This window comes from Thermobia domestica, chromosome 5 (genome assembly GCF_964235325.1).
Source record: "Thermobia domestica chromosome 5, izTheDome1.hap1.1, whole genome shotgun sequence".
Taxonomy (NCBI): Eukaryota; Metazoa; Arthropoda; class Insecta; order Zygentoma; family Lepismatidae; genus Thermobia; species Thermobia domestica.
In genome coordinates, this window is record NC_137458.1 from 256,290,942 (window position 1) to 256,363,030 (window position 72,089).

The following is a 72,089-nucleotide window of genomic DNA, read 5'->3' on the forward strand; positions in this document are numbered from 1 at the left end:
TACTGTTTTAGCAACAAAATAACTGCATCTTCAATGCCTTTACTATAACTTAACAGTGCTTGGTTGCATTCGCTAGTTGAATACAAATGCAAGATTCTTTAGATATGTCCTCCATTCAATATGATAGACACCACTTATACTGTACAGGGTGTTACAAAAGTTTGTCACAATATTTTGGGAATAGCTTTCTCACATCAAAATAAAAAAGAAAGTTCATATGGACCTGTGGTCGGAAGTATATAGTTTCGTAGTATAGAGTGCTGAAAACTTGAAAAAATGAGCTTTCTGAGGATCTAGTACGTGAACTATCCAAATATCCGCCTTTCAGAACCTCTGATACTTGCACAATCATATTTAGACAATCTGTTTGGGAGTTTTGATCACTCTCCACCTACCTCTGCAAAACTTGGTGTGCACGTACTGAAATATTATTAAATATGGATATTTGGATAGTTCACAAACTAGTTCCTCAGTGATGTCATGACACGACTGCGATAGGTCCCATACTAGTGGAACTATGAACATTTAAAGTTCACTTATTTCACGTGTTCGGCACTCTGTAACTCCGAAACTATCCACTTTTGAGCACAGGTCCACATGAACTTTTTTTTTCTTATTTTAATGTGAGGAATATCTGTTTCCAAAATATTGTGACAATTTTTATAACACTTTGTATTACCTTCAATAATTGAATATTATATTTCAGAAATTACATATGTGGCACATAACTTAAACAAATTCCAAATGAGTCGTTGCTGAAATAACCAACATCATTTTCAATACTAATGTTTTCCCTGTTTTCATGCAAATGTAAAATTAGAATATAAGACCACAATTAACAGAAAAGTCTTACAAGTAAATAAATGAAACAGACTATATAAGAGGTTATAGTACTCCTTGAATAAGAAGTACCAAGATTTATTTCACTTCGCATTACATAGTGTGAATGTTAATTCCGATCTGCAATTAATTTCATATATATATTTCCACTCTCTACTTACACAAATAAATCTTTCAAATGTTATGAAATGTACAACACATGAAATGCAGGGATCAACACAAAAATTTCACATTTGAGTTTTTAGTTACAAAATAAATTGTATTCTTTCAAAACTATTTCATTTCTTTACGAAACATTTCGTTTGAATAAGTCTTTTACGAATCTATTACTTGATTCATTTATATAAATTAAAGTGTTTGTTTCTCCCTAGATTAATGGTCAAAAAACACTTCTACCTTTCCAAAGAAGATCTCTTAGGATAGGAACTGTTTCTAACTTGTAACAAATAATACTTTTGTGTACAAAGTAAGTACCGAAAACATCAGGGATAAATATCTTGACGTACAAAAGAAATTCTTTGAAAAAATATGCGTGAAAAATCAACTAATATAAAATAATTATAACAAGATACATTTTTTTCTGTAGAACATGATCTTAACTTGGGTAGAATTAAATTTAGGTTTATAACTGAAAGTGTAAAATATAATTTAAATTAATCAGGATACCATTTTAAGGTAAAACAATAGCAATAAATTATGTAAAATAGTTACAATTAAGATTGTTTTCATTGCGTTTAACAAACAAATTACTTCTAAAATCAGTGAGAAAATAGACTCTAAGTGTGTCTATAGACTTTAACTTTAAAATGTGTTCTTTCAAATGATAAGCCTGAAATTGACTCATAATTTAAATATATTTATCACAAATTGTAAACTTTCCAATGGCAGTAACTTAAAAAAAAGTCAGTGTTCTTCATTTTCTTAGAATCGATAAGCTACTAGTGGATGTGGGTAACTGTCATAATGAAAAACGTGTCCTGGGTATGAGTACACTACAGACTTTGATTGCTGTTGCTGAGATGGAGGAGGAACTGCACCAGGTCCTGCTACTGCTGTAGCTGACGGTTGAGCAATGGCAAGTCCTCCAGGTCCAACAACTGCAGTTGCTTGTGGTGCAGCTGAAGCAACTCCACCAGGTCCAGCCATTGCAATTGCAGCAGGTTTGGCTTGAGCAATGGAAGGTCCTGGTGTGTCGGGACCAATTTCTACTCCATCATCTGTCCCTTCTTCTTCTTCTGCTTGACCCTCACTGTTTCTTTCATTATCTTGCTTTGGTTGGGCAACGTCATAATATCTCAGCAAAACATGTCTAAAGACATCACCTGATGGTGACTCTATAATAACTGGAATTCTTGATTTATGCAAAGGAAGACGAGAAAGATCGTTGTCCTTTTCTCCCAATTCAGAAGCTGAATTTGTTTCTTCTGATGGTTGAGGATCTGGAGATCCTACAGGTGATGGTAGCTCCTGGTTGCCTACATCTGACCCTTCTGGTATTGAAGGAGCTACAGTAGCACTACCTTCAGACGTGTCGGAACCTTCAGAACCAGCATTATTACCTTCCCCTTCTGGAGAACTGCCCGTTTCACCTCCAGCTCCTTCTTGAGGCTTCTCATCTGGGTTTTCTTGATCCTCACCTTCTGGTTTGTTTTCTTCACCCCACCCGAAGAAATTCCAAATACTGTCCACTATTCCGCCTTGTCGCACTATAGGTTGTTGTCGATAAACTACTACGTAATTACCTCCACTAAAAACAGGAGTTGTCTTCAAACTTAATGGTTGGTTTATATATTGAATTTGACCAGCAACAGGAACTTGGGGTTTCAGACTATATACAGGATTTGCTGCTAAGACTTCAACTTGTTGCTTAACGCCAATTTGCGGACTTATTGGTTCAGCATTTGCCAGGACTTGAACACGTCTTACACTGGAAAAGAAAGAAAAAAGAAATATGTAAGTATCCACGAATAGAGGACATTTTAAAAGTTGATTAAGTACTTAACGTTGATCAGCATTACATCACAGGTATAAAAATATAACTGTTGTACTAATTTCGTAAACAACAGAACACAAATGAATAATAAAATACTATATTATCTGAAAACTTATCTAATTATTAACATTACGTCGTATCCTTTGTCAGAAAAATTCCAGAATCAATATTTTAATTCTCTAATTTTTGAGATTGAAACACACAAATTGAATTATTTAGTGACTTAATATGTGTTGCGAATATACTTATCCTTGGACATGGTTCCAGGCATACCCACCGAGAAGTTGGGGTGCATCTAGCAGCTTATTGTGTGTCGTGTTGTACCCTTTAATTGGAGATTTACAAGTGAGTGGTAGATGCTGAATTGAAGGCGATAATTAACATTAAGGTTTTTTGTTAACCTTGGGAAGACATTTGAAAGAATGGAACAAGATAACCGGAGGCATGTCCTCAGTCCCCAGGGATGTAATAGAGGATATATACTATTTTTCTTAAAACGGTCGAGTGTATACCTTCCAAAAATTCTAACAATACATCACTACTTATGGTGATCAAATACTAAAGAGAAACCGTGTGTTTAAATGGTACATTTTGTGTTTAGATGTCATAGTTGCAGTGAAAGATTATCTTAAAAACCGGAAATAAGGATAGTATACACTGCATTAATTGATGGAAGGGGTCAAGTGCACCATGAATTCCTGCTTGAAGAGCAGACGAAGAACTATGGTATGTGTATTAAGTAGTGGATCGTTTGCTTTTTAAATTTCTCCAGCCTAGCTTGTAGAGATTTGGGCTATCAATTTCTACTTGATGATAATGTAAGACTCTATACTGCTATATTGGTAAAGAAACATGTAAAATATCGTATCTGTGCTCTTCCCATCCTCCATATTCGCTTGATCTGTCATTGTAAAATTGCTTTCAAATTCTCTATATGAAAATGCTACTGAAAGGGAAACTATATCATAATATTCCAGTAATTTAAAAGTTTGAGAAAAGAGCTCTAGGAAAGTCGCAGGAGAGGTTTTATTAATTGCTTCCGAGATCTTCCCTGTGTATATAGATAGCGGAAAGAGGTTACTTTCTCTGGACAATTAGTCAAAGAGTTTTATGTATTTTTTTCTCAGTAATACCATGTTTGGACTAAAGACTTGATAAGCGAGACAAAATAAGGATCTTATAAAATAGAGGATCTGCCCTTACAACAAAATCTTGAAGCCATACGTCACATTTTCGCCACCCGTACTCTGCCCACTCCGTCCAATAGACTCGCAATGTTTTGAGCCAACAATCATGGCGGAAACGAAAGTAGCCAATCAGACGATGGCAGAAACGAGAGTAGCCAATCAGACGTGCCGATGCTCGGTTGCTTTTTGGCTTCACTGATTTAATAGGATGAAGATACATATGGGCAGATCCTCTATTTATAACATCCTTGGATTTTATATGTATAATTGGTACTCATAGTTACCGTAACATCAGATACTTGTTTATATAAACGTTTCTATGACAACCGAAAAAGGAAAATATAAATAATGGAGTTTTGGAGAATAAAGGTAATAGTGATATAAGTTGTCGTGCCTGATTTAATATAATTTGATCGTGGTGACATATTTTAAGAATTACACGGACTGTGAGCTGGAATGTAACGTAAAAATATCTATAATATAAATTAATCGTTACGTTTTATATGGTGGTTCCTACATATACATTACAATTTCTAATGCAACTTTATTTTCGAGACATTTTTTTATTTTTCTGCAATTAGCCTTTATCATTATTTAGAAGATTAAGTTAATTCCTGAACTATGTTTATGAATATTATGACTTAGAATATATGGAAATGTGGCCAATAGTAAACTCTTTCCTGTTTAGTTTGCCTTCACAATAATGCAATCTAATTAAAATGCAACATATTCTTAAAATTTCAACATTATGTTTCATTATTTCACATTTATCTTATAAAACATTATGTATAATTTTTTTTTGTAATTTAGCGTTCCACCTTCATGCTCTTTTGGCTAAAGAAAATGGATAGCCAATGAAACTGAATGATGGTGAAATTACATTTTTGTGTCTTCCTATCCCAAATTTCTGCCTTCACTTTTAATATCTATATAGAAGAGATAGTGAAAAAGAGCCTACAAATGAACATGGCATTCCAGTAGGAGGGTGTATGCGGTTTGCAGATGGTATGGCTCTTGTTGCAGAATCTGAAGAGAAAATCAGTAACATGTTAGAAAACTTGAGGAAAGGCTGTGAAGAATATGGGATGAAAATAAATGTTAGCAAGACAAGAGCCATGCTGATTGGAATGAAGGGGACCTGTCAAATATAGAAGTAGGATTCGAGAAAATAGAAAGGTGACTAGTTTTCGATACCCAGGTAGTATTATTAGTAGTGGTATGAAACGTGAACATGAAATAAAAGCAAGGATAGGAATAGCGAAAGATGCCTTTAGGAGAAAGATTAGACTATTTTGTGGGACTTAGAATAAAGAGTTAAGAAAAAGACTCATAAAATGCTTTGTGTGGAGTATTGTACTATATGAGTCAGAAATATGGAAAGTACGCAAAAATGATGAAAAACGACTGGAAGCTTTTGAAATGTGGGTATGGAGAAGAATGGAAAGAATTAGCTGGGTCAAGCGGAAAACGAATAAGAAGGTGTTAGAAATGCTGGGGAAAAGAACAATTTTAGATATTATTAAGGAGAGAAAGGGAAGCTGGATAGAAGATTGGCTAAGAAGAAACTGTATCATGAGGGATGTGCTAGAGGGTATGGCAGCAGGAAAGAGAGGGAGGGGACGAAGGAGACTACAATTAATGGACGATATAAAAACAGGCAATTTATACTTGAAGACGAAGAGGTTAGCAAAAGACCGTGGAGCATGGAAGCTTCTCACTGTTAGTTGCAGCAAGTGACCTGCCAATAATGGCAGAATATCTGTGATGATGATTGAAAATCAATCCCGGGACCACATGTAACAAAGGTAAATGCGCTAGTCAGTAGACTAGCGAGAAGGGCTTATGTGTATTTCACATCTTGTACTTTTTAATGAGGTTCGAAATATAATGTGTCTAGACATAAAATCTATTGCTTATAATTTCTAAGATAATTTACACAAATACTGTAACTTTTCTTTGTTAAAAATTGTTATTATTTTTACGACAAATAAAAGTTCATTAGAAACGGTTTACCCTCTTCAAAGATACAGGTACTTGTAGTTGGACAGAGTGTATATGTATGCACTGCTTCGGCCCCTTGGTAATAAAAATTTTCATTCAATGACGTAATCAACAATTCAGTTTTACGAAGAGAGAAAATAAGTGTCATTAAACCTCTTCAATATATTGCCTCAATATAATGAAGAATATCTAACAAGGTGCTCTAACAGCACTATCACAGTACCGCTCTTACAAGCCACTTTAAAGAGATATGTTCTTTGCTTTTGTTAAGCACACGAGTGTGTACTAAATAATGTAGTCAACAGATCAAAAGAGGATTTAAAGTAGAGAGAATAGTAATAAGTAAACTGTTTTTCTCAAGCCTTTTATGATCATTCACAAAAGAAAACAATGCTACTGAAATGGCAAGTTTTCAAAGGAACACATAATGCAATTGTTAAACCATCAACATAAAACCACATCGAAGTATTTCTAACAGTAACTGCATTCTATAGTATGATAACTTTAAAAACTGTTGTCAAATCTTCTATGGCCTCACTCATACCTTATTTCATTAATAATGGTACCGGTTCACTTTAGGATTGCCATCTTTTGAATGTAAAAACTAAGAATAGATCGGAATATATATGCTCCTGTCTCAAATTAGTTATATACATAGTAGTACTTCAGATTACAACTAGAAAAATGAAATGAAATCTTTGAGTTTTACGTCCCACGGTTATGCCGGTTAGGCTAAAGGAGACGGTGATTATGAGAAATGAATAAAATGGTGGAATGAAGAAAGTGGGAGGAAACGGGAGAACCCCGAGAAAACCCACGCACACGGTGTTTGTCCACCACAAAGTTCACGTGGCGGGGGCTGGGATCGAACAGATTACAACTAGACTCAAAATGTGATTATTATTATCATCGTCATTTTAGAACTAAAAATTTCCGAAGAATAAGTAATCACATCTATTTTTATATCAATCTTTCTTAGAAGCAAAACCTGCCTTATGCATGGATATGATAGAATCAATTTTTACATGTAAATAGCGTTTTATTTTCTATCTATTGGTACTCACTGGATTCTCGGCCTATTTTATCTGAAAATAACTACGAAACTTGAATTGAATTTCATAATTTTGAATACTCTTCCTCCTTCTACGCCTTCTCTTCTCAAGTACACAAATCACCAACTGGCTACGAAACCTATTGCATTGATGTTTCCCCTCCATCAGGAGTGTATAGAGTAAAATCCGAATGTAATTATTTTTTCTTTCTTTTTATTTAATTCGTATGATAAATATTCCAGGATCAATGAACATATTACGTTGGGTAAATCACACCTAACAGAAATCGAGATTGTGCGATTGTGTGAAAAAAAAAATCATTGAATGTAAAATTTAAAATTAATCTGTGGTCAAGGAAATCTAAATAAAATATGGACGCTGAATTCTGGTTATTATAATTTGATCCATAAAGACAACCACACACTGAATATCTAACAACCAATTTTGTACAAAATTGTTCATCCAGATAAAAAGTATTTTTTATAGTGTATTTTTAAAGTCTTCATTTCTCCAATTCCTTTCAAATAATCTCATCCCAATACGTGATCAAGTTTGAAGATTTTCAGCCGAAATATTGAAAATCTTGGATTTACTCACATACAGAATATATGAAAGGCTGCTTTATAACAAATTCTGTTGCATATACTAAGTAAATATCATAAAATGCTATTTAAAAATAAATATTTTAAATTTAACTTACAACCCCTGCTCTGCAGTCAAATTCAAAATTGCATTATCTTTTATAATATAAATAACTTCTGAATGAACTAACCAAGTATCTTAAAGTCTGAAGTTTGATTCTTTAATATTATAATTATATCTATCTATCTATCTATCTATCTATCTATCTATCTATCTATCTATATATATATATATATATATATATATATATATATATATATATATATATATATATATATATATATATATATATATATATATATATATATATATATATATATATATATATATATATATATACATTGCATCATTCATTTAGAAGTTGTTGAGAAAAATCTACCTGATGGAGTTAATTTTCAAACCTGACTGTACAACAAGTGTCTTTCTGTATTGTCTGTAAAAGTGTGTATGGTAAGTATCTGCATTGCTTAGTCTCATTTTAAGCGGACTGATTGCAGAGAAATAAAAGTGATACATTAGTGCATCCGCAAGTTTTAAACAAAAGTAAAATTGTCTATTTTTAATGTCTCTATGTTAGATTAAATTATGTTCCAGATTAATTTTTACATAATGACTTCCTTTTTTATAAATAATTTTACTACTACAAATCCAAAAATTAAAAAAAAAAAAAAATAGCTTTCCGAATCCCAATACACAACATAACATTTCCTTGCATGAATGTTAGGAGTTCCGTTCCGAAGGATTGGGTAAAATAAATAATCTGGAACTCCAGTAAATTAGAATCTGCAAGTCAATGATTTCCCCGAATCACAATTCAAAGGCTTGTACTTTTCAAATTCTTTATCTGTTATTGAATGAAGAACGTACACTTCAGTTAACACATTTCTTTAAACTTTTACGCAGAAGATAATCAAAAAGCGAAATATAATTCATAGAACAATAAAATGGTTTCTCTGTCTTCTTATGAAACGCTAAACTTACGAAAATTAAATTTGAACAATTTTGAACAAGAGGATTTACTCTTTGTCCAAAACAATTTTGGTAATTCTCTATTCAAATAACCGTGTTCTAATAAATATTTGATGGTGGTAGTGTGGCTCAGTGGTAGAGTCCCCATTTCTAGTGCTAGGGTCTCTGGTTCGCTCCTGTGGGCTCTGAGTGGGCAATATCCGTCTGTGGGTTTTCTTGGGGTCCTTCCGTTTCGTCTCACATTTTCCCAGTTCTTTCACTTCGCCCACTTTCATTAATCATCCGTCTCTTTTAACCTACAGGGCACAATTGCAGCATATAAAATTTAAAATTTGTAATTCCATTTCATTTTATTTCATACATGAAAGATTATATTGAAAGTAAAACACAAAGTTTCAATTACTTTTAGTCATGGATGAAAGTACAAGATGTTGAAAAAGAGGTCGAGTTCGCTACAATTCTTGAACAAGACTATGTTTATGGATTTCGGGAAGACTATGGTAAAAGACGGAGAGGTATATAATAAACATGACAGTCACTCGGGATAATTAGAAAAAGTTTAAACTTTAACAATCTTCAACTAATGCTTTCCTGCATTTGAGGAAAGAATGTTCCATCCAACTTGAAATAAAATGAAGTGAAGTAGGTCTTCGGAAGTAAAAATGTGATCAAATATAAGTCTGTCCAAAACCAATCGTTGGGAGGAAAAAATATATATAATGAGAGGGCTGCTGCTGCAAAATCCTACTTGTAGTTCCACAGTTGTAAGTTTTGTTAGTATGAAAGATGTAGTTAACGTAACCTTGTAAGACCCGTTCCAATAAATTTCTCTTTTCAGTACTGTTATGCTGCTACTATTATGTTATGCTATGTTACATTGCTACTATTATGTTACTACTGTTATGCTATGTTATGGAATGTACACTTTCAAGATTGTTAATAAAACTCGAACTGACCAAAGCAACATACATATTTTAAGAGTATATATCTGTGTTACAGTTTCGGCTATGTTACATTCGAGTTTTACTAGCGATCTTGAATTTTCCAAAGCTACAATGAATAATTTACAAGTACATTTTCAAATTAAAATTATGTCTTTATTTCGTTTATAGGATCATCCTCACACCATATACTGAAATGTCATTTCTGTATTGAACAAAAATAGAATATGTGGCAACCCTATTCTTCTGAGGAAAGTATTCCCTGCTATGCTGTCACCAATAAAAATTTTGGCATGCATAGAAAAGAAAGTCTTTCAAATCATACAAAAAAGTTAGTTTCATTTCTTTCTTTTTTTTAAAAAAAAAAAAAAAAAGTTAATAATAAAAATAGTTGTAGAATACCAGATAAGAAGATAAGACAAGAAGAAGAATCTTCGATGCATGATTGGTGCAGAAAGTGAAGCCTGGCATAACACGTGATTCTTTTACCTTGTGGTTGTTGGCAGGTAACTGAAACCGGTCTGTGGCACGTAATAGATGACATGGGATGCGGCTTGCACTACAACTGCAGCCAAGGTCACGTAGAGGACGTAAGCCTGAGAAGAAATAAATAAAAACAAAATGAAAAAAAGAAATGAAAGTTTAAACTTGATTAGTCATTCACAGAGTACTTGAGCGTTCATGCTGGAATGACAGATGAAATTATTATGTATTTTGTATGTGTGTGTGTGTGTGCGTATCTCACTTTCTCCAGTGTTGCGTAAACAAGGAAATTACTGTTATATTGAAATAAGGTGCATCAGTAAAATATCTGATTAAATAATGATTAATTAACGAGGGTATTATTAACACTACTATATATATTCTACAAATATTATTAGCCTTTAACGAGAGAAAACTGTCCAAAGACGAGGTGTATATACCACTCGATAGATCTAATTGGCCTGCATAAAATTATATTGATAAGTACATATTCTCATGCGTAGTTTTCGAGAAAATTAAGGAAAATTAAGTTTTCTTGTAAACCTTCAAATTGATGCTGTACACCGGACCCAGAATATGGATTCGATGTATTTTATTACATAGAATCCAAATTTTGAAACGTCAGGACAATCGAACCTGTCAAATTTTTGTTAAGGGGGAAAAATTTGAGTGATTTTGGATAGGGGGGAAACACGTAACCCAGCTATACAAAAAAAAAGTCCCATGCAGCGGACCCCAAAGTATGGATGGTGTACTTTGTTACACAGAATGCAAATTTCAAAACCCCAGGACGATTGATCCTTTTTTTTTTTTTTTTTTTTGTATGGACGAAAAACTTGAGCGATTTTGCTTAGGGAGGATACGCGTTTTTCGCCCTTAAAACAAAATTGACACGGTCAATCGTCCTAGGGTTTCGAAATTTGAATTTTGTGTAACAAAATACATCGAATGAATACCTTGAGGTTCACTGCACAGAACTTTTTTTTTTTTAAATAGCTGTGTTATGTGTATCCTCCCTATCCAAAATCGCTCAAGTAACAAAAAATGTACACGGTCAATCGTATTGGGGTTTCGAAATTTGGATTCTATGTAACAAAATACATAGAATGGGGTTCGGTTTAGTTTTGTGTGTTAGTGAGTAATCACGCCCTATTAAGAATAAACTAGAACACTTATCAATTGTTATACCACATTGTGTTCAAGAAAATTACATTTTTAAGGGTAAATTCTTAGGCGTAGTTTTTGAAAAAAATTAAAACTAATTTTTATGGTATTTAAAATACGTCATTTGTTCCCAAACTGAAGCAGCTATTCTGCTGCAATAGAGTATTAATTGATTTCTGTACTCTATACATAAATATACTGTTAAATAAGAGATTGTATCTTTGCTGTTTGGTTTTACAGCGAGCACGCACAACTTGCAATATTTAAAATTCCAATTTTCGTTTGGGGTGTGATTCTAATTATGAAAATATGACAAAAGTATAAAATAATAAGAAACTCATACTTCGAATAGCAAATAGTTCCCAACCCAGACCGTTGGAAATATTTTAAAGAAATATTAGACTGAATATATATTGCTTATTCTAGCTTAGAAATTACTGTATAACTTAAATAGAAATTAAATCTTAATCTTATTATTAATAATGCATGTGGTGATTTCGGCAATATACAAATATCTTTATCAAGCACATTATGAAAGTATAATCTATATATAAAGAATATAAAAATTAAAGTGACTATATTTGTCACTTCATAACTCTTGAACCATCAACTGATCTCGATCAAATTTTCAACATAAACGTAGTTCGAACCTGGCATGTTTTCTATCACTTCACTTTGATGGTGCAACTTAGGGTTGGGGGAGGGGGGAATATATATAACATAAATAAAAATGAAAGTGATTACGTTTGTGTTTTAATAACTCTTGAACCACCAAATCGATCTCCATCAAATTTTCAACATTGATGAAGTTCGGACCTGGGATGGTTTTAAGCTTTCACTTTGACGATGCAATTTAGGGGGGGAGGGGAGGAAATGACCTATATTAGTGTCGACTCCATAATTTTAGGGGTCGCTGAGATGAACAGTGACACTTCTGATGCCATTTAAATTCAAATTCAACCCACAATAGTAATATTTAATTTTTAAGGCAAAAAACATCGTCTATCAGAGAACGCTTCAGTAATAGTTAAAAGTAACTGTCTAACGGAACATACTACTAAGTTTTCTTATTTTAAGGCAGCGAAGCGGGTAATTGATGCTAGTGTTTGATAAAGGCAATACTATATTGCCAAAGTTATAACACATTATTAATAATAATGTGTATGCTTTGGTGACATTGTATTTTATTTTTATTTAAATGAAATATTGGAGCATCTTTCCTCTGTAGACTATTTAAGATAGTAATTTCTATCTGAGGAAGTGATTCCGAATGCCAATGAGATTCTGTTTTTATAGTAGGTATTGGTTAGTACGGGGTATTACATTCTCTGAAGTTTTCTATGTCGTTTTCGCTAAAACATTAGAAGGCTTTTATCTTGTTTCTCCACGTACTGTGAGGATTGCAAGTTAGAAACAGTAACATTTTTTTCTTCATACTGCAAGGATTGTAGTTAAATGAAACGAAATGAAATTACTAGTTTCGCATCTCACAATTTTACACCGAGGCTAAAGGACACGGTAATGATGAAAATCAATGAAAATGTGGATTGAAGAAAGTGGGAGAGAACGTCAGACCCGAGAAAAACCACGCACCACAAAGCCACAATACCACAAAGCCCACTTAGTCGGAGTTGGGAAGGCTTGTAATTAAGAAACAGTAACATAAGTAATATGAAATATTTTGCACATTTTCGTGAATAAAATCCATTCCAAAATGTTGTAACTGAAACTGCAAAATATCCAACTAATTACAAAGGAGACAAAATAAACATTCAACAATCAAAATAAAAGGTTCATGGCTGATTAGATTACAATTACAGTGATAGAACTAAGAAGAGACAATACAATACTATATGTACTACAATGCTATACTTTCGAAATAAATAAATTTACAAAAATACAGTGACTCCGCTTGTACCTTTTTCTTTAGTGGAATTTCGCTTGTCTTTTCTCCTCTCTACCCTCCATCAATAAATCGTGTGAGGCCTGAAAGCTAAATCTCCCCATTTAGTGTCTTCAGTGAGTTCACGTTCTAATCAAGTACACGATATTTATATACGAGGGCAAGTCAAGAAAGACTTGGACTGATTTTTTCCCCGGCAGTTCTGTTAACGCTGGAGCTTCATAGTTTGGCATACAAGTAGGGTGGGTCTTGCTGTGCATATATATAAAATGTTGTTAAGGAATCATTGCATGTTTGGTAACCACGACTTTTTATTGCAGGTGATGTTCTGCGCCGCCTCTAGAAGTCGCCTGTAGAAGAAATGGAGTCATTACGAGATGAACAATTTGCAGCTATACGGTTCTGCTATCGCCTGGGGAAAAGTGCAACAGAAACTCTAGGAATGTTGAGAGCAGCCTACAAAGATGACGCTCTGCCACGAAGTGCCGTGTTCTGGTGGTTCAAAGAGTTTAAAGAGGGCCGAATGACAATCACGAAAGCTGGTGGACCAGGTGTATCAGCGTCAGCTGTTACTGAGGTGAACATTAACACGGCAGCAGTCATTGTTAGAGAAGATCGCCGCATCAGTATCGACGATCTGGCAGCCGCACTACGCATATCTCATCTGGTCAACCAGCTTTCGTGATTGTCATTCGGCCCTCTTTAAACTCTTTGAACCACCAGAACACGGTACTTCGTGGCAGAGCGTCATCTTTGTAGGCTGCTCTCAACATTCCTAGAGTTTCTGTTGCACTTTTCCCCAGGCGATAGCAGAACCGTATAGCTGCAAATTGTTCATCTCATAATGACTCCATTTCTTCTACAGGCGACTTCTAGAGGCGGCGCAGAACATCACCTGCAATAAAAAGTCGTGGTTACCAAACATGCAATGATTCCTTAACAACATTTTATATATATGCACAGCAAGACCCACCCTACTTGTATGCCAAACTATGAAGCTCCAGCGTTAACAGAACTGCCGGGAAAAAAATCAGTCCAAGTCTTTCTTGACTTGCCCTCGTATGTGTGTGATAAAGTACATTTGGCACATAGAACATGAAATAAAAATATTAATGCTTGTTTATTGTTTGTAAGCAGGGAAAGAGAAATGTTGAAATAATTTCTTAAGCTTAAAACTTACAACTTTAATCTCTCCATATTTGATCAATAATGGAATACAATCCTGCAGGTGACAATAACATGAATTTTAGATCCTTGACTTCGTGGTCATACACTATCGTAGAATGTAAACTTAAGTAAATAAGCTGCCTTTTGATTTCTTTGCAAAATATATATTGCATCTCTGTCTCTCAATAGGTACGGACCCTTTTAAAAGTGGATTATATTGGCCATTTTAACAAGACTTTTCTAAGTACCTTTAAACAAATACCGAAGTAATATTTAAACATACTATGTAAATGACTATTTCTTCTATAGCTGCGCTCCTTATTATAAATGTTTTTTGAGGATCATTATCTTGACGACAAAATTGTATAAGTTCTTAAAATAAATTTAAACTTAAGACAAAAATCATAACTAATTATTGACATAGAGTATATGGTGTATACGGGGTTCAAGTACCAAAGTTCATATCTTTCCAATAATCGTACGATTTTTTAATTCATATGTTCATACGGTAACTTTCTCTTTTCCCACACTACGTTATAGAAGCCAAAAAATAAAACCCAGCAGTCTCCACCTTTACGTATGCCATTTGCTATAGTATTACTTGCAAAGGAAATAAGTAAGTATATTGAAGAGAAGAGCTCAAGTTCTACGGTTACATTGTAGATAATGTTGGGAAATGTTATGTCACCGGTAACGAAACAGGAACCACAATAAACATTAAATCTAAGGTGATTGTCGTAAATTTTATTGCTTACGATGATTCCAAGTTCGATATAGACTATATAAGCTTACTTTTCATCACTTATTTCTGGAGATGTTTTTGTTTTCAATGTTTCAAAATATGGATTTTGTAATCAGTGACGGAAATTGGATGTTAAAAGTGAGAGGGGGAGCAAGACATGATCTGAATATTTGTATATCAATGTCAGTTTTCCTGGTTGTTGTTAACACTTTGTTTGACGAAAGGCTGTATAACTAATAGGATACCATCTTTTTCAGTTCAAATACGGTATATCGCATTTCATATTTTATTAAGTAAATTGACAAGAGCAACGCAAGTAAGTACTGGCCCTTTGTACTCTTAACCAACGAAGGTGTAAGAAGATATTTGGTTCTTTGTTCATGAAGATCTTAAAATTCTGTCTGGAAAACTGTGTGATCAGATTATTTAATAACAAATTTGCAAAACAAATAAATAGAAAGAATAGATCTAATATTAATCACAGTAATGAATAATGACATTTTAAGAACTGTCGATTTTTGTGCAATTAAAGAATAACTTGTGAAAGACTTTCCTTTCTTTGCGAAATACTTCTGAATTAGTTTCGAAGCAGCTGACTAACATATCGAGCCCTTGTAAGAAGAAATTAAAATACGCTGGAATTATTGCGCTCCAATATGTTAATTTTTGGACCATTTTCCGTAGCAAGTGAAACGCAATTCCTGTAGCTTTCTCAATTCCACGGGAAGCAACGGCAGATATTATATGGCACCATTGTTTCTATGAACCAGTAATACTTGCACAAACTTTACATTTTCAACTTTAAGAGGTCACTTCAAAAAAGTGGGGGGGAGGGCAACTGCCTCCGCTTGTCTCCACTAATCGCCGCCCCTCTTTGTAATAGTGTCAAATTGTAAATTAAGACCTGAAAAATGTAGTAAATTCAAATGTAAAATTTCTTTCATTTGTCACATATCAGAAGCCTCAGTTGTAAGTAGGTAAGTCTAAAATACAAATAAAACACATTTTGCAGAGTAACATTTCTCGACTTCAGAAAGTTATTGTTACAAGAGGAGCAGTTCTCGTGGAAGTCGTGAAAAATGTACAACAATTTGACAATTAGATACATAGGCCATTTGGCAGAAAAGGAATCGATATGCCCTCCAACCCAAATTGCTCAAGTGTTTACCAATGCTTCTAATACCAATTTGTTCCCCAAATTCATTTCATGACGTTCTATACTCGAAACCCGAAGAAGTTTGTTCCATTATCTCTCGCCCACCATCATGACAGATTAAACTGGTGTAGAGAATATAGTAACTTGGACCAAGGGAGGTGGTCCAATGTAGCATTCTAAGATGAACTACGGTTCTGCGCGACAAATAATTTTGGAATTAGTACAACGTGGAGAGAACGTTACACAGCATATCTATGAATATGAAAGGTATAGGGATTTGGAGTTATGATATGACGGCATAATGAAAAATGTAACATCACTGCACATCTTCAATCAGGATTCGTTACTGGCGAATGGTCTTCTAGCGAGATCTTGAAAGGATATGTTCGTCTTTTCCGTGTTACAATGGGTCTTGATTTTGTTTGAGGATGAAAAATCACGCAAACAGAAAATTGTCCATGTTATAGGAACAGTAAAGAGTAAGGACAACAACACTATGAATTGGTCAACATATTCTTCACTTCTTAATTTCATCAAACGTGCCCGGCATTCTCTCAAAAGAGGAATTGTACTGGGGAATCCACCACCCGAATCCTCCACGATCTCAAACTGCATTTAAGAAAGAATGATAGAACATGTCACGGCTACTCTGAACATATCATAACAGCATACGAAAAAGAATGTGCAGGATGCTGTGCTGCTCCAGGTGGCCATAAGCCGTACTGATGTGATCAGAACTCGGCAAACCTCAGCCATCTTTTAACGATAAAGCTGAACTAATAATTGGACTTATATACATTGATTGATGTGCCATGATGGTGTTCTCAAAAGTTATAGATCAATATGTGTTTGACCTCTAGCATTTGTGAAGCAGATTACACAGGTTCATATATTTAAAAAAAAATCCACAATAGTAACAGAAACTTTCATGAATAACTAAAGATCGTCATGACAATTATTTTTAATCCTGTTTTGAGACTAAATTTTTAAAGCATTTTTGTCTTGTTTTCCTATTAGTATTTAACCTGATAGCAAATAAATATCTCTTGTATATAAATTGAAGTGAAATAAATGATCATTTGGCATTGTGGCTTTATATGTGATTCATGCTGTAGTCTCAATGTCACCTTGGGAACTTGTAGGGTGAGTTCAGACAAGACTCGTAATTCAAAATAAATAATCCAGTTAGATTGCACTTAGTAATGCTGACAAGTACTAAAATATAACCTGAGTTCAGATAGTAAATTAATAAATCATTATTATTTTAAAAAAAAAGAAAAAGAAAAAATGCTTTATATGAAAACTTTGAAATCTTGAGTCATATTATTCTTTAACGTTAACTTGGCTCTTCATAAGATAAAATAACGACGATATTGAAGTTATAATCTTATTTGAGCATAAAAGAAGAAGAATGTTTCATTTTATACATTCTGAAGGACTACTGCTTACTTTTAAGTATTTTGTTCTTCAGTAGAAGGTGGACTTTGCTTGTTTGTGGCGTTCAGAGCACTAGGGGAATCGAGTTCAATTACCAAAATTGTGAAAAACAGACATTGAGTACATGGAAAAGTTGACAATGTTTCTTAAATTATAAGAATTATTTACAATATGTAGAGGTGAATTTGTTAAGCTCTGGAAGGAGATTCAGATACAGGTCTTAAAAATGAAGTAAGTCCGAAATGAATAAAAATAGACTTGATTCCCTTGTGCTAAATGCGCCATTTGTCTATTTTTATGAATTTCATGAATATTCGATAAACTGGATTAATAGAATATTTATTTAATTTGTCTGGTTCTTGGCACTTTACCACATGGAAAAGAACTAGATGATGTATTTCTTCTCTAACACAAAGGACAACACTGAACATTTATACAACTGGACGACATACTATACAAATAAGGTGTAATATCATTGGATGGCGTAGAAAAGCAGACAATAACACTAGATATGATGCCGTTGATAGGTGGTTTTATACCCCTTCCTTTGGTTCGACTATCGAAATATATTTCCTGCTGACTTAACAATTTTTTCGCAATTGTTTCATAAATTTATTTAATGCAATTGTTACAATTTTATTCAAATTATTATAATTTTCTGTTATTCTGTTAGCAATTACTGTTCCATTCCTCATTTATGCCTGTTGTTATTTTATTTGAATGTCGAATAATTTTGAATTGTAATAAACGTCACAGTGTAAGTTTAAAAAAATAAGTGAAGAAATAAAATTTAAATTTGTAATATGTAAAAAAAAAAAAAAAACATTGTAAAAAAATTTAGTTTCATATGTTAAATTTAGCACTTTTATTTGTTTAATGAATTTAATTATTTAAAAAGTATCGTTATGTATCTGAAAATACATTCTATGAAACTAATAAGTAGAAAATATATTTAAATAAAATCTTGTTGTTCTATTAAAAAAAATGTCTGGAATTATTTTATTGAATTTTAATAATGCATATCTATAAAGCATATGACGACACAGAAGTATTTAAAGCCACATAACTTTAAAATAGACAAAAGAAATACGCTTCCAAAATGGATGTGTTCTGTTATAATGGCAAAATAGATTGACATGTTGAACTTAATGACTAACCATTCCGACTTCAAAGTCGAGGTTGACGATAAGCAACACAAAGAGCTAGTTATCAAAATACAGGAAACTCAGTAATAAAATGTAACTTATGTGATTAATTCGGCGTTGGGCCACATTTAGTTTGTAGCAGCGCTTGTTGTTACCGTAAAATTGAGACGTATTTCTCTAGAATCGTTTCTAGAAAAAAATAATGGAACATTCTTCATGCGCTGCTGTATTCTATTGCATCAATAATGATCGAAGACGAAACACCTCTGCGAAACTCATTCCTCTGAAACTGGTCATAGATGCTCAATAAGGTTCAAGTCGGAGATTGACTAGTTCAGTTGGTGAAATTCATCTTTTTGTTCCTCTATTGACATCTGAACAGCTCTGGAGGTGTTTACACTTTACCCCTAAAGAACCCTCGAAGCAAAAAAAATGTGACAAATTGAAGAACAAGACTGCCATTTCATTGGCTTGTGGCTTCAGATCTAAGATCTAAGAAGTAATCTACAAATAGAGTTGATAATGGACTGGGCCCTCATTACGTTGTTACACATATCCTGGAAATTTGCCAAGCGCTGGAAGATGTGGAAGATGACGAAAACGCTTTTTTAAGTACAAGAGATTTCCCCTTGTTATGAGCAGTTGACTTAAAAAAAAAAAAAAAAAATTAAAAATTATCCGACCAAGTTTCCAGTTTTCCGATGCATATATTTATATCTCTTAACGTTCAGAAATAAACGAAACCTTGCTACTTCAATCCACAGTACTTACTCTTCAACTTTTCAAACTAATGTCGTTTTGAAATGTATCAAACTATGTTTCAGCAAATGAAATGTGTCTTTTCTGATCAGCCTCGCTTAATTTGTTAGTGAGTGTGGGATGACATTGATGAAGGTGTATTCTTTCCTAACCATTTCTTATAACTGCTTTGAAGCTTTTAACTACCTCGATAGTCCTACAGATTTTGGGTTTCTGTATTGAATGATCCAGCTTGCTAAATTAACTAAAATATAACTTAGAATAAGACAATGAACCAAGAAAAGACAAAGTTGATTATGTACTGAAAATATGCGTACCAATTGTTTCTGCTAATCAGTAATAGGCTTGCAGGATCAATTTAACGACTATTTAAAAAAAACAAACAAATAAACAAAATAGGAAAAAGAGTAGAAACCTGAAAAGCAAGGGAAGACAAACTATGAATTAAGAAATTTATTAAATTTTTAAGAGATCTACGTAAGAGCTCAATGTGATTTTTGAAAATAAGACAAAAGGAAAGAAAAGAATGACAGTTGGCAAATAAAAGATTTAAATTAACTTCTTATGTGAGAAGTTTTAACGTTGCCTTTTCCAAATGGCGAATAGTGATGAGCGCAAGAGTCTTGGTCTTGCAGTTTTTGCAAGAGTCTTGCGTGCAAGACCAAGACCAAGACCAAGACCAGGAATACCGATGCAAGACCAAGACCAAGACCAGGGGTGCAAGAACAAGAACAAGACCAAGACCATACCTGCAAGACCAAGACCAAGACCAAGACTCTTGCGCAAGAATCTTGCACAAGTACGGGCACTACTTGATTTTTTTTATATAATGTAAAAAAGAAGGAGACGGATTTCTTGGCTTCAGCAAAAATGCTGCTGGAGTGAATGTGTTCCCAGTAGTTTATGCAATCCGTGTGAGTCGATCTGCCCCTGTAGCTTATAGCAACAGTAGGTCGTTTTCTGAATTGATTTTTCGCGTTTTCTGTAGATATTACTCGTTTTCAAGCCACACAGGTGTCATCTCGCACCATGTGACCTTTTTTGGTGGACAAACACCGTGTGCGTGGGTTTTCTCGGTATTTTTTCTTTTCCTCCATTTCAGTCATTTCTCATCTTCATTCCACCATTTCAGTCATTTCTCATCATCACTGTTTCCCTTAGCTTTGGTGCATAATCGTGGGACGTTAAACTAGACACTTCATTTCATTTCAAAGCATATTAGTGGTGTTCTTCCAAAACTAAAGAGAAATGAACATCGGTAATACCGTACACCATAGGTGACGACTACATGGGTATGGCCCTGGCTCCGAGACTCAAGCATCCGTTGGAAATTTTCAGTGTGTGCTCTTAAAACTAATATCGAAATAACATTTTCATGACATTGACAAAAACTTAGTGCATGTGACCGCAAGTTTGATTTCATGGGCGGATGCTTATACATTGAATAATTGTTTATTAATATAACTTTTAGCCTCCTTAGGTATACGGCACATTGAGGATTGAACGATATAACATTATACCACTGCAATAAATTTATATTATAAAATTGAAAGTGACTATTTTTGTTAATCCTAATCTCTTGAACCAGCCTTCCGATCTCGATCAAATTTTCAACATAGATTAAGTTTGGGCCTGGGAGTGTTTTCATGATTTCACTTTGACAGTAAAACTTCGTAGAGGGGAAAGGGGGAGTTATAAAATAATAAATAAAACTTAATAACTCTTGAAAAAAAGACCAGTCTCCATCATATTTTTAACATAGTTGAGGTTCAATCGTGGAATGTTATCTGTCAGTTCACATTGAAGGAGCAACGTAGGGGAGGAGGAGGAGAAGGAGATGTACAAAAATCATTATAAATAAAAATAAAAAAGACTAAGTTTGTGACTTAATAACTCTTGAACCGATCTCAATCAAATTTTCAACATGTATGAGGTTCGGTCCTGAAAATGTTTTTTAGAGTTTGTCTCACTTTGATGGTAGAACCTAGGGGAGGAGGAAGGGAGGGATATATTAATAACTTTTGAAACACCCGACCAAATTCAAATCAAATTTTCAACATATATGAGAATCGGACCTGAGGTGGTTTCTGTCATATCACTTTGACGGTGCAGATTAGGGGAAGGGGAATGAAAGACATTTAAAAATGATGGAAAATGACCGATATTAAAATGGAGTCTATAGTTCTTGGGGTCGCCGAGATAAACAGTGACACTTCCGATGCAATTTAAATCCAAGTTCAGCCCTTTAGCTTGGTAAAGGGAAGAGAATATATATAAAAACGATCGAAAATGACAAATATTATTGTCGAATCCATGGTTTTCCAGTTCGCTGAGTTGAATACTGACACTTCCGATACTGTTTACGACCAAATTCAACCTCGTAACTTGGGGAGAGGGAGATACATAATAATCATTAAAAATGAACAAATATTAGCGTCGAATCCATAGTTTTTGGCGTCGCTAAGGTTAACAGTGATACTTCCGATCCCGTTTAAATGCAAATTCAGCACCGCAACTTGGGAAATTATCAAAAATTACCATTATCAATGTCGAACTCATGGTTTTCGAGGTCATTGAGATTAACAATGACTCTTCCGATGCCGTACCTCGCAACATGGGGGTGAAGGAGATATATAAGTTTATTGAAAATGACCGATATTAGTGCCGAATCCTTAGTTTTTGGGGTATCTGAGAAGAACAGTGACACTTCTGATGCCGTTTAAATTCAAATTCAGCCCAGCAACTTGGGGAGGAGGAGGGGAGAGAAATATAAAAATAATCGAAAATGGCTGATATCAGAGAGCGCTTTACTAATAGTAAAAGTGATTGACTAACGAAATATATTATTACTATTATTATTATTATTATTATTATTATTATTATTATTATTATTATTATTATTATTATTATTATTATTATTATTATTATTATTATTATTATTAAGTTTAACCCAACGAAGTGGATAATTGATGTTAGTAATCCATATTCACAAGTGAGACTTCAAATAACTTGGCGTTTGATGCCGTTATTTTGTATTTCGAATACAGGTCAAAAGTATTTATGTAGATTGAATTTACACAAAAGACATAGACGGTTGAATCGTTTTCAGTTTTCACTCAAATTATTCTAAAATATTAAGAGATTAGATTATAATTATTATTATTTTAATTTTCTCTCTCCCTTTTTTAGTCAATATTGCTAAATATATAATAATCTTCATAATAGCTATTCTGCCATTATTGAAAGGTTACTTGCTGCAACTGAGAGGGTTCGACGTTCAGTGGTCCTCATCTAGTCTCGACGTTTTGACGTAGCAATTTTCTGCTTTAATACCTTCCTTCAACTAGTCTCCTTCACTCCCACAGTCTCTTTCCTTCCACAATACCCTCCAGCACGTTCCTCATAATACAGTTTCTCCTCAGCCAATATCCTAACCTGTTCCTCTTCCTCCTCTTAACAATATCTAAAATTCTTCTTTTTTCCCTACTGCTATTTTTTTTAACACCTTCTCATTCGTTGTCCGTTCAACACAGCTATTTCTCTCCTTTTTTCTTCGTCGAAAGCCTGCAATTTTCTCATCACTTTTGCGTAATATCAATGTTTCTGCCCCATAGAGTACATATTGGAATCAGTAAAACAAAATCTCAGTATTTAATTGGAAATTTGATTAATACAAGGATTAGCTAATCGTGGTTGAAAAGAAAAATCTGACGCCTTTAGAGTGTAAAAATAATTTTGCAATTCATTGTATTTTAATAATCTATGCCGTCTTGATTTTCTTTCATGCGTCTCACGGGTAGCCTCCCAGTTTGGGAACCAGTGGAGTGTTAGATCTGTTAAAAAATATAAACAGATTACAAAACGTTGTGATTTAGACATATATTACAAGTAGTGAAGCGTGGGCAGCCATTAAAAAAAGGAAAGGTCATCACCTATCTTGTACACCTATGATACTTACACACACACACACACACACACACACAAAACTATATTACATTTAAAAACATACGTTGTATTTCCGTTACTATTGGCGCATTCTAGAGTTTATTATCACTTATATCCATAGTAAACTTTACCTATGAAAAGCTTGAGATTTCTTAAATGCAAGACTTGCAAGACCAAGACCAAGACCAAGATTGGGTGTGCAAGACCAAGACCAAGACCAAGACCAAGGGTTCCAGTGCAAGACCAAGACCAAGACTGGATGTGCAAGACCAAGACCAAGACCAAGACCACCCCGGTCTTGGTCTTGGTCTTGCATTTGCTCATCACTAATGGCGAAGCCCGTAATGCGACGTATATCGATTTCTAAACACATTGAGGTAACCCAATTTAGACAAAATATTTTATTTTCTTTTAAGCGTTAACTATGTAACTCGTAAAATGTTTTTATCACAAGTTCATCGCTTTTACTTTTCTATGTGTAGTTTCTTGAAACTATATTTTCATGTAGTATGGTATTACAACGTAACGCTCAAATTATTATTTCACTTGAACTAATATTAAACTTGACCCAATTTGCTGAACCACTTTAAAATCAAAGGTTTTAAAAGGAAATTATAGGCTGCCGCTAAGGAATTTTTTGAAACTAAATAATTACCTTAGATTAACAGCTAGTATACAGGGTGTTACAAAAATTTATCACAAAATTTTGGGAATAGATTCCTCACATCAAAATAAGAAAAGAAAGTTCATATGAATCTGTGGTCGGAAGTGCATAGTTTAGTAGTTATAGGATGCCCAAAACGTAAAAAAATGAACTTTTCCATAGTTCCACTACTATAGGACCGATCGAGTCGGGTCAAGACATCACTGAGGAACTAGTTTGTGAACTATCCAAATATCCAACTTTTAGAACCTCCGGCACTTGCACAATCGTTTTTAAAGAGGCTGTTTGGGAGTAGTTGATCACTCTCCACCTACCTCTCTCCTTCAAATGATGTCATATAGACTACCTACAGTGTGTTTCAGATGACAAGCGGCATGGCCTTGAGTTGGCTTCACACGACGTCCAATTGGCTTTGAGCGGTGTTGACAATTCGTGACAAGCAGTTCTGCACGCTGACTTCTTGCGCTACTGCGAATCTTGACAATACCAGAAGCGCTATTTACAAATATTGTATTAGCACAGTAACTGCTCACTTTACGAAGAAAAGAAAATAATCACGAACACATACAAGAAAACTACATCTTTTTATGTCAACTGGTTGTCGTGATACACGCTTTTAAAAGTTTCCATACAAAACAATTAGTAAAATGAGCGTTGAGACCCACGTCTACTTTCCGGTGGATTTTTCTTCGATTTGGAAACAGAACTCAACTTTTATCACAGGATAATCAGGAGTGTAGCCAGCAGGTTATTCAAGGGAAACATTACTTTCAGTGGGAGGCAAGCTTTTCACACATTGAAAACAGAACAAATGACCTCTTTCAGAGTACAAAAGTATTTTAACTTACCTCCCACACACACACACATACATACACACTATACACACATTTTATTTTCACGATGCTACCTTATCAAAACACGGATCTTCACAGTACTGAAGTTGAAAACTGGATTGTAAGAGATGAATCAATAAGCTATTCATAAGAAAACAAATGTTATTTATAGCAATCTGTTTATCTGACTTTGTGTTTATGTGGGTTAAAATAGTAAAGGATATAAAATTCTCGAAAAAATATCAACTCAGATATTATTATGCAATAATATAGTAGTGAGTTCACAGTGCGCCCAGTTAGGGAAATGAGAATATGAAGCATATGATTAATTTTAGTTGTTTTAATTAGGTACAGAAACTGTATAGATGATGTTCGATTTTTTTAAATCATATTTTATTATAAACGGCCCTCATTTGCACCAGACGAACCTTATTTCGGGCCTAAGTTCGTAATATTGTTTTGAAATTTACTTCAAGAAAGATTTTTCCTTATTCGACACAAGAAACGCAATATGTTTCTTTTTTCTTTTTTCTTTCACGTTTCACTACTTTATTACGAGCGACCCTTATTCCTCTATTCTCTTCTACAAGGGATTCAAAAGCACCAGGCGTCTGGTATCATAAATTATCGTAACCCAAAACAAACTCATCATATCGAGTTGCTTAGGAATCAGACGGATTGTTTTTGTTAGACCTACACCAAGCCCAAGAGTGTCGTTTGTTATAAAAACTAATAAGGAAACAAAGGGGCTAGTGGTGTAGGAAAGCAACTTCTCTTCTAGTATAAACATAATTCATCAGTGTGTGGGTTGCTTTCTTTCGTGGTAGTTCGTTTGTTCTCCAAAATTATAGTTGACAATGTCTTTAAGCAGACCGAGTGGAATTGCGGAGTTTTATTTTTTAAAAAAGTGCTACGAAGTCAAGCTCGAAGAATTATTTTTTTGTGTTTACAATTTTCGGAACCCATAGTAATAACACAGCGGGAATATCGCGCACATTGGCTACTGCCCGTGATGCTTTACATCTGAAACACACAATAGGTACATATCCCACGACCCATTAATTCGGGAGACATTCTGGAATTTTACTGGATTTTTCATTAAATGATTTCCTGTATACTGCGGGAGCCCATAATAGAACCTGGGTGAAGATATCTCCATGGAAGATCCTTCAGAAAATAATGTTATGCATGCCATTCCCTCGAGACTTTCAAATTATTGAAATATGGGTAATAGGGATGGAAATAGAAGATATTTTCGCAGTAAAAATGTAATGCTAAGTTAATGAAAAATAAAAATACAAAAAGAGCAAAAGTATAATTGAGGAAACTCTTGCTTGTACTGTAATAATTTTAGATTCAATGGTTGTTGGATTTGTTGTTGTTGGTTTTACGTTTCTTTATGAACTGAAGTTACATGAAACGTGAACCTATAGTTCAAGGTGGAATCCGAACCACCGTAGTGCGTTCGAATTTGAAGACTCGCTCGCCTAGAATCGAACTTGGGACCTTTCTGGATTTCGGGTTCAAGGCTCTGCTACCAAAGGTGTGCACGCTAGCCACTAGATCAACAGAGAGGATTAAATTTAGATCCGAGGTTCGTATGTCATTGTTTTCAGAAGGAATCAAGTTTTCAAATTATATCATACATACTTCACAAATGCAAATTAGGGAATCCTGGGCGAAATTTGTCAAATTTCACCGAAAATTATGTTCTTTAGCAGTTTGGATGCTTCTAGCATGTTCTGAACATCGAGTACCTGTACCAAAGATACCCGAAAGTATTACACTTCCTATATTTTTGTGTTGACAAGTTTCAATGGCGTACGGTTAGAAGATACGAAGATAGAATGATTTTAAGAAATTTTGAAAGTTTTTAGTTTCGTCTCAAAATTTAAAACGCAGTTTTCAACTCGTTTTCAAGCCGAGACGAGACAACGAAATGTTATTCCTAGTAATGTCTCATTTCCACTCTTGCTTAGCAATGTCCAAATACTAGTTGTTCATTTGCATTATCAATGCTATCGTAATACTTAGGTCTACAAAGGCTTATCGCAGAAGAGTGTATACATATATAAAACGAGTAATCGCTAATTTATTTTTAAAATTATTTTGATTCTTCACGATCATAGGTATTCTGCTATTATTGGCGGATAACTTTCCGCAACCAAAAAGTTTCCACGCAACATTGTCTTCATCTAACCTTTCTGTCTTCACATACGATTATTCTGTTTCGATACCGTCGATCAACTGCAACCTCCTTTGCCCCCTCCCTCTCTTTCTCTCTACCATATTCTCTAGCATGTCCTTCATAATACCGTTTCTTCTCAACCAATGCCTCAACCAACTTCTGTTCCTTTTTCCAACTATTTTGATTGCTTAGTGATTATTATAAACTGGGTTGCATCTACCAAATTTTCGAGAGCAAGAAAGCAAGGAATCTGAATGTTAAATTTGGATAAGGTAAACTTTGATAAAAATTGGGTTTGTGTCATTAATATTTTCAATAAAAAAAAGAAAAAGAAAAAAGTTCCATTGGCGTCAATCCTTCCTAATATCTGCATTTTCCATTTATGTTCAGAAGCTTCATACAAAAGCAATTGATTTTTGCGTTTGCGACTTGGCAACATTCGTAAGATTTAACAACGTGTATTCTACGTAATCTCAAGTAGAGTTTGTCTAGAACAGTTCAAGTGTATTGTAAATATTTTTAATTGATCTTCCTTCCTATTTGTGGTTTAATATTTGCATATTTTTTTTTTGTGGGGTTTTCAAAAACAAATATAGCTGACCAGCAAGTTTTAACAGCTAATACAAGATTTAGTTTAGCCTTTAAAGATAACAGATCTAAATGATGAAGAAAGAAGAAAAAAAGTGAATTCCTTAATGACACCTTTCATCTTTCCCAAGTGTGACTGAAGAAGGATGTAGAGGTTACTCTCGAAATTATTTGAAGCAAGACATTAACGAGGCTTAAAATGTGTGGGTAACTGATTTATTTAAAGACCACGTATCGCTAAAGGCGAAAATGGTCGTGTGAACATTATTGCCTAAAATTTGTAATGTAATGAAACAAGTCGATGCCATTCTCTAATTCAAAAACGTGGCAGAGTCAAACAGCTTTGCTACTCATGTCCCCATTAAGTTCTCAGCAATCAATCTAACAATGCTCAAGAAAGCGTTAAAGTAGGATTCGACTAAGGTAAATTTAACGTGAAGTGATTGTGGAGAACATTTCTAGGCAGGCTTGGATGGAGTTGGATGTGTTAAATTACCATACAACTATCATCATAAAGTCGATTACATTTATCAATTTTGGACGCCGAAAGACGATATAACTATATTTCAAAATCATTTCTAAAATTCATCAAGAGACTACTTCAGGGAAGGAGGGGCGGGACCTCTTGCTTGTTTGTTTGTTGAACTTTAGTGTCCTTTTTCAACACTGATGCTAGTGAGACGTGAGCCTACATAGTCCATTCAATAAGGTCTGGGACTATCTCGAAATAATATACCTAACGATGCTAGAAAAGTTTGTTACCACGTTAGTTTTTTACATACATCCCTTCTCCCGCCACACACTCACTAGACCGGTATAGATGTTCTGAAACGCTCTAGGAAAGTCCTTCACTGGAATGCTGTTCAGCATCACCGGAACGTTCGCTGGAATCGAAGCTACATAATCAAAACACTCTCACTTGAGAGCAGATTTGAGCTTAGGGAAGAGCATGAAGTCCGCTGGGATCAAAGCAGTTGAATATGGGGTGTGCTTAAGGCTTATGACCCTTCTTTTGGCCAAAAATTGATGCAAAAGAAACTGCGTTACAAGTTTTCTTGTCTGTTAGATTTTGGCTAAAAGAATCGTCATATTTCTTGAACACCTCACATATTCACCTAATTGTACCCCATTGAATTTCATGCTCTTCCCTAAGCTCAAATCTAGCCACAAGGAGCAGCGTTTTGAAGATGTACCATCGAGTCAAACGAATATGACGGCGGTGAAGAATAAGCATTGCAGTAAACGACTATTTCTAGGACGTTGCAGGGCATCTAGAACTAGTTCCGTGAGTATGTAGTGTGGGAAAGGATGTGTGTAGAAACTAACGTGGCAATAAAACTTTTTTGGCATGGTTAGATATATCATTTCAAGGTAATCCCAGAACTTACTGAACGGACTGTGTATAGTTTAAAGTTTAATCTGAAACACTGTAATGAGTTCAAGTTTTAATGTTGTTCTCCAACTAGGAATAACACTGGGACGACGTGAACCAAAGGAGCACGTGACAACCACTAAACCGCAGTAGCATTGCTCACAAGGCGGTAAATTTCTCATCTTGTCTCAGGAAATGAGACAATGGTGTAAACGAAAATACATTTTTTTCAATTCAAGACGAGATGTTTCACGAATTTCGTCGACAACACTAGTTCATCCATTTCAAAGATTGTTTTATTCTTACATAATTCACAGTACAAAAATTATAAATTGATAAAGTTAATGTAGAACATAATGAAGATCACTTAGCAACATTTAAAGATATGCAAGCCATTGCACAATGTAATTCAATTATGCTAGTAAATATGGTTGAAATGAAGCTCTTGTAATTTAATACATCTATGTATTAAATAGATGTATTAAATTACAAGAGCTTCATTTCAATTATATTTACTAGTATAATTGAGAAGATGTATTAAATTACAAGAGTAACCATAATCTCTGTTAGTAATGCTGTAATAGTAATCTCTGTTTCCTATGTAATTTAACATAATATGATTCTAGTACTAGTGGATTCTGAATATGTAATTTCTTGTCGTAAATACCTAGGTTAGATAAAAAAGTAATGACAGCACTTTTCTCACGTCAGCGGATGATGTTTCAGTACTACAAGAGTTCCATAGCTGATAAGGAAATGTAAGGCGATGAAGTGTGGCGAATGCTAACGACTGTGTATTATTCAGCCAAAAGCACCAGTGTCGTAAAATAGAAGAGGAAAGTAAAAGTGCCATAACAAAATGGTTCGGAAAGATGAACAACGTGCGTGGATCTAAAGCCTGTAACAAACATCTTGGCATCTCAGCTAAACGAATAAAACGCAAGCTCTGACGCGACGTTGCCAAGTGCTAAGGGGAGTGGCTATGGCTAAGCGGGAGTTCTTAAGTTGACATAACCACAGCAACAGGACATGACGTCACTTAATGTCGTCACTACCCTGGAGCACTTTATGCGCAGTGTATCCATAAGCAAGGCAGCTCTGTTGACAGTATTACTACTGAGATAATATGCCAAGGTGGATTATAATTTAAGACATACCTGGAATTTGTTCGTGTACTGGTGGACAATAAAAAACACATTATGTTGTTACAGCGATTGTGTGAGTTGCGTTTTACATTCAACAAACGAACAAGATTATACACAAACAATGCACTGAATAATGCGTAAATAATTGCGGCTTGTCCCATCAAAGGCGAGAAGAACGCCGGGATTTTTTAAAAAAATCTCATTTCGTGCTGCGCACTGATACGTGTATCAAGATTGAAATTTCAGGTTTCCTCAGTTATGTTCTATTTTATAAGTGTACTGACATGATATATCAATTTATATCATGTTATTCATGATATATCAATTTATTTTAGCACCAAATGAACTCTTGTAGGTTTAGTAAGTGTTTTTGAGTGGCAGAAACGTACGTGGACATTTTAAAAATTACAATTTACAGGTAAAAGGTGTTAATTCAGAACAAAAGACAAATGTTTAGGGAATTTATTTATGAAGGCGCAGAATATGTAAGTCATTTGTGAACATAGATACAGCAATAAGATGTTACTTTAATTCTATGAAACTTTCCATAAGGGCGTTATTCCAGGGCTGCAAACTAATGTACAAGGGACTTGAAATATGACTATTTCGCTGCCTGAACCTATCCTAATCTAACCCGAACTACTGCTACTCTACTACTACTAGTATACTATTATTACTACTACTACTCAACTACTACCATTACTGCCTTACTATACTACTACTACTACTACTGCTACTAGCCTATTATTATACTACCATTGCTACTACCAGGACCGAAACCAGCTACAAAGGTTGGGAGGACCGTGAATTTATCACGGGGGGCCAAGTCTTTAAAATTATCTTATAAATATCTAAATTGTGTTTTTTGTATTAATAATAAAATTTTACATTGAAGTCTAGAGGGACCGCAAAAAGTTTAGAGGGACCTGCCCCCCTCTGGTTGCGGGCCTGGCTACTACTAAACTACTACTCTACTACTACTGCCTTACTACTACTATACTATCATTACTACTATTACTACTACTAAGTGTGCACCCATAAATTTTTTAAAAAATGTAATTTTTGAACAATTATCTATTGTAGCACCCCTGAATTTTACCTGTTCCTGGTGGATCACTGGCATGCGCCAACACATGTACAGTCTAGAAGGCGTGATGACACTATTTTCATCGAGAAATGTGGGTTTCAAACTATTATGAATTTGTCCACGTATTATTGATCTGAACTGCGGAAACTGCTCTATCCCAATTTAAGGATGCACATTAACACTGATGTAATAAAGTAATTATGCAGCCTATACCTAAGCTGCACGAGGTTTACGTTTACGCACCCACCGTTTCAACTTTTAAAGTATTTCGTTTTATTAGCTTATCGACGTCGACCATACCCTAGACGCCACATGGACAAAGTCGCACATAGTACGAACTATTCGCAAAATCAAAGTAGGCGAATCACTTATCGACAATTTTCGCATTTATTACTGCTTTAAAATGGGGAGGTCCTCAAGTGACATGAATTCCCGCCTATATCTGTGTGCGTTGTGGATTACACGCACAACATTTAATGGATTTCTCAAGAAATACTGAACCCACAGGTTCAGCATCCACATAACTGAATTACTTATGAACAAGGGCGCCCATCAAGGGGGGCAAGGTGGAGCACTTGCCCCCTAAGAGGAAATTGTACTTGGGAATACTGAAAACCCAATAGAATTTTTACATTACTTACGGTAAAATTTGAAACCATATTTGAAACGTCGCTTATACTTGCCCCCCTTGAAAACCACAACATGGGCGCCCTTGCTTATGAACTGCACACCAAGAAAAATCCGTTCTCCGGACAGCGGTATATTGTACAAATATACAAAATCCTCTTGCTTACTACAGAAATCAGTATGGAGCATATGCTACATACGCACTGCCCTTAGGTGTTACATCATGCCATTGCAGGATGTCTGACATCTAACAGTTTTCCATATATCACCTATGTTACACTCTGCAGCTATATTCTATTCTACTATGGACATTCTGCGTCGATTTGTATGTGAGATCCTGACCGTCTATATTGTTTCATACGGAGAGTACGTATAGATGGAACACATACGGAAAGTATTATAAAACATGCGTTTTCAGTTATACGTTTGCTGTACGTTAAGTCCAAAAACTACAGGAATTACGCATGTAACCTATCTTTTTAAGTACGCCACTTACATTTTTTTCTCACCTCAGTATGTGCTTTGAAAACTAGCCATATGTCGAATTACTGGGAGAAAGCATTTTTTGTTGAAAATCATTGCTGTTTTCTTAAATGTTTTTGAGGTTAATCTACCTAAAGCCAAACATACCACTAACTAAAGAGTTTCAGACAGTATTGCTGAGCATGAGTAGTCGCTAATGCTCTCGCCTTTGTGCCTGGGCTCGATTTCCGGCAGGGTCAGTCGGTCGAAAAGGTGTAACAGCTTTTTCAGGCTAGCTATCCTAAATGAGGTTTTTCCTGGGATTTCCTCATTCACATCAGGCAAATGCCGGGATGGTATCTAATTTACAGGGCTCAGGCCGCTTCTTTCCTTATCCGTTCCTTATATCCCTCTCCCTTACCGTGATTTGTGCTCACCGAGGATGTTATCCCTCCAACGTGACCCGCTTAAGGCCATAGATGCCGGTAATGGCCATGACTTGTATCAATAAATAAATAAATAAATAAATATTGACGAGGGAGCGCTAGCAAGCGAAGTCGGGTTAGAACGCCGCAATGCACGTTATATTTGTCCATTCTAATTAATAGCAAATAGTAATTGCAAAATTTTCCATTCAGCACACGACATTTCCAGTCTACTCAGTTCACAAATTACTCACATATCAATATCAATTATCTTTCCGCAACATGAACTCATTCCACCTATAAACATTGTGTTTTTACGTAGTTTTGGTCCCCCGTAATCCTACAGAACCCGAGAAATATATTACATACTTCTTTCGTAAATTTTGCAAATTCAAACTCATAAAATAGGACAGCACCATCGTTTTCTACATACAGTAAACGTTATATAATTTTTAAAAATTAGTAGTACGGTCCTTTTTCACACGCAGTCATTCATTTTAATCATAAATTACTGTTTTTATGTTTATGTATTGTGCACCTGCATCCATTTATCCAGCGCCGTAATTTAGATTGTTTTCTTGGGAGGGGGTAAGCATTAATACGCGTATTTGGTGCTCCTAGAAAAAAGTTCTTTCTCTAATCTTGGGCTCCCTCTTTCCATCTCTCTTACTCTTTATGGGCCCGGGTCGTTAGTTACACCTTTGATCCAGTTCCATACATGGCAAATGAATTAAGGGGGCAATATTGACAAATATCAAAGCCATACAAATTAACATTACTTCTAGGGCCCCTAATAGAAACTTTTTTATTGAAATGGCCCCATGACTCATTTTTGTTTTATTTACCTTTTATGTGTTGTTTTGTTTATGTAATATAGTTGACATATTCGATGCTTCATTTATAATTTCATGTTCGTATCGTATACGGAGTAAGAAAATGTTGTCTTAAAACGGGTCCCCTCGAACGGCGGAGAGCTTCCTTGGGGAAGCATTTGCCCTCTCCCTCCTCAAGTTACGGCCCTGTCATTTATCACATACTAGGCTGGTAGCCAGCCCAAAAATCTAGGGGAAGCCCGGTGGAAGTTTGGGAGGGAGTCCCGATCCAAACGTATTAAGGTAAGTGCACCAGTAGCTGATAGTTAATCATCATATTATAGCTCAGCGTACAAATTTCCGACTAGAAATTTAGAGCTGGCGACCAGTGTTCAGAAGGAATGGTTTCTGCCTGAACTCACAGGGCAGCGCATTTTCTGTTTCGTAAGAAAATAATTGTCACTGAGTGAGAGAAAACACGGTATGTGAAGTCTTTCTTTGTCAAACCAAAGGCCGTTGGGGGGGCAGCTCAATTTGTACGTGAGAGATACTGGCGACCATTAATTTTGGATTGGCGAGTGCGTCTGAGTTTGAAATTTTGCACCCTGTTATAGTTCATTTGCAAGTGTACTGTGAAAATTTTAGGGGACCAGTAGACTACCGTAAAAATTTAGAGGGGCCCGCCCCCTAGAACCCATGGATAAGGACCTGTCACATATAAATATGATGTAGACCTATCATTAATTTTTATGTCAATTATATATTGTGGATCTCCAAATTTTTTGTGGCAACAAATCTTTCGCGGAGCACATCATCAAATATCGCGTGTGGAAATGCTATGTTTTCATACAAATATACAAATATCTCTTTAAGTATATTACTTCATTAACAGATAATCATTTTTAAACATTTTCTTTACCATTCTGTTACTCAAGTAAAAAATTAATAAGTTGACACCAAATCAGTTGCAAACACTGCTCAACTTACTATCACATTTAGTAACGCCATATTGTGTGGTGCTCTGGTTTTGTCAACTTAAGATCTTCCATGGCTAAGCAGATAAACTACAGATCGATCAGGTGGTAGGGGATAGACGTGGATGTGTCCGAAATTAACCTGGCAATACTGCTGGCCTCTCATTTGCTAGGAACATTTAAATGAAACTTGAAGCGCCTCCTTCAAATGCCAAGATGTTTGTCACGCCGTTTACATTGAGATGACATGTGGGCGTAATGCACAATAATATTTTATGGACTTCGTGACGACCTTTTCTCAAAACGAATAAATCACTTCGTGGAAAACACTACAACTTAAAAGATGTCATCATCTGCAGTGGTCGAAGTGAGACGGTATGCCATACCACCTCTGGATTTTCAGTGATGAAGGCATACCGCCTCTGTTTTTTCAGTAATCAAGACATACCATCACAGCAGAGTAGATAATAAATACCTTTAATAAATCCATTTTTATACAGAGTAATTGGCGAATAGCGTTGCACGTAAAAAGAGTTTATTTCTTATGTAAAAATAATTTCTAAGTTAACAACAGCGATTTTTTTTTTTTTTTTTTTACGTTTTTCCTACCTTTCCTAAAATGAGGTATCTTCAAAGAAGTTCATCTAGTTTATATTTTGATGTGCCATATTGAATTGTTTCTTCCGTATGTATGTTGTGTCTTCTTGGCTTAATTCATATAAATGTCGTGTTTTGAGCATGAGCGGATTTAGGGGTTGTCTGCTGTGGGGAGGGGGGGTTGGAATACCCTCAGCGAAGTGGGGGGGTCCGGGAGCTTCCCATAGGAAATTGTTCATATAAAAAGTCGTTTTTGAGCATTTTCGTGTGTAATTCTCTATAATACAACATAAGGGGTTATATATATATATATATATATATATATATATATATATATATATATATATATATATATATATATATATATATATATATATAATTTTAGAAAGTTTATGGTGAGGGATTAAAAATCTCTGCATGTCCCTCCCCTCCGTAACTAAAAAGAAGTTCCCCAGTAGTTTTCAGTCATTATGTACATAGAAATGCAATCTTTTAGGCAACTTATCCTCACTGTATTTCAACATTTAGATAGCCGGTATGTCGAGTTAAAATCGTAATAAAACATACCACCTCTGCTTTTTTTTCCCCCTCACTTCGAACACTGATCACCTGTGATATATGACAGTCCTTGTCAGTGTTCGTAGATCTCCTTAAGAATATTTCCCTCTATTTGCACAAAATTTTCTCTTTTTAAAATCAAATGACACATAAGAAGTGCCAATCACATTTGTGTTTTGCTCCTATTTTTCTTTCACTTTTTCCTTCACTTTTTTACAAAAAAAGAAAAAGAAAATACACACAAACACACACAGCCAACAAAAGGTATAAATTATGCTATTTTGAACACACACAATTGCTATTGTATTGTTTTTTTTTTCTGAAGAGCAAATAAAAAATTAAGCATTTATATTCGTCAATCAGTCAGCGCGAGAATTTCCCTCGATTTTCACGTTTTATCAAAAAAGAAAAGCCCTTTTTCATTTTTTGATAAATTTATCTACAAAACTTCCCTAGATTAGGGAAATTTCCCTCAAACTACGAATACTGGTTCACCGTGCCAAGATTGACATGCTGACGGTATACGACACCTTCCACACGTATGGAAGAGATGATAGAAATAGGAGGCGATTAAATTGGAAGAATGTGACAGGTATTCTTTAGCACATAAACCCAGGCACGAAGTATAGCAATGTTGTCATTACTTTTTCATCCAGCCGTTGTAGATTAGATAAGACATAATGAAGGTTCGAAGTTATAGCCTCGTTTTTATTCCATTACATTTAATTGTTTAGGTTTAAACTATTTATGCAATACTATTGTGCTGCGGGTTGACTGTCTGTCAGCAGTTGTAACTTAGAAAATACTTGTTAACAAACGTCCCGTTCAACAGCGAGGTTCTGGTCCTACTGGCGTACGCGCCTTTGACGTGGAAGACCCGGGTTCGATTTCCGGCGGGAGCTCATGTGGTTCGGATTCCACGTTAATAAGTAGGTCCACGTCTCATATAGCCTCGCTGCTGAACGGGACGTTAAACTCAAAATCAACTCAACTCAACGTGGTCCTACTGATTAACGTGGAATCCGAACCACATGAGCTTCTACCGGGAATCGAACCCGGGTCTCCCACGTCAAAGGCGCGTATGCCAATCGCTTAGCCATGGAGGAGCTCTTCGAATCACAACTGTTTCTATCTTACGCTTAGTGATAATGACCTCACTGGGGATAGAACATGGGCAGGCGAACATACAAAAGTTTGGAAATAATAATATGAAATCTTTCAGATTAACGTCCCATGACTATGCCTTTTAGGCTAAGAGAGATGGATGGTTAAGGCAAGTGAATGATGTTGCAAGGACTGGTGGAATGAGAACGTGGAAGGAAATGACAGTACCGAGAAAACTCACGAACACAATGTTCACCAGAAACTTACTTGGTCGGGAATCAAATCAGGGGCCCCATGTATAAGAGGCCCCATAGGCCCCATGGGCTGTCCTCATGGGCAATTCAGGGGCCCCATCGGCTGTCTACCTTGTCCTCCAGAAAAGATTGGAGTTTGAATACTAGCAAACACGTTTATCTCCCCCTCCCGCCATTTCTTGCTAAATTCTCTGGGTTTAGTACTGTTGAAGGATCTACTTCTGCATAAAATTTTCCTTAATTACCAAGTTACTTCAATTGATTTGTTGTAAATGCACATGATAATCTTTCTTATTTTATTAGAGTCTGTTCAGACCTGTAGCCAACCCCAAAATGTAGGGGGGGGGGATGCAGTTAGGGCGGACGATGCAACCATATTATAGTTCATTTGCCAGCCTACCGTGAAAATTTTAGGGGGCAGCCAAACTTTAGCCCCCCTAGATTCCCCTGGATACGGGCCTGAGTCGGTTTTCTTTTATGGATACATTTCTTTCTTCTTACTTCTTTTAAACCCCAGATGTGTTGAAAGGCTATATTTCATCATAAGAACAGAACCAACGTTTCAAAACTTAATGTAAATTTTTCAAAATAATAAATAAGCTCATCATATATGAAAATTTGATTTGAATTAGCTTTTGGTATCCCGGTCAGCAGCGAGACTATATAAGACGTAAACTCACAGCTTAACGTGGGATCGAACCACATGAGCTCCCAGGAAATCGAACCCAGGTCTCTCACACCAAAGGCACGTACACGTACGCTAACTGCTTAGCCACGAGCCCTATCATATGTAAAAAATAATAATAATAAAGTTTTAACGCCCTAAGAATATTTATGATGATCTTTAGTCTAAAGAAGTTCGGATGATTAATGATAGCGAATTATTATGGAAGAGTTAGTGGAATGGGAATGTGGTAGAAATCAAGAGATTCCGAGTGGTGCTATTCAGCCGGTTCGCTAGAACCGGTTCTTAAAATATTTCGAGTTCTCAGAACCGTTTGTTATACCCAGACATAACAGTAAATTTTACTCAGTTACACCCAGGAACAAGCAAGTTTTAGTTTATTTAGCTTTGTTCTTAGAAATTCTTAAAGCTACAGGATTAAACATATGCCGTCTTATGCAGAGTCGTTTTGACGTGTCATTAGCGTCATACTAAATTCCTGACTACTGCAGGAAACATATGTTAGTCGAACTCTTTAGTATGGCACCAATCAGGCGTCAAAACGACTCTGCATAAGGCTTATGATCTCTTAGAATAAGGTATAAGCGTTTGTTTCTTAATCTCAAATGGTTAGATATGAAAAATGAAAAAAAAAAATGAGATATGAGAAAATGAAATGGGATCACGCAAGGGCGCCCATGTTGTGGTTTCCAAGGGGGGCAAGTATAAGCGACGTTTCAAAAGTAGTTTCAAATTTTGCTGTAACTAATGTAAAAATTCTATTGGATTTTCGATATTCTGAAGTACAATTTCCTCTGGAGGGGGGGGGGGGCGAGCGGCCCACCTTGCACCCCCTGATGGGCGCCCTTGTGTGAGGGTTATTTATATTTGAAAAGCATATATACCATTATAACAATTGTTGATCCATTGCTGGAATAAGGTCTTTCCAATACTTTTTGATAAACATCTATTTTGGATAATTCGTTTCCAAGATGGGGGGGGGGGCGGTGGCTCAGTGGTAGAGCGTTCACCTCTGGTGCTTGGGGTCCCGGGTTCGATCCCAGCCCCCGCTAAGTGAACCTTGTGGTGGACAAACACCGTGCTCGTGGGTTTTCTCGGGGTTCTCCCGTTTCCTCCCACTTTCTTCATTCCACCATTTCACTCATCTCTCATCATCACCGTCTCCTTTAGCCTAACCGGCATAACCGTGGGACGTAAAATTTAAAGATTTCATTTCATTTTTTCGTTTGCAAGATATTCGCAGTGCTGCCTAATTTCGTCACAACACCTTGTATTAGAATGCTGTGTAGGGCCCTACTCGTCACTTGCGGTATCCAGTGAAAATTTTGCTTTTGTCTACCTTGTATGATTTGTTTCCTAAGAGAAAGGGAGAGAGATATCTTTCTACCTATCCATCTACTATCTCTTTCTTTCCATTATATATTATTTAATTTAACAGCCGGTTATATATATATGTATATATATAACCGGTTGTTAAAAAAACTGAATACCACTCATATAGGGCGGAATTGAATCAAGGACCATTCGCATCAGGGGTGAGTTCTCTAACATATTTTACTTTTTTTTTTTTACCTTTTTTATTTACTACCACCTCCCACTTCAGCGTATGATAGTTATTGAACATTCAAGTTTTTATTAATACAAGTTAAGCAATTATAATAACGTATTGCAATGATAGGCACTATAATCAATTTATGAATTTCCAACACCATATTTCGATTCTTATATAATAGTCCTGGGTTTCAAGCTCGATATAACTAATTATCAGGTAAATTCTTAGATAAATGCACTTATCAATATGGTTCATTGCATTAGACACTTTGAGTAAGTAAGTAGCCTGAATACATAGCACTTTCTTTAAAGGGATTATATTTTTCATTATGAGTAAGAGAAATGTATTTAGATCAAGCTGTCTGCAAACCACTCCCCTTCCAGATATAAGGCAATGACACGAATGAAGTAAAAAAAAAAAAAAGTGTAGGTAATTTCCCTAACAGGACAAAGGAAGCACCATAATCAACCATTACTGAAAGCAACAAAACGCAATTAATGGTTAGCAAAAAAAGAGAGAAAATAATAGAAGACAAAAGACTATCGGTGACTTACCTTGATTCCCATATTGAAAAGCCTGCTGTTTAGGAATGTGACGCTAAACACCTTCGCTTCTGTCTTATAACTGGTTAGCAAGCCCGAAGCCAACTTTTTCTTTTATTTGGATGACTTCCACTCCTTATATCCTTGCTTTTTTATTCCAAAGAAGACCACAAGACAGCAGAAAAAAAAAAGACAATTGATTCGCTGCCATTGACACCGAAACAAGGTTGCGACGGATAGGGTTTAAGGGGGAAAAGGAACGTATTCACGAGTTTGTTACGCCCATTTGGGTGACATCAATAGCAAAGCATATTCGCTATATTCTCATTGTGACAAACTGTGAATCTTCTTGAGAATGAACCCTGTTGGATAATACGTAGGCGTGATTCTCTTGTGCTTCATCTATGCCCATCGGCGTTTCTTGGGCGTGGTCATCCTTCTGCAGATGAGTTAGTTGACTTCTGTTTAATACTGCGTGGATAAAAATAGTTCATTACAGCTTCCGACAATTGATAGGTTTAAATAGGGGCATGCTATCGGCAAATGTAATCGTAAAATTTAATCATGGTGCTTATGAAGCAATCTTCTATAGTAATATAACCTATTATCCAAATGGTATGAATTAGCAGTTCGTCCACACTGTTTTAATAGCTACCACAAGTGCCTTTGGTGCATGTGGTCGTGGGTTCGATTCTCGGTGTGGGAGAGCATTGAACACAGTATAGAAGTTCGGATTCTAGATCCTAGATCCAGTCTTATATAGTCGTGATGCTGAAAAGAAAGGCTAAATTTCAAGGAGTAAACGAAAGAAATGAATTGATCTTCCCATGCCGTAAGCATCGGTGGACCACTAGGGTGGTCCTTAGGTATACGAGAAAAAATAAATTTTCGAATTTCTTCCGCCGCACCCCCTATTTCTTTTCCTTTGGTAATATAAACATCATACACAAAATTTCACAAAAATCCATCAACGTTAACCCGTGCCGCAACGCAATTGATTTCTGTAAAAAGAAATCCATTTGAATTTCAATGGCACTCGATTTACTATTTGTCAATAAACGTATAATAATTGTCACAAATGTAAACAGGACAATATAAAGCTTTCCTTTGTAATTCAGAATTGACTGGGTTTCAAATAAGTCGGTTGGTTATCAATCAACAAGCTACAAACATCATGATCATCGTCCGTACATATAGTACTTATCGTAATGCACAGTGTTATGAACCACTGTGGAAAAGATATTTGGATCTGTTTCTCATGCCACTTGTTTCGTTGGTAAAATTTACATTAGTTAGAAATAAATCAGCTAATAAATACAAGTAAAGTGATAGTGTCTGATATTCCAAAAAATGGACAAAAAATATATTTGAATTATAGATCGACTTAATGATAAATTTTACTTTTTACGCAAAATAGCTTTTTCACATCCTGGAAACAAGTTTCTATAGTCTTTCACCACTTGCAAAAGGAATTATTTGTGTTCTTCATTTTTAGTTAGAACTGTATTGTGATCTTCCATTAACTTTACGCTCTTTCCGCTGCGTCATTTGTAACATTCAGCTTATCAACTACTTTTTTCCCGAAAAGAAAGTCATCATTTGTCGACCAACAAACCGGATCAAGGTTTAGAAAACCTGTAGAAATCCGAAACCTTTCGAATAACTTTTTCGTGTTTCCTATCATAAAATCAACAATTTCTTTTTCTTCAATATCATCTATTTCACTAGCGTGCAGTTCAAATCTCTTCATCGTTTCATATGAACTGTCACTATTTTTTAATTTTTCTGCTATTTTGTGTTTTGTTCATTATTGACATTCTCGTCAAAAAATAAAAGTGCTCACACTCGTCTGAGAGGTACCAAAGATGTTAGGAAAACTTCAATAAAGCTACTCTCGAGACTTCAGAGTTTATGAGTTTGTACGTTTGAAGACTCTTCAAAAATTGTAAATGATGATGTGGTGAACGAGATGCACTGGGGCAAGTAAACCAAGCTTTTACATACATCATAAACCAAGCTCTTTAGAACAGGAAAAGTGCACACTTGACACAGTCCTTCTTCTTCCCGCTCATTTAATTTAAACTGATTACTAAAGAGAAATATTTTTAAACATCATAAGGCTTTCCCATCCACCTTGCCTGATGTACAGCTCCAGGGAAACGGAAAGAAATACCTCCAGGAGGCGTAGCTACTTCCTAGAAAAATTACTGTAAGCTCCAAAGAGTTCTCTGTAATCTTCTCTGCAATGCTTCTTTGCATTTCCCAATTTTGAACAGCAAAAACTATCTTTCTTCATATTGCAAAGAACGGAATTAACACTTCGATCAGAAATTCATGTAACAAAATTGTTGTGTTGAAATCTCGCCCACTTTTTCTGGAAACGCTTAAAAATTGACACCTCTGGACCGGAAGAAAATGAAACACATTCTTCAAATACACACTTTAATATCAATTCAAAAATGGGATGCCTACACGGAAGATATAAAAGATCTCTTTCCAATTTCCGTTCAAGAAGAATACAAGCTCCATTGATACGTCCAGTATTAAAAGAAGTAGTGTCCCAATGCCTCTGCTGTTGCGATTAATATACGCATGGAGCTCTATCAATCAATTTATAGCCATCAAAAGCCGCAACGAGTCGTGGAGTAATAAAACGTACTTTCACTCTTCTTCTCGAAGATTCTGTCACTACTTAATCAGAATCTACTCCTTCCATTGGAATTGTATTTTCTGTTTGGCATACATTTTCGTCTTCACCACTTGAAATGATAATCGACTATTCACCCGTTCCCTTACTTCACAAGTCGTCCTTTTTGCCTTTGGGATATAAGGAATTCCTTGTCCTCTCCTGAATTTGTATTAAGTCTAAAGCATTTGCATGCGCTGTATCAAATAAATCGTCTAACATATCTAAGAAATATGTCTTGTCTCCTCTTCCCTTCACTATTTCCTATACTTGATTTTTGAAACCGATGTCACATTTCATATAATTCAATGAGTTTATCGATGCTATGGTGAGTATCCTTGATCGGTATTCTTGCTTTAGACAAAACATTTCTGTTTCACGAATTGCTAACCGAGCATTCTCTTTTAAAGGTAATTTCAATTCGTATGTTATAAAAGAATGCACCAAGTACATGTCTGTTGGACAGTAACTTACAATCCAAATTCTGTCCACTCATATTACCAACGAGGTAAATACCACTACGATAACTGATTTCACGAGACACCGAACACCTAATGATCACTTTGTTCATTTAATCACATGTGATGATACAAGACCCACAACGAAACTTCAATTCCCTAAATATAACAATCATATCAAAAGATCACAAATACAAGATACATTTTTTTAAGGAGTATGGGAATAGGGTAACATAGTGAAATCTTTATTCATGAATTAAGTTTCATCATGCAGAAAATAAGTTCCTACTCCCAGCCATTAGAGGGTTACGCCCTCTCTTTGGCATGGAATTTAGAGTATCACTATTGAGTTCAAGGTAATGATATATGCGCAAACTCCAGTAATTATGAACACAGATATTATTAAATGCCGATACAAAAACTGTAATTCATGTTACAAATAGTCTAAAATTATTTTATTTATAATAACAGTTGTAATTAAAAACAAAGGAGAGAACTATTTAGTTCTAAATGATCGTAAAAAATAATTGTTTGACATTTATTTATTATTTTCAATCTAATTTTGTTATAAATCTGCTCCAAATCATATAAAAATGGGATTAAAAGAAGAATTTAAATCTGTGAATGTATTGTCATCTATTGAGCAACATAGGAAGCTACTGTTTTCTCAATCTTATTCCTATAAAGATTCAAATGTCTTTGCGGCATCATTTATCGTCGTCACAAAGAACTCAAAATTACAGAGAACACTTTTCTCATTAAAAGGAAAAAGATTAAGGGGTGCGCTCTCAGATATACACAACTTGAGAAATAAGGACCACCCTAGTGGACCACCGATGGGCACCTACCGACATCTCGCCAAAAATAGGAGCCCCGCAGCGACGATCCTTGGTGGCCCTACTTTCGTTTTGAAAATTATATCACCAACGGCCCACCAGTGGCAGAGACACGACGAAACGCCAATGAACCAAAAAAATTCTCCCCTGAAATATGTTAAGTCGCCTATATGCGTGATTTGTTTACAATAAGGTGAGTCTAAAAACACTAAAGAAAAGTTCCCTGGGGTGGGCGCAAACCATCAACCTTATGATTACGAAGCGCTTGCTCCCACGACTTCGCCACGGAGGCGATGAAGAAAATTTCCGTTGTAGAGAGATAAATCGTTGAGTATTTTTAATTTGGCCGATCAGACTGCTCCTTTAACCATGTGTATTCGACGATAACCGTTTTGGATGATATAAAATGCGTTCGCCATGTAATTTTATAACAAAATGACGGGCGTCTATTTCCGTTATTTAATAGTTCTCCTATATACACTTTCTAATGATAAGCGATAGTTGCTATCTAAATTCATACAATTATATGTTGATCTCAAGATTTTCACTTCATGATGTAGAGGCAGAGGTTACTCTTGACCCCCCGGAGCTCACTTTAGGAACAATTTGTCAGGAAAAAAAGAATATATAATAATAATCGCATGCTCATGCCTGGCGATAGTTCATGTTGGTCCCTTCGCAATTCTCCGCGATGAATCGAAGGAGCCCGTACCAAAATGAAATCCTCGCTGCTACGCGGTGGTAACTTCAATATCCCTACTCTAGATATCTGTTTCGACTCGACGAAACCCTGCCGCCAGAAGCACACTAGTGGCAATCCTTTAAGGCGTCGCTATATTGACGATTGACATTTACCAGCAAGTGGACCACAGCATGAAGTTGTTTATAAAATTACAAAGTATGGGAAATCGTAGCTCGATTAGAGGCAATTTGCGTACAACCGGAATGGTCGAATTAGTCTAAATAGAATAAACAAACGGAAAGTGTTTTGGATGAAAACAGTAGTTTCTCCACTACTCAAATTGGCGAAAATCATAATTGGTGTGGCAATTTACATTGGTTATAAACGTGATAAAAGTGGATTTAATAGATGGAAAGTTCAATATGAAAAGCAACTAAAATTGCTATCCAATTTTCGAACCACTGTTCCATTTTGTATCCAAGGCGATTCCCTCTCTGTACAGAGCTGAATATAAATTGGAGCTCGTAATTTAAACTCTATTTTAAGCAATACATCTCATCTGACATAACTGCATACTTAAACTCTAATCATTGAATTAATCCCAGATTTGATACAAAGGAAAAATAGCAGATAGGTACGTAGTACAATTGTCTATCAAAATGGAGAATATTTTGAAGTTAAATACCTTCCGTTTGGTTGGATCTTTCGGGAGAAGGTTGTATTAGGAATATACGAGACAATACGAGACGAGAAATAAGTTGTTTTTCGCAAGGGAAAAGTAGGTTTCATTTTCAACATAAAAGACTGAATAGACTGAATTTGGATTTAAACGGCATCGGAAATGTCAATGTTCATCTCAGTGACTCGGAAAACTATGGATGCGACACTAACATCGGTAATTTTCGATCATTTTTAAATATATCCCCCCCCTCCCCTAAGTTGCAACACCAAAGTGAAATGATAAAAAAAACACCTCAGGTCCGAAACTCATCTCTGTTGAAAATTTGATCGAAATAGGTCGGGCGGTTCAAGAGTTAGTAAGTTTTTCTTATATATATATCGCTCCACTTCTCTAAGTTCTATCGTCAAAGTGAATAGATGAAAACACTTCCAGGCCAGAACTTCATCTATTTTGAAAATTTGATCGAGTAGGTTATTCAAGAGATTAAGAGTCACATAGTCACTTTCAATTTTGTAATACAGATTTCATCTGGACGTTATTAGAAACCTTCCACGTCGCGAGAGATCCAAAGAAGAGTGTGATATAATGACACTCAAACTATATTTATCATTGGAGTATATTGTGTAGTGACTTGCGCATCTTTAAACTAGGGATGGGTAAAACCGGTTTTTATAAAACCGGTTTCCATAAAAAACAGACATTTCGGTTTCCTCCAAAACCGGTTCTGCTTTTCACCGAAACTGTTTTCGGTGAAAACTGTTTTAGAAAACACATAAAACTATTTCTGTGGAAAAGGAATCGGTTTCCGGAGAAAAACAAATCATTATTCTGGTCAGAAATAGAACCAGTTAAGGAAAGACTGAAACTGGTTTTGGGAAAAGCCGAAACCAGTTATAAAGAAAACCGAACTGGTTTGGAGAAAACCGATAAATGGTTTCGGTTAAAACTGAACCGGTTTTGGAGAAAACCGAAACCAGTTCCGGGAAAAAAGTTTTTTTTTAAAAATGTTCAAAAACCGGTTTCGGTTTTTCTGAAAACCGGAAGCCGAAAAACCGTTTTTTTGTGTCTACCACTACTTTAAACGTTGATAAACGCTCTTCATTGTGTTCGTAAAATTACTTTAACAATTTCGTTCACCTCTGGTGCTTGGGGTCCCGGGTTCAATCTCAGCCTCCGCCAAGTGAAAATGGTGGACAAACACCGTGTGCGTGGGTTTACTCGGGGTTCTCCCGTTTCCTCCCACTTTTCTTCATTCCACCATTTCATTCATTACTCATTATCAACGTCTCCTGTAGCCTAACCGGCATAAGCGTGGGACGTAAAACTCAAAGATTTTATTTCATTTCATTTTTGACTTTAAAAATTTATAGTTTTTACACTATGAATCATGTAACGCTAAAACCGTGTTGGAGATCTAAGACTCGAGGAAATTAGTGTTGCTCACAAGACTCACTTTTCTGGTATCGACTCGAATTTATAAGAAACTTCTCATCTCGTGGTCAACACTACTTGAGGGTGAAGAGAGCGCATAGGGAAGCAATAAATACTACTACAAATGAAGGTAGACTATTGAGAATGGAATACTGTAAAGCATTGAGCATATATCGTCGCATGAGAACCAGAGAAACGTAACTCCAAAAACTCGGTTTTCGTTTTCTTCATGCTTGGACATAATTTTGAAAGTCTCACTTGGTGTAAATAGAACGGAACGCCATCTGTTCTCCTTGTCAATCATCTGTTGTAATGTAGCTCAATTACCATCTTGTTAAAAAACAAATCTTTCTAAGAAAATAACATTTTTGTAATTTCGCCTGTAAACCTACGAAAATGGAGTTAAGTTCATCTGGTTCTCATGCGACGATATATGCTAAAGGAATGTAAAATAAAAGTTTGGAAGACGAGAAGAAGCTGAAGAACTTATGTTAGATGTAAAGGAAATAGGCCTATTTGTAGATAAAGTTAGATGAGAAATTAATTTGAATGTACGGAGAGGAAACTATGTGGCTACAATGCCTCATTCGGGTAATGAAATAAATAATAATCGTAAAAGATTTTTTAAAACAATGTTTCTATAAAATGTGCTAAAAAAGACGAAAATATTTTTCTTGGTGTAGTAAAAAAGGTGAATTAACTAAGGCTAAAAGCATGCAAGCATTAAGCCTTTAACCTTAGGAAGAATATCTAGTGCTTCTAGCCTTAGCTTCTTGATTTTACCTCTCACACACAACTATTTAGCACAATTTTTAAAAGTGTTATTTTTAAAACTTTTTATTTTACTTATTAGTTTTCTCTAGTAATCAACTCTTTATTTTTACCTTCCTTACCTTGAAAATACTACAAGATTTCAATGTGTGAGCTCATATATTTTATTTAGGAATTTGGTTTTTACCAAAACGCCTTTATATGGTTACGCTGCCTTTTTGTTCCGAACACAAAATATCTCAAAAACTACTCGATGGACAATCATCAAATTTAGTCAGAATATAGAGGATCAAAAACTAGAAACCAAATTTGTTTGTGGAGGTTATATTCAAACCGGAAGTGGGAGAAATCAACAATTTCCGGTTTTTACACTGAACACTGTAGAGCAAAAACGGTAATCAATAAAGAAGAACAGATTTACTGCAGTCGATTAAGCGCCGCAAGAATGCGTTTCATTTCGATTTTTAACGCTAATTACTAAAACGAGAAGTGGCAGAAATTCACTATAACTTCCGGCTTCAATATTGACCAACAGAGCAAAAACGATTTAGTGTTCTAAGAAAATGTACCATCTCTGTTAACTCCGTATTCAAATCGAAAGTGGCACACAGAGAAAGTAAACGTATGTGGTGTACGTAAAAACGTAGAATGCATGCATAAATCCTGTAGTTTATGGATAATTGTAAAATAAAGTAAGAAAGAAAAATACAAATTGTTTGTTAGTGATTCTACAGAAGGTCAAGTTACCTAAGATGGCCAAAGTTTGTGCACTCACCTGCTCATGACATTCCCTTCCCCCTCCATTGTGGTGGCCACGAGCCCTGAACTATCGCCCTGCAACGCAATTTCCACTGAAATAGTGCGTGTCGAAGGTATATGAGAGGAATTGTAGACCACAATGTTTGATAAGCTTTCCAGAGCCCCGCTATGGTGGTGGAACGCCTTCGCGCGAGGCCTTGTTTCAGAAGGCCAAAGGCGCAGAAATCCATCGGCGATGCATCTGGTAACTTCACATGTATGGACGAGAAGGGTATAATAGACACACCACTCTCTGTGGCCATACGCCGAATATACGCGAGCAGTGTGACTGGATCCTTTGCTTACGTTGATCCACACCTCCCGGGTGTCCTTGCCATACATATGTGGGATGTGCGTTGTTTATAAGGGTTCCATGATGTTAGTTTGAAAGTAGGTTGCATTCACCTTGGCCTTCCAATCCACACGATGCATTGGCAACTTCCCACGGGCGCAGAAACCTGCCACCACCATGAAGTCTGCTGTCCAAAACTTCTCGCGACATCACGGACGATCTCGCCTCGGCCCTTCACATCATGTGGTGAATAAAAAAAAAGGCCCGGGCTTATTGGTGTCATCAAGGTAGATCCAGGCTTCATCCAGAGTGACAACCCACTGCCATTTGTCACCTGAGAAGTACTATTCATACAACTTTCTTGAGTTGGTGAATCTCTCTTGAATATGCCTTGGTGATAACTTATGCCTCATCGCCTCATGACTTTCTTTCAGTCCCAAATTGTCCTTTATGATACAACACACTGTACTCTGTGATATCCTGCATAAGGTAGTAAAATTGCTTTGGGTGGATGGGTTCTCCTTCACAAGTGATGACCTGATGTTTCTCCCAACGCATGGTGTCCTGGCTGGACATGCCTGTTTCCTTTTCACTCTCAACACTTGATCTTGATATTAGGGCCGTTGCTTTTATAGCGCTGCCTTACCCTTGCTACTGTGCACCTGCTGATATTGTTGCCCCTTGCCGCACAATTTTTTTACAATCACTGACGCACTGAATTGTGCATCGGAAAGTGCACATATGTATATTTCCCAACAAGGTACCACTTTAACAGATATAATAGCTGTTCACCACAACAATTTCCACACAGCGTTGTACGTGACTCACTACTGGATTCACGGGCTACTTACTTCTGGTTCCTACTACGCTGTGCTCGTCATCAACTCTGTAAAATTGGCTACCTTAGATGAATTGACCTTTTGTATAAAGCAGCCGAGAGAAATGATTAGAAGCAGAAATTGTAAATGATAGGGTTACAATGGTGAAATTTAAAGGAAGAAATTATATATATATATATATATATATATATATATATATATATATATATATATATATATATATATATATATATATACAAACTTGTGGTAAGACATTCGTAAGCACAGTACACACGATAGGGGAAATGAAATGAAACAAAACGACTGGAAAGAAAGAAAGGAAATACGTTAGATTTCTTTATATAATGGTAAATATAATAAAGAACTTTAATATTTTTATTGGAGAGGTAATATAAATATGGTTTAGGAGCTGAGAACAAGGAGAATAAAGGACTGATAAGTTTCTGTAGATTGAACTCATTCGTAATAGGGAACATTTGGTTCAACATTCCCAAATTATGCCAGGAATATAATTCCTCATTTTTCATGACGTTCACCTCTGTTGCATGGGATCCTTTGTTCGATCCCAGCTTTGTGGTGGACGAACTCCATGTGCGTAGGTTTTCTCGGGGTTCTCCCGTTTTCTTCCACTTTCTTCATTCCACCATTTCATTCATTTCTCCTCATCACCGTCTCCTTTAGCCTAGCCGACATAAACGTGGGACGTAAAAGGAATTTCATTCAATTTTTCATTTTTCATGACACACCCTCATAAAGTTGTTATCCGAATGTGTCCTGATATATACGCCACTGCACTAGAATGTCAGAATCAAAAATAAGACGTTCGGTTATCAAAGAAAGTGAGGCAAGGAGTGCTCAGTAATAACAAGGGTGTCTCTTAAATTCTTCATCAGTTTTCAAAATGTTATAGCTTGAAAAAGGTTGATCGCACACCTACTGTTCGGAATAGGAAGTGTTCAAGTTCGTGCTATTACGTTCACACATATGTACGCATATCATTCGATTTTAAAGTGCTCTTTAGGGAAACAATACAAATTTGTCAAGTGCAATAAATCGTTGTTACATAAAGTTTTCAGTTCACAAATTCACAATGTGACCCCTGGCCGCATTGCACATGTTTCAAGCCAATAATTAAACTCTCCTTAACTTCAAGATTGACGGAGTTGACAGTTCGACAGAGAGTGTGTTCAATTTTGTTTGGTTGGCGACGATGCGTTCGCTCACTACTGTACGTCGCTCCTGCACACTAGCGACATCTTCCGCCAACCAACCAAAACCTGAACACTCTCTCTAGAGCTGAAGGTATTTCATTCAAAGACATATAATAGTCCTCCAATCCATATTGAGATTGGATTAACACTTTAGAAACATTCTATATAATATTGAGAGTAAAAATAATAACATAGAAAATAAATAATAATAAGGAATTAGAAAAGAAAACCGAGAAAGCGGGAGAATCATATTTTAGATTAAATGAGAAGAGATAGAGGAAACATAAAAAGAAGGAAAACATGAACAGCGTGATGGAAAGTTAAATCAATAGAAGAATGTTCAGTCTCGGCTTTTGAGGGAAGTCATAATTGGTAAATAAATAAATAAATAAATAAATAAATAAATAAATAAATAAATAAATAAAACATCATCGCTACATGATAAGAAAAATCTTAGGTAAATTTAATTTCCTTATATTGTACAGTAGCCCTGCTATTTTGACTCTCACTGATTATGGCTCCCTTCAAGAGCCATTGAGTATATCAGAAGAAAGGAAGGAGCAAATACAATAGTAGAAAATAGAAATAATAAGATAGTTAAAAAAGGAAAATATGTTTTAAACTGGAATTATGCCACAGACGCCATCAGAAAAATAATGTGCTTTTATATATGCTGCGAAAATTATGAAATATCGTTTTGTTTTGGTAAGGTTCCATATAAAATAGCTCTTTTTTCTTTCTTTCTTTCTTTTTTCTTTCTTTTTCTTTTTCTTTTTTTTCTTTTTTTTTTTTGCATAATGTAACGATAAATTTAATAGTATCAACAACGAAAATAACAAGGTCCTCACGAGTGAGGAGAAGGTGAAGAAGAGGTGAAAGTGGTATTTCTAGAATCTTTGCAGCGAAGAACGCCCGAGGGAAACTTGAGAAAATCTTTGCACGAATCAGTGACTAGTTCGGCCTGTAGCCAGAACGATCGACAACAGATAAAAGATTTGCTCTTAGAATGCTAATGGAAGATTAAAGAGAATACCAGAATCACCTTAATTTGGTTTTCATCGATCTAGAGAAAGCGTGTGATATAGTGCCACGGGATCGTATTTGGTGTGCATTGAAGAAGAAATATGTTCTAAACACATACATATGTATAATTCAATATATGTATAATGAATGTAGGCCAAAAGTGAAGAGCACGTTCGGAATAACAGAAGAGTTCATAGTTAAAGAGGTACTTCATCAGGAATCTAGTCTTAACTCATACCTTGTTGCAACTGGATGGGCGAACTTACAAAGGATATCCAAGAGTTAGCACACTGGAATATGGTATTTGCAGATGGCATCGTGCTAGTGAGATGCCTGGAGGGGACCATTGGAGAGCAAAGGTTTAGAATTAGTAAAACGAAGAGAGAATATTTACATTATGTAATCGAGCATACGAGAATACGACTGGACGAAGAAGAGGTGGTAATGACGACAAAATTCAAGGGATCTACTGCAGAAAAATGCAGAAATAGAAGATTGAACAGTAGTTGGACAAAATGGAGAGAAGAAGCAGGAGTATTATGTGACCGTAGGGTAGCAATACGCCTTGAAGAAAAAGTTTATAAAACAATAGAGAAACCTGTCATATTATACGGAGCGGAATGTTGGACGACGAAGAAAAGAAAGGAAGAGAAATTGCATGTTGCGGGGATGAAAATGATGCGGTGGATGTGTGGAGTGACGCGGAAGGACAAAATTAAGAATGAAGTGATCCAGGGAACAGTAAAGGTGAAGCTAGTAGTAGAAAAACTGCAAGAAAGTAGACTGAGATGGTTTGGGCGTGTAAGAAGACCTTTGGAATACGTATCTCACCAAGTAAATGCTATAGAACTAAATGGGGAACGAGCCCGAAGTCGACCAAAGAAGAAGTGGGGAGATTGTGTTAACAAAGATATGGTGCCACGGCGGATATAACAAGATTGAAACAAGTGGAAGACAGCAATCCGAAAAACCGACCCCAGTTAACTGGGAAAAAAGACTTAGGAGGAGGAAAAGAAGAAGACGCAGAAGAAGAAGAAAAAGAAGGGCCTAGAAGTTCTACAAATTGTTGGAAAAGAGTTATTAAAGATGTGAAAGAAAATAAAATGGTGTTATCGAATAGTAGAGGGCATATGAAATATGAGTGGAAAACAGTTATTAAAAATGTGAAAGAAAATAAAATGGCGTTATCGAATAGTAGAGGGCATATGAAATATGAGTGGAAAATAGTTATTACAGATGTGAAAGAAAATAAAATGACGTTATCGAATAGTAGAGGGCATATAAAATATGAGTTTGTATCTATATTATATTCTACTTATTCTACTGCCTGTTTTTATTATATTCTACTGGTTGTGATAATTTCAACAGCAAGAAAGGCACATATGAGTGAAATGAATTTACACCTCAAATCCGTTACAGAACTATTGCAACAATGGGTACTACTTATTTAAGAACGATACTACATCTCTAATCGTGATACATCAATAGAGTGTCCCATTAGATTTAATGAGAACCTCTGTAGGCATTAAAGGAGGCAGGTACAAGCTCGTATCCAGAGGGGTCTAGGGGGTCGGGCACCCCTAAAAATTTTACGGTAGGCTTGCAAATGAACTATAATATGGTGATGAACTATAATATTGTTGGATCGGGCCCCCCTAATTTCTACCCCCCCCCCTACATTTTTGTGCTGGATTCCGGCCTGGGCATGTGTTCCTGAAGAATCACTTAACGCTACTTGTGTCAGTTCAAAGAAAAAAGTCAGCGTTGTTTATTGCAGACTGTAACAACCAGTAGTGTTCCGATGCTTCCAGAAGTTTTGTCAGAGTGTTGAGTCATCACACAAAAAAGAGAGAAGCAAAATACGAGAAGAAGAATGTTTCAATTTGCTGCATTGAATACTTCATCATTACACAAAAATAAGTAATTGTTAATTCGTTCTTTAATTTAATCATATTCACGAAGAAATTAAATGTCGACTAAAAGCAGGGAATTCGTGTTACTATTCGGTTCAAAATCTCTTGTCGTCGCAAATTCTGTCGAGGAATTTGAAGCTTAAAATATACAAAATAATAATTATGCCTGTTGTTCTGTATGGCTGCGAAACATGGTCACTTACTCTGAGGGAAGAACATAGACTGAAAGTATTTGAGAACAAGATCCTGAGACGAATATTCGGACCCAAGAGGAACGGGAATGTGGAATGGCGGAAACTTCATAATGAGGAACTACATAAGTTATATGGTTTACCCAACATTGTTAGGGTCGTCAAGTCTAGAAGGCTTAGGTGGGCAGGTCATGCAGCTAGAATGGAAGAAAGTAGAAACGCTTTCAAAGTCTTGACTGGAAGACCAATCGGAAAACGACCATTAGGAAGACCTAGGCGCAGATGGGAGGACAATATTAAGATGGATCTCGCAGAGATTGGAATACAAAGTAGAAACTGGATCCAATTGGCTAAGGATAGAAGTCAGTGGAGAGCTTTTGTGAACGCGGCATTGAACCTCCGGGTTCCATAGGCCATAGAGTTAGTTAGTTTTAATTCAATTGCATTCTCATTAACTAACTTCATTTGCTTTCTTTCATTTTAAAGTCTGTAAATCTAAATATTAGCTCTCAGAATTGCGTAGCGAGAACAAAGATACGGGCTTAGAATCCTAAACCTTCGTGGTTTCGTTGTCATACCCTCTTTCAAGAATATTTTCCACGGTGCAAAAAGGAGACATATTTTCATTCAAAAATACATAAAACTGCATTTTCAAGGTGATCAATTCTCTAAAATTTCCTCGGAAGGACTCCCGCTAAGGCTTGGCTTATTACATGCCCCTTGTACCCACACTGTAAAAACTGTATAGTTGGAATAACCCAGAATTCTGGGTTGAAAAAGTGACAACCACGCCGTATTGTCTTAGAAATCAGAAAATATGGTTATAATAACAATACGAGAAGTCAAAACTAGTAAAAAATAAAAACCTCTGGCATGACCTGGATTCGAACTCATACCGCGCGGCTGTTAAGCGCGTGCGTTATCCACCAGACCAACCGGAATCTTAGTTTTAGATGTGTGATAACAAGAATTACAGCATACTTTGGAAGCAATTTTTAGTCACTTTGAATTTAAAACAAGTCAATTAAAAAAACTAAAGCAAACCAAACATCACCCGGAATATTGAATCAATGCCATTAAAAGCTAGTTTAGTACAGCAGCTATTTATCAATGTTAACGTATGTTTTGAGAGAAATTGTCTTCACTCTTGGCGAAGTGTACTGAGTGAACTGCAGTACACTTCGCCAAGAGTGAAGACAATTTCTCTCAAAACATACGTTAACATTGATAAATAGCTGCTGTACTAAACTAGCTTTTAATGGCATTGATTCAATATTCCGGGTGATGTTTGGTTTGGTTTAGTTTTTTTAATTGACTTGTTTTAAATTCAGTGACTAAAAATTGCTTCCAAAGTATGCTGTAATTCTTGTTATCACACAGCCAAAACTAAGATTCCGGTTGGTCTGGTGGATAACGCACGCGCTTAACAGCCGCGCGGCGTGAGTTCGAATCCAGGTCATGCCAGAGGTTTTTATTTTTTACTAGTTTTGACTTCTCGTATTGTTATTATAACCATATTTTCTGATTTCTAAGACAATACGGCGTGGTTGTCACTTTTTCAACCCAGAATTCTGGGTTATTCCAACTATACAGTTTTTACAGTGCAGTAGTGGAATGTGAATTATTTTATATTATTTATTAACAAATAATTCTGGGCGCTATGGGCATCTTTTAAGCCCTTCACGTGTGAGGAATGATGTCCCTGGTGAGCACAGTAACCGGAAGAAAGCAGCTTATTACCTGAGTGTTAGGTAACATCTCGGTATTTGCTTGGTGTTAACGAGGAAAACCCAGGAAATACATCACTCAGAATGACTGGCCTGTTACACTTTTTCGACAAAGTGTCCCCACCGGAAATCGTACCCGAGACCGCTCGTACCAAATGCGAGACCGTTTGCGATTACTCTACGTGGGGTCATTGGACAGTGAATTAGAGCACCCTGTCTGATTTTCGAAACCCGGCGCTCCTGATGACGACCAACCGTATCCAACACGTATTTGATTAATGAAATGTCAGGTGATAGGTGAGGGTTCAAGTAGTACCCGACATTCTTCAAAGAAGACATTGAATGGCAAAGAAGGTATTCAGGATTACATGTGGTCGGTTATAAGCTTCAGTCACACAACCAGAACAATTCATGAGGCTACAAATTCTACTAAACATAATGTAGGTCTACTTACATTTTAACTCCATCTTCTTTAAAAAAGTTACTGCAGCAAAATATTCATTAGCTACACTGCAGCAAAATATTCATTCATGTATTTCATTATTAAGTGATGGGAATGCTGTGAAGTAGTGTTTTTCTCCTCATAGGAGTTCTTCAGAGTCCATGAGTTAGAATTATTGAATATCTGCGAAATGAAAAGGTTCGTGGTTTCCTTCCACAGGTATTCTCATTTTTATAATTTTCTTGTGTGACGCAGACAAGTTTCGAAAAAGAACGCGTATAGTTGTCTTTCAAGGGTGCCCATCAGGGGGGCGAGCCCTCCTAGAGGAAATTGTACTTGGGAATATCGCAAACCCAATAGAATTTTTACATTAGTTTCAGCAAAATTTGAAACTATATTTGAAACGTCTCCCTTATACCTGCCTCCCCTTGGAAACCAAAACATGGGCGCCCTTGTTGTCATTGCTTTGAAGTTTAGCACTAGTCCTTGTATTAGACTAAAATTGTACAAATCATTAAACATAAAGCACATTCATTAAAATTAATTAATGAAGACATGCTTGTCGAAGTTTCTGAAGTCTTCACAGTACATTTATTTATTCATTTGTAGTATTTTCACAATTCTAACAGCGATATTACGATGTTTTCTGCTATCTCTACAGAACTAGTTTTCACGACCACCGCAAAAACAACACAAAACAAAATAGATATAGTGGTATTTCATAATCTTATCTCTATTCCTTCACTCCCTGGTGACATATAGTTGATGGCTTGTCTAACAATATCGTAGGTACGCTCATGTCCAAAATTATTGACGCATGTCTAAAAAATATGTTGTTGTAGGAATATAATTTGATAACGAATTCGTCCGGAATTTCTTATAAGGTTAGTATGTGTATAATCGGCAAAGACATATATGTGGCAAATTTCATACAAAAGAGCAGTAAATAAGAACAATAAAACTAAAATAAAACTTCCTTGTCCATTTAGTAACATTTTGTTTTACTCATTCTAATTTTCGTATTTATAATTCTTTTCCTATGAAATTTACCACAAATATACATTTCCTAATTATACACATAGTATGAGTATTTAAAGTACCCTGCAAAATAATTATCAAATTATATTCTTATAAGAAGACCGTTATAGATATGCGACAATTATTTTGGACATGAGTGTACATTCTCTCAGCTCCACCAAATGCAGTTCTTCAATTTTATATCAATGAGACTTATTTGTTATAGTGATAGGTATTCAGTGCACACTCTTAATTCTCAATGATAATAGAGCGATTTCCATCTTGATAGAAAATCAATATCCGCGAGTCGTCTTCAAGTTAATGCATCATTAAATTCTCGAGCAAATTCGACAAATTATAAACTGCTTTTATATATTATACTAAAGACAATCAACTTTTGAGAATATCTCTCTTTCTTGCTCAATGACTGCAAGAAGGTGTTATGTTATTCATATCAAAGCATTACAGCTGTTGTCTCTTGCACTAATGTCGTTGCTGAACACGAGCCTCTATCTAGAATAGTTCCCAAGCAATTCTTCCATGTTCTCCCTCGCAGAGGACAGAACGATATTCTTTGTCGTTTCACTGAGTGTCTGAACAATTCGCAGCTTGTAAAGCTTAAATTGCAAAGGATTATATAGAACATCCCGAAGACTTGAACTCTCACTTCTAACTCGATTGTTTTCAGTCACGATAGGATACAATTATCTGTCAGTTATAGTCGGGATACTTTTGGTTACGAGTATGGCTGTCACATTTTGCAAAGAAGAGGAATATTTCGACACTGAGACACACTAACATTTAACTTCGACTACGTAATTGTGGTTCTATTATTTCACTGATTAGTGGTACCACGAAGTTACGCCTTCCATCACATCACCATCCTTTCATAATCTGCAAATTCTCGAATTGCCAGATCGACTGAGTATCTCATCACAATAATGTGTAGCATGCAGTGAATAAATATTGGTCTGTGGAATTTTGTCAATTTTATGTCTGTTTCTTGAGTAGCTGGTTCCCGAATGACGGTCTAACTGTAATTTGACGTTCTGAGTATCAGTAACTCGATCTTCTTCCTTTAAAAGAAATTTACCTTTCAGCACTCACAGTAAAAATTCCATCTTTTGCATTGTCTTCATTCCACGGCGAACTAATAATAAGAGCTTCTTGATTATTCAATACTCATCTTCTTCGTTTGTTATTTGCTAAATAATCAATGTTACTTATTGTTGTGTGACTACGGTAATTATATTTTGATGGAATCTTGTCCGTGTTATCAGATCACAAGGATTGTTTACAGATATCCAGGTATGTAGAACTATCACTACTTCATATTTATGTTAGCAGATATGTGTATATTAGACAATGATTATTTTCCACTGAATTCGAATGAAACAATGGTAATCGTTGGTGAGAAGTAAATGGTGATCTCTCATAAATGACTTGTCCTGAAAACTCCGGATTCTCTCTTCCAATTGATGATCTGTCCTAGACAACTTATAGTACTATATATATGCTTACAACACAGGTCAAATTTAGAAGCTGAATCGATGAGAATGCTTAGTCAATTTACTTTGTAACATGTGTAGAATGTTTGTTCAACATAGTTCGGTAAATTTATCGATTCAAACTTTGCAACTTATGTAGAAAATAGTTGATGTTAAGAATGTTTGTTCAACATAGTTTGGTAAATTTATCGATTCAAACTTTGCAACTTATGTAGAAAATAGTTGATGTTAATAAGTCGAGATCAGTCGAACATTTCCGGGCACTGAAACGCCAATACAAGAGGATAAATGATACGTTTATGTTATATATATATAACTTAGCATGGATATACACCTATATAGTGGAGTGGCATGGTCCTGCAATCCAGTTGCTTTGCAGTGGAAATATGGTAGGGAACAACCCACACTCTCAGGGTTGACCTTACATGACATTTTGCAAACCGTTGAAACCCTGTCGTGGTTCGGAGCCCACGTTAAAACTAAGTACGGTAATATCCTTCATAACTTGGATGTTGCGTAAAGATGTAAAACGAAAACTAATTCAAAACTCAACTTTATAGTAGTGGCGTAACTAAGAGCTTGGGGGCCATCCCACAGACAACGTGAAATGCGGCCCCTTCTCTACGTATACTTCACGATTTGGAGGCCCCGTGATGGCTTGGGACCCTCCTGCAATGCGGGGTTTGCGGGCCCTTATTTACGCCCCTGCTTCATAGTAATAATGATAATCAAAACCTTTCTGGTTCTGAAAGACCGCCCAACTAGCCTAGGTTTTACATTCATTGTAGCACGTCATATCTTCCCACTTTCAAAGCATAAGCGTTTTCGTAATATTTTGATTTATCGCCCCTTTTAGCAGTGTAGCTAAATGAGACATTGACCTACAACTTAACGTGCAATCCGAACCACATGAGCTTCTGCCGGGAATTGAACCCAGAACTCCCCTGCCAAAGGCGCGTACACTAACCATTTATCCACGAGGAAACTTTGTGTTTTTCGTAAAAGTGATATCTAATCACAGATGACATCGTGCTTAACCTTTGTGTATACAGAATTTATATATACCATTCATCCTTTAGTGACTTTGTGCATCCCTGCAGGAAATGGCCGTTTCGACACGGTTGCTATGCTTAATTTGTATACCTCTTTTTTTTACCCCATACTCTACCAAGGACTTCATTGGACTATAAAAACTTTCCAACTTCAGAAAGTAGTTAGCCAAGACTCCAATTCTATTTTCATACAAAGATATGTGATTCAGCATTCTCAAGAAAATTTAAACTAAAAAGAGGAATTCTCCCTGTTTTAAAGAATTCTGGAATAAAGCACAATAATATTCATAGATGGTCTATTACTGGTAAGATAGGCAATACAGACATTTATTTTTGTGAGTAATTTTTTATCGCAAATTTTTGCATAAAAACTCAGGTTATCAATTATGTGTAAATTCTCATTGCTTATCATTAATTAACCAAAAACACACCTGTTGCAGTAATTTTACGACAGGGGCCGCGTTTCTGTTAAAAAAAAAAAAAAAAAAACTCATTCTACGGACTTGCAATTAATGGCCTTCTTACCTGGCAACACTGTATCAACTTTGTCACATTTTCGCACCAATGGATAAATGATGCATACTGCGCATATACACAGAGATTCACCCGCAGGAAATCAGTTGTCTGCAACTGAATATTGATTTTCTTCATTTTGAACACTTTTTAAAAATATACTTTCGGTACTTTCTACAGTCAGTATACAAAAACGTTACAAGTTCCAACATTGGTCATGATCTCGAAAACATCTACATAGAATACATTTGTTACACTTGTTTCAAGTCTCAGGTCTTTATCATTCTTAGTTCAAAAGATATACGCAATCAAACTTTGGATTACACAATTTTACGGACAGACTGTAGTAAGTATGTAAAAATTTAGGAAAAACACAAAACTATTTGCTAGTTATCAGTGCTATTTTGCTACATATACAGTACATAAGTAACATTTTTTTTTTCAGTAACATAAAACTGTCAATCATTATTGACCTGGCTACTATAACTTTATATCCTTTTCACACGAGGCCACTGAGTTGCGCCACCGAGTTGTGACATTAGTATGAAATATGAGCCAAGCAATTGATAGCAGGCAACTACATTTTTTCTGTTTTTTTTTAATCTTTCAACACTCACGTATTTTTTCTCTCGTGGGACGGGGCGGACGGGGTTGCCAGAACACAAGAAATATGTAGCACTTATGTACTAGTAGGTTATGTTAGACGTAGATCTGTGACTTTAATTCAAATGACAGTAGGGGGCACGATGGTTTTGTGCTAGAGCCCTTACCTGTGCTGCGGGAGTTTCTGGTTCGATCACCGACCAAATAATTTTATGTGCACAACATAGTGTTGGTGGATTTTCACGTGGTACTCCGTTTCTTCCCACATTCTCATTCTACCAATTCTTCCATCATCATTCATTTGCTTTAATAATCATTTCCTAAGCCTAACGGGTGTACTTGTGGGACATTAAACTTAAAATTTACATTTCATTATTCAAACTACAGTGCTCACTACTAGAAATCAAACCCGGCCTCCTGAATAGGCAGCCAAGTTCTAGCCACTTAACCACAAGGAATCTCATCGATGTATGTACAGTTTTGTCAACAACATATTTCCCTCTTTTTCTTCTTTCCTTAGTGGTTGAATAACAATAATAATAGATCAAGAAGTGCTTCATTTGTCAAATAGTCATGACTTAAGGCCTTTTTCACACAAGCCACAGAGTTGCGCCACCGCTTGTGAAGCATTGGTTTAAATTGGAGCTTTCATACGGAGCAAATGCAGTTCTTTCCACTAAAACCGTTGCTGGCAACGTCTGCTTTAGCACAACCGTCTCGAGCAACTCTTAGTATCCACCACTCGTGAAAAAAGCGTTGTCTTTGTAATGTGCCATTACAGTCTAATGAGATTATGTTTTTAATAGGAGGGTGCCCGAAATTTTTTGCACCGACTGTATCTGACGTTTAACAAAAAATTTCTGGCTGTTCATATAATTCGTAATATTGTTCGTTATTCTATTTCAAATTAACATGGAAAACTGTAAAAAAAAAAAAAATTCATTACGGATTATAGTTTTGGGAATCAATATCTTTATTTATATATTAAATTAGTTACAAGTCTTGTATATGGATGTGTAAATGGATTATTACAATTCTTACGGTGTCAGTGCTATCCGAAAATATAGATCCACTATTGGACGGAACTTTCCAGATCAAATAACCAATCTAAAATTCGACAGAATTTTCAGGACCACCCTTCACCTCTCTTTTAGATACCTAGGTCCTTCTAAAATCTAGTTTAATCCAGATTTTACCAAATTTTATTCGTTTCAAAGCCCCACCGCCAAAATGCTTAGTTTTGATTGGCTGATAAACCCACGCTATGATATTAGGGCGCAATTACTTCCATTCCATGCCGGGAAGTCTTGCTGACAACAGCCAGATTCGGATCTCCTAGCTCAGAAAGTCAAAAAGGAACTGGAAAAGCTGCATTAAGAAGGTAAAACTAATATAATAATTGAATAAATACCGTCCAGGAAGCTATGGAGCCATAATTTGCTAATTTTTATAGTAAAAAACCGGACTGTAGAGCAGAAATAGGAAGTCAACTCGGTAACGCCATGTTTTGCCGATATAATTAGTGATGGACAGGTTCTACGAAGTACATCAGTTTGCTAGTGGTTCTTAAATATCCACAAACAGTTTCGGAAAGTAGTGTTTTTCCTCTTAAAATACTTTTATCCTTAAAATTATTCCTGTTAGAGTTACGTTAGGCCTGCCCCACTGCCGTTTGTTTTCGTCTATGTAGTGGATGTGATTTCATTTGTATTTATTTATTAGTAACATGGCGGTATTTAATTTCGTTGTAGTTAAGATAGGTAGAATAATGCATGTGTAAATTTGCAGTAAGGGCTCCTATCTGACCCCCAAATTGGGAGTACGGCTTCCAGCGAGATGAGTTGAACATGTAGTTTGTTTCCGGGTTTCTGCCCCTTCAGGGCAGGGGTCCTATTGTTAGCTAATACTTCGATATGTCCCCTCAGGGCATTGATTAAACAGGTCGAGTAAAGAATGTGATTTAGTAAATATAAGGGCCAGTTGGCCCTGTTCATTTCTTTCCTTTCGTTACCTTTCATAGAGCCGATTTAACATAGTAAAATATGAATGTTTTCTGTGTATATTTATTAGTATAACATGTATTAATGTAGTGTGTAGTATGGACGTGGCATGTATGTGTTTGTAATGTAGTATCATTAGCAATTGTAGTTAAGTGATGTAAGAGTGTGTGAAATTATGGAGTAGGGACAGTGTATCATTTACTATTCACATTTTCGTATTCAATCAATCGCTAAACGCAACATATCAATCTATAGTAATATCAGAAAATGAGAGTGTCGTAGTATCAAAATTCCGTGTACAAGGTCACATTCAGTTGTTCAAGGGTTGATTATATCGTCGCTAGCCCTAGTGTTAAAAGTCAGTACTAACCGCCATTCTTCTGTCGAGGTACTTAGTGATTTAGTTTTCATGAAATTGACCTTTCTTTCCGAAATAAAACCTAGAAGGTATAATTCACAGCCCATATGAATGTACAGTTAGGTCAAGTGACCCAAAATCAATATATCCTGAAAATTACAACATTCTGCTCCGTCTAGAAGTCGAAATATTTAAGTAAATAAACAATACGTAATTTCTTAACAGAAGTCGGGCGATATGATGCTAGTTCTTCGCTTTGAAATTATATTAAATGTTCATGTTTTTTTCGTGGCTGCAGAATAATTTCATTGTTGCTGCAGAATTTCATAAACATTAAATATTATCGCGGATAATTCTATTTTCAGTGAACATAGGGGAAAGTCGTCTGGTATCGGACAGCGGGTGGTATCGGACAAAAGCAGTTTTCGTTATTTCCTGCTTAAGGCGGCACCTGTCAAGCATACAGTTAGTTGATCGAAATGAATTAGCCAAGCCCACGCCATAGTGGATTTGTCCGATGAACGGTGTATCTCGTGCTTCAAGGTTTTTGTATTTTTGCGAGTGATCAGCTGCACGGAGATAGATTTGTGTGGCTGCAACTTCTCACAAAGTAAATGTATTGATATATTATTGCTATCACAGCATTTATTAGGGTGTATATATTATAATTTAGGCGTATAGTTGCCTTCGTGTTGTTACAAGCTGGTAGATAGCCATTCATAAGTTACAAGTATTTCGGCTGGTATCGGACAAAAGGGAATCGGGTGGTATCGGACAAAACACTTGTAAGTAAACTTGACGTTTTTAATGGTTTCTGCCCTTTTCAGGAAATCATGGGGAAAGTACGTGGCAATTGCAATGAAGAAAATATGAATTTGGCCATGGACAAAATTATTTCCAAAGAAGCATGTGCGGCCAGTGCTAGATATAGTGTTCCTTAGAGTACATTAGGAGATCGTGTCGAAAATCTGTCGAAAGGGAAAGAGGTAACAGCTAAGCCTCGCTGCTCGGATGACAAAGGCACGTCTAGTAGAACGTGACCAAGAAGAAATACTATACAATCATGAAAAGGCTTTGTATACTTAACTCACCTAATGCCACTAAGAATACCAGAATTTTTAAAACTAGTTTAGAAACTTGCTGAGATACTAAACATTATAATCTGCGGGGAGTCTTTTGATGATTGGATACAGTGCAATATATGTAAAGACTTGGTACATGAACAATATGAAAAGTTTGAAGGAAGACTGTTTTATCATGGTGATTTATGTCTGAATAAAAAATAACAACTCTTGATGAGACTAATAATTTTAAGATATATTGTTTACTCTTATTTTACGCTATATTTCAAAGCGTAATAAAACTCTATTTTGTGCGTAAGAACTCCTGTAAGTAAACAGCTAATATTTGCAATTTGTTCTGTTATTAAACTACTTCAAAAGACCAATTCTCTATAGTTTTATGTTTGTCCGATACCACCCTCCACTTTTTAAGAACGCTAATTTGTGTCCCTTTGATTTTTTACAAAAATATATATTATTAGTTTTTACCTGTCAAATCTACTTTAACAAGTTGTGTGTAAGATACCAAGGTATCATTTTGTGCATTAAGTAATTTGATATAGCTATTTTTCAGCCTGGTAAACTAAAAAAAGCCAAGGTGTCCGATAACAGACGACCTTCCCCTACGTAGGATTTTTTTTCGTTCTTAATAAAGCTACCAGGTATTACATAGTATTGTGTGTGTGGTGAAAGAGTCTTGAGTTCGAGTGAGGTTGTCGTGCGGTGATCGGAATGGGAAATGTTTGTAGGCATTATAGATTTTAAAGTGTTATGATGAAATGTGTATATAGGCTGGGCGTAGATAGAGGAAACAGGGTGTTTGTAGAATATAGCGTCCTGGCAAATGAAAAGAATGATGATATGAATATGATATGAATATTAATGTGAATATGAATATAAAGTATATGAATATTGTAGTAAATGAATATAGAATATAGGACACCCATATAGTTAAATATATAGTAGCCCAGTGAATACTTCGCCGCGTATTGATATACAGATATTGAATAGATACGTGTAGCTACAAACATCTCAGGTTCTGACCCCTGCACCATAATATCACGCGGACCGGAGGGAGATATATGGTCGGACTATGGTAATACTTTGTAGTTTTATGTGTTATAATATTAATCAACCATAGTAATACCATCTGATAGAATAGGTAGCATCATATAATCGCTGACTAGACATATTGAATAATAAATTACGGAAAGACAATAGTTATACAACAGGGCTGTAGTGAATTATATTTTCTGGTCGGTTTTAAAATAGAATATCCTGCTCCGTGAGATTTTTTTTTCCTTCACGTTACCTACTCGGGCTAGCTTACAATGTTCATGGAGGCGACAGCTCTGACCGGGTTACAGAATCAAAACAATTAATTATTGAAATTTATTATCGCGTACCCGGATGTCGACCCCTAGTCCCTTTAAGTATTTTCATTTCTTTTCTTAGTTTAATTAGACGAGGGAAATTAGCGACATCCCAGACTGTGGCGTGTCTGCGCAGGGTAGCTATCGGTGATGTTTTGGTAATTGAAATCACCGATCCAAAATTCAGTTTATTTAATTTTTTTTATTTCGGCAAATCATTAGTTAGGGATATCTTAGCTAATACTTTTACTCTAGTTTCATTACTGTCCTAGAACCTCCTTAGTTCTTCTGAGGGGTCGAATATTTTTTTCTTACTTAGAGATTTCAAAACTGGGGACGCAGTTACCTGGTCCCTTCCCCCTCTCCTTTTATCCTGCTGGTCTGGGCCGGATACGGGGATCGGATTTCAATCTTACAAGCAAATTCTTGTGGGATTGGGATCTGATGGACACAGAACTTGCATCCTTGGCAGCAGGGACTCCCTCTTAGTTTACGTATTTAAGTAAACCACCCTTTTCCGGCATATGAGAATATTTTTGGCTATGAGTTGTTATATATTTAAATTCGATCACTCTTCTGTGTAGTGAGTAGTACTTTAATCTTTCTCCTTTCGTTGGCGCCGCTTTCTCTCCCTTGTTCTTCCTTCTTACTTCGAGATTTTTTTTTAATTTTTTAACCTCCCCCCGATTTTGAACTTGTCGCTTACGATTTATTTAACGTACCACTCTGATCTGAAATTACCAGCTGAGACGTTGCAAGACACGATTCGTGGATAAAGTAGATAATGATTGGGTCCTCCATCACATTTTGACCTATCGCCGAAATGAACAAAGACTTCATATTTGACGACACTTCAATTACGTCCTGTCACGGTCGCCAATTGAAAGAAAACGAAAAAAAAATAATAATAATAAGAAAATAAATAATAATAATAATGTACTGGAGAGTAGTCGCTATTGGCACGGTCAATAAGTTGTTTAGATGAGTTTTCTTCGGGAGTCCGATATGGAATAATCAACAATAACAAGAAAGTTTATTGGAATTTACTTTATTGGAAACTAATCCGGATTTCAATCAGTAGGTGATGTTTCGTAATCGTCCTCGTTAAAGAGAATTAATTTTAGCGACTTCTCTCCAGTACATTATTATTATTATTTATTTTCTTCTTCTTATTATTATTTTTTTTCGTTTTCTTTCATCTTAAATGAAAACTTTCGTTCGAGGACACTGTAGTGCCACCACCGTACAAGGTAGCCAATGTATTTTGTAGAAAAATATAACCTTAATTGGATTATTGATCAGAGACAAAAAAAAAGCTGAATTTTCTATCGCTTAAAATTTACCTTAACCATACTCGTATACTAAAGTTCTCGACTACCTTAAAAGAACTATGGACTATTCCTACGTTTTGTGTTAAAATGCAGCATCATTCTTGTGATGAATGCATAATATACCAGGAGAGGGAAATAGTGTTGATAAAATCAAACGGTGGTATTCCTCGCAGCTAAGTTGTTAGTGATTCGTTGCCTATGCAGAAGGCCGGGTTTGATTCCGGGCGGTAGGTACTGTGGTTTGAAAAGTGAAATGAAATCTCTGAGTTTAACATCCCACAAGTACGAGGTTTGTCCGGAAAATACGTATTAAAGTTGAATAAGAACTTTATTTTACAATTATTCAGGTATTACAATATGGTCTCCTTCAAAGTACTCTCCCTTAGACAAGATACACTTCTGCAAACGCACTTTCCACTGTTGATAACATTGCTGAAAGTCTTCAGTTGGGATGCTGTTCAGTTGCCGTGTCGTATCTGTCTTGATGGTTTCCACATTTCCCAAGTGCCACTTCCGAAGCACCAATTTGCATTTCGGGAACAGGAAGAAGTCACAAGGGGCTAAATCGGGTGAATAAGGCGGGTGGTCTGTTACGGTGATTGAGCTTCGGGCCAAAAACTCACGCACAACGGGCGACGTGTGAGCGGACGCATTGTCGTGATGAAGGATCCACCTGCCCCCTTGTGCCAAATCCGGTGGAACTCGGGCCATACGAGCTCTGAGACGTCTCAAAACTTCCACGTGAAACTGTCCGTTCACACTCTGGCCGGGAGGGACAAATTCCTTGTGAACAATGCCCCCAGAATCAAAGAAAACAATCAACATTTTCTTCACATTCGATCTTGCTTTTCGCGACTTTTTTGTTCTCGGTTCTCCTGGTAGCTTCCATTCCTTGCTTTGAGATTTGAGCTCCACATCGAATTCGTAAAACCAGGACTCGTCTCCAGTGGTGACTCGGTTGAGAAAGTCCCTTCTTTCCTCTGCTTCCAACCAATCCTCACAGCACTCAACCCTCTTTGCTTTCGGTTCTGGAGTCAAGAGCTTCGGTACGATTTTCGCACACAATTTCTTCATTTCAAGTTTTTGTGTCAGAATTTCGTGAACGATCGTTTTGGGAATTGACAGCTCGTCAGCTATCATTCTGACTGTCAATCTACGGTCTTTAAGAACACAAATCCGAATTCGTTCAATATTTTCATCAGAACTCGATGTCGGCGGGCGTCCTGGGCGATGGTCTTGTTTCATGTCTTCTCGTCCTCCCCGAAACCTTTTTAACCACTTGTTCACGGTTGGTTCCTTCAGAGAATTGTCTCCGTACACTTCTTTCAAACACTCAAAAATCTCATGGTCATTCTTACCTAGCTTTGCAACAAGCTTGATGTTGATGCGCTGTTCCTCAATCAGAGAGAGCTCCATGCCGACAGCAGGTGAAACAGGGTAACTTTCAACAAGCAGCCACACACTCTTACTGACACGCAGAGCGCTCTGACTCGAACTGAGCATTGATGGGATTGGCTACAGCAGTAGTGCCACCTGGCGGTGACTGCAACCTGGAAAATAAAGTTATTATTCAACATTTATACTATTTTCCGGACAAACCTCGTACTTCAGTTAGGTTTAGGAAGACGATGATTAAAGCAAATGAATGAGGATGGAAGAATTCGCATAATGAGAATCTGGGAGGAAACAGTGCCCTGATAAAACCCCAAGAACACGATATTGTCTGCCGCAAACTTACTTGGTCGAGGATCGAACGAAGGACCCCACGCACCATAGGTAAGATCTCTGCCATTAAGCCATTGTGTCCCCTACTGTACTTTGAATTAAAGCCACGGATCTACGTCTAATATAGCCTACTAATACCTAGGTTCTACATATTTCTATATACTTCTTGTGTCCTGGCAACGACGTCCCACTACAGGAAAAATACGTGGCTGTTGAAAGATAAAACGATAGGAATAACAAAAAAAGGTGTCGGTGTCTGCTATCAGTTGCTTTTTTTTTTTTTTTTTTTGTTCATACTAGTGGTACAACTCTGTCGCGCAACTCAGTGACTACGTGTGAAAAGGACATAAGTGTTGGAACTGTCGTTAGACTCCGTGGTCCAATTTTAGCAGTTCTGAACAGATGTCGCTCGTCCTAGAGATTGCTACATAGATAGTTTTGCTTTGCTATTACCTTACAAGTTAGAAAGCGGGAGAAACAATATTACTAATCTGCATTTCTTTGTGTCTGTGGAGAAGTGAGGTGCATGTACGTGAAAATGACATTTTTTTATAGTTCTTGTGTAATTTAAATAGCTAGATATTAATCATAATTAGCAGTGCTATCTATTCATTAACTCAAAATGCGGAATTGTTTTGTACGCAGTTGAAAATTAGTATATCATAGAAATGATGGTAATCATTTATTTAGGCAACTTAGAAAGAAGTTAGATTAGCAGGAATAAGTTAGATCTACTTGAAGTAAATTTCGTTCGTTGGACTGGAGTTGAGAGTCTTTTTTTTTTTTTTTTTTTTTTTTTTTTTTTAGCAATGAAGCTATATGAGACATGGATCTACAGCTTAACGTGGGAACACGTGACGTACCTGAGCTGCCACTGTCAATCGAACATGCATTCCCCGAGCCAAAGACGTCAAGTGTCGTTTTGATGGGTTGACTGAAAGTGAAAACAAAATGGATATCATGACAATATGGCCTTGTGTCCATCTTGAATAAAGAAAAAGCACAATTTTCTTACAAGGCTGGCTAGAATATTTATTATAAAAAATAAACTAGAAAAGTAACAGTTTCAGAAGTATAGCACTTCCTTCTGAGGAGGTTTAGGTAGTCTGAGGAAGGAAGTGCTATACTTCTGAAACTGTTACTTTTCTAGTTTATTTTTTATAATAAATATTCTAGCCAGCCTTGTAAGAAAATTGTTTTTTTTTTTTAATTTATTGAAAACAAAACCAAAATTGGTGACCCTGCGTAGATATTTATCGTCGTACTTTAATGAAATCGTTGATCCGCTGTATCATCATTAATTATGCAAAAATTCTACTCAAGGATTCAGTTTAGCAGAGATACTGTTGCAGATTGTTATACAAGAACTGTTGTATTAACTTGTAGTAGTAGTATTAGGCTTAAAAAGAAGGTCTGGAGAGAACTAGGCATTTCGGGAAAGCAGAACAACGTCAAGAGTCTTTAATAATGCCTTATGATTCAAGTAGAAAAATCTTTATCGTAAATAACATTTAGTACGAAATTAACCATGTGAAAAATAAGTACTCGGTTAAATAAAACATCAATTTAAAACAGAAACATAGTACAGAATTTGTCTACTACCAGAGACTATATAAGGTTGAAAACTTTTGGAAAGGAGATTGCACTGTCATTAACTCAAGGACTCAAATCGTTTTAAAACATGGGTGTTAAGCTAGCAGTACAGCCCCTTAGCAATTCAGTTGCCACTGGTTTTGGACTCCCAGACGTTCCAGTTTAACCTGGATAGTCCCGGATTTCCATTTAGTTAAATTTTTGTGCTTTCCGATCGGGAATTGAACTCGAGACCATGTGCATCATAGGCACACGTGCTAGTCGTTAAAGAAACAGGGAGTTTCCAATCCCCTCGCAAAAAATGTTCAAAACTACAAATGTCCCAGTTTTTCACCAGAACGTAATTTAGAACCATTCGCGCAACATTTAAAAATTTCCTCATTTCTTAGTCATCTATGTTCAACTAAGGGGAATAATTTGCTTTCTGCTACTCATATTTGGTAAGTGCTTACCTATTATTTGCGAGTGGTTAATTCTAATATTTTAGCAAGAAGTACGTGCCTATCACTATACTGTAAACTTTCATAGGGTTTCGTATTTTAGTCGCATGATCTGGGACACATACAGCTTCGACGTTCCATCGCGAGCTTTGCGTAAATAAATTCCGAAAAGGGAGATAACTGAAATATTTATTCACGGAATGAATAAATAGTCTGTTTGATTAAATGATCTCCAAATTGCCACTTGAGGGCCTTCAAAGAGGAAGAAAATAACATTATTTTGAAGAACGTTTATGGCGTTCATTAATGTTATTAGAATATACGTATTTGAGTCTGAAGGAATTTAAAAGTTTGCACGTGAAACCAAGAAGCATGTAAATGATTTCATCCATGTTCTCACTGCGAAATTTAACTAGAGTTCTGCTTAAAGACACACCGGTTTCATCCGTGGTATAAGGTTGTGACAGGTATCCTTCATCAGTTGGTGCCACAATTACATTTTTCAAAGTACTCCTTTGCTTTTTAGTAGTCAAATACAGGGTAAAACTTGATAAGAAAAGGTAGGAGGACGCATGATGTTACGCTGTCCCCCGTGCCTATCTTTGCCCAATGTAATTTTTAGGAACTGGAGGGACGCCATAGATATTTTCTGGAAGTGGGGAAACGGCGTTTCGCAACGTTGCCCCTCATTTTTACCATTGGTTAAATACGGTGTATGTTGACTCCGTCAAAGGCAAAGAGCTAAACGCCAATTATGTATTTTAGGGAGAGGGATAATACATGAACTTCCAATAATTCGAAACTTGAGTTGCTCTGAGAAACACTTGTTAAGATATTTACTAATACGTATTAATAATTCTCATAATAAATTTATTAATACGTATTAATAATCCTCATATTAACTTGCGCTTTAATTTTCAAGCCCAGCAAATTACCAGGGATATGAAGTCCAGATTGTCCACAAAGTCGGGGGAAAAAATAAAGTTCAATAATGTTCTATATTCATAAAATGTCCTAGAATATCGAATAAAAATTGCCATAATAATTGAAGCGAGTAGCTACATAGATTTTCTTAACCATTTCGTTCGGACGAAACTACGCTAGCACCACAATGTGTTGGAACTACTGGAGTTCGAGCGCTTAGTGTTTCAAGTTTTATGTTATTGGCGGCGAAGGCTATCAAAAGTTATTATTATTTTCTCCATAACTATACATAAGAATTTAACCCTTTTTGCTTTTACATTCACATATATAATTTTGTGTAGGTCAATAAGCTCTATCGATTTTATGTTTCATCTTTGGACGAAATGTTTACCGTTAAATGCTAATGATCTTGTAGAAATTGAGCCATCCTACAATGTAAAGATTGTCAGTTAAAACAATACGAGCAAAATCCAAGTATATTTTAAAAGTATATTGTTTGAGATTTAAAATAATAGTTCTGTTTCCTCAGTAATTATAGATGTGAATAAATTTCGCAGATCATTGTTGAACGCAGTCATTGGTGCATCTGTCCTGTTTTTATACAATTTTTCTTA

At 36.0% G+C, this 72,089-nt stretch overlaps 1 protein-coding gene across 1 annotated transcript; it reads right to left on the reverse strand.

The window, feature by feature from the left end:
* Positions 1-878: 878 nt before the first annotated feature.
* Positions 879-40,351, reverse strand: LOC145684827 (uncharacterized). Its single transcript, XM_081757193.1, has 3 exons — positions 40,008-40,351; positions 10,115-10,221; positions 879-2,767 (listed from the first exon to the last, which is right to left on the reverse strand). Exons 1-3 carry the CDS (start codon positions 40,017-40,019, stop codon positions 1,762-1,764), a joined length of 1,125 nt encoding a protein of 374 aa, XP_081613319.1. The 5' UTR covers positions 40,020-40,351; the 3' UTR covers positions 879-1,761.
* Positions 40,352-72,089: the final 31,738 nt, after the last annotated feature.

What these genes read in the sequence shown, in the direction of transcription:
- LOC145684827 (XM_081757193.1), bottom strand. An exon ending in TACCTGCCAACAACCACAAG is followed by an intron (nt 2,768 to 10,114) that starts GTAAAAGAATCA and finishes TTTCTTTTCCAG; the next exon opens with TGTAAGACGTGTTCAAGTCC.